General features: G+C 37.3%; 3 protein-coding genes across 6 annotated transcripts in view; 1 reads left to right on the top strand and 2 right to left on the bottom strand.

Annotated features, from left to right (window-relative positions):
* LOC757003 (LHFPL tetraspan subfamily member 3 protein) overlaps nt 1–7,916 on the bottom strand; it is a 9,249-nt gene extending 1,333 nt beyond the window's left edge. The window contains exons 1-5 of one of the 2 annotated variants that reach the window (XM_003728476.3): nt 7,357–7,916; nt 3,998–4,249; nt 3,178–3,371; nt 2,199–2,244; nt 1–161 (exon numbers count right to left, since the gene is read on the bottom strand). The exon at nt 1–161 is cut by the window's left edge and continues 1,333 nt beyond it. In XM_003728476.3, coding sequence (XP_003728524.2) covers nt 2,239–2,244; nt 3,178–3,371; nt 3,998–4,249; nt 7,357–7,801 — 897 coding nt within the window. In that variant the 5' untranslated portion in view covers nt 7,802–7,916 and the 3' untranslated portion in view covers nt 1–161; nt 2,199–2,238. Of the gene's footprint in view, nt 162–2,198; nt 3,372–3,997; nt 4,250–7,356 lie in introns of both variants that reach the window. The other variant, XR_004061739.1, reaches the window with a different exon arrangement.
* A 3,989-nt stretch (nt 7,917–11,905) lies between these two features.
* On the bottom strand, nt 11,906–21,697 carry LOC756996. 2 transcript variants are annotated; one of them, XM_030973075.1, is made up of 6 exons: nt 21,608–21,697; nt 16,469–19,335; nt 14,466–14,546; nt 13,499–13,713; nt 12,444–13,039; nt 11,906–12,245 (listed from the first exon to the last, which is right to left on the bottom strand). In XM_030973075.1, exons 2-6 carry the CDS (start codon nt 19,301–19,303, stop codon nt 12,235–12,237), a joined length of 3,738 nt encoding a protein of 1,245 aa, XP_030828935.1. In that variant the 5' UTR covers nt 19,304–19,335; nt 21,608–21,697; the 3' UTR covers nt 11,906–12,234. The 2 variants fall into 2 exon arrangements, with proteins under 2 accessions (XP_030828935.1, XP_030828934.1); XM_030973074.1 differs by having other exon boundaries at nt 11,906–13,039.
* Nucleotides 21,698–26,869: 5,172 nt separating this feature from the next.
* LOC115919159 (phosducin-like protein) lies at nt 26,870–54,513 on the top strand. Of its 2 annotated transcripts, none has more exons than XM_030972173.1 (8): nt 26,870–26,975; nt 31,083–31,297; nt 32,249–32,374; nt 32,825–32,958; nt 33,593–33,695; nt 40,026–40,139; nt 41,837–41,961; nt 50,552–54,513. In XM_030972173.1, exons 2-8 carry the CDS (start codon nt 31,106–31,108, stop codon nt 50,637–50,639), a joined length of 882 nt encoding a protein of 293 aa, XP_030828033.1. In that variant the 5' UTR covers nt 26,870–26,975; nt 31,083–31,105; the 3' UTR covers nt 50,640–54,513. The 2 variants fall into 2 exon arrangements, with proteins under 2 accessions (XP_030828033.1, XP_030828034.1); XM_030972174.1 differs by having other exon boundaries at nt 26,892–26,993.
* The last annotated feature ends 17,576 nt before the right edge of the window (nt 54,514–72,089 follow it).

Genomic DNA, 72,089 nt, shown 5'->3' with positions numbered 1-72,089 from the left:
AATTTTTCATGTCCTCTGAGAGAGAAGTTGTGAAAAATTTCAATTTTCTTTTCTTCTTCCAAATCACATCTACAGTACATACGATCAGGAATCCGTTCTGCTGACATGAGTCACATGACATCAGTTGACCAATCATGAGTTTAAGGGTTGTCAGCCGTAATCTTGGAGAAAGAATTGTACATTACACATGTAATATCATTATTAGAAAAAATGTATTAATTGTGTACTACAATAGAAGCTCCGTGGATGACCTCAACACTTTCTCAGATTGATGAAGATCAATTTTTTTCTCACTTCGCACTTCTGGTACAAATTAATCATCATTGGAAATCGACATACACATGGACATTATAATTAATTTGTCATTTTAAGATATGAACAGTGAAATACATGTACATGCGTTTTTTTTCATGAAAAGACTTAATGAAATACACATACTAATTAATCATTAAGATAGTGAATGATTATTGACAATTAAATGACATTGAATTGCCATTCAATGAATGTGTATATAGCCCTACTGGATTAACAGAAATCCAAATGTTCTTTTCCCATGTTTGAGTAATAACAATTCTGAGTAAAAGCGGCCACGTCATTCTACGACAGGTCATAATCAACCTGTAAATTCCACCTGTTGCAGTAATTTAGTTTACACAGATTAAAGACAAAGTTGAGTCCTGGTAAAAATTTCTAAAATTTTTGTGAACATATTTATTTTCTTAACATGTCAGTTTGGAAGAAAGAATATCATAGTAGGCAAGTGCCCTCTTATCAGAAATATGATGAAAAATAGCTGACGAGTTTAGACCCAAGTCATTTGGGTGTAGTCCCGAATGTTCATTTATGTGAGAGGTTTTCAACGAGCAGTGTAGATTTCTTTTCATCATGATCATTCAAAAACCTACCTGTATACTTTAACTATTATTAACTACATAAGCAACTTTTACCCAATTGATTCAATACAGTTTCTTGTACGATGTTAAACGCAAAACCAGTGCTCAACTTTATCTTTAATGGCAAACACAATTGTAAAGTTTGATCATATATCATATCAATAACTTTTACTAAAATATTTAAAAGCAAACCCATGCACAAAGTATGATCATATCATATCAATAACTTCCATTTAAATAATAAATGCAGGATACCTTTATAAGCACTTACCTAGAGGCGTAAGTAGCGAGCAGACATTTTGCTAATTATTTTACACATTTGCATTAATTTGACTAAAAATGTCATACTTTCTAAGAAAGCTGAATTACACATGTTATCAAAATCTGTTGCTCACTTGCTCTAGTTGACATTTGAACACAATTATTTTTTTAATCACTATAAGCAATGATTACATGTATATCTTTAATGCATTTACTGTACATGTACACTTAGCTTTAGTCACTTGTAATGGGCAGATGAATATAGATAATGAATAATCATGAAAAAATAATGGGTTCTAGTATGGCATGCAACATTGATTATCATAACAGGCTTTTTAAGGACTAATATTCATAGAAACACCCTGCAGTGCACATGCATCTATTTCAGAAGTTCTGCTGATATACAATATCTCATGCATACATGAATGAAATTCCTCAATGGAAAATTTCTTTCCTATTTGTTTTCTACTTGATCAATTCCACATGTGCAATAAACTTGATAAAGACCATACTTTGCATACCCTTTCCCACTACCTTTAAGAATCATGCATCATCGATTCACTGCACAATTGTAAATTCTAAATAAATAAGATTAAAGGTCCTTTCATGAATTTGAGAATCAATGATACAATACAAAACATACTGAATGTCTTTTGAGATTTCTTTGTATTTTGGCTACATATACCATACTCTTCTTTATATACATGTATGTGCAAAAAATGTTTTAGGCTGCCTATCAAATTTACAATTCTGTTGATTGCAATAAGTCAGCTCATCATTAAAGGCACATAAATGTTTGTTGCTTAAGGTAAAGCATGAGGAATCATGCACATAAACTACAAAGATTGTAGTCATTTGTTCACATTTTCCTTCTTGATTTTGATTAAAGTAATAATCCTTGTTATAATCCCTTATTCTTCATTTAAAAGTTTTCTGGCTATGTATGTAAAGTAACTAGAGCTTACTTGCAATTTATAACTACAAAGCAGTGCTTGACTAAACTACAAAATAATAAATGGGTGATTAAATTATTTTTACGGTTACCTGCTGGCTGCCAGAGACAACATAGGAGTCCAATCCATTTTTAACGCTATAAGACACATAATTAAAAACATAAATATACATACATTTGATGCACTAAACAACTGAATATAAAAATCGATCACACATTTCAATTGCAGCCATTTCTTCTTCCACTTTTAGTAGTTGATGTTTAAGTATATTACACAAGGAAATTAAGAATTGGAGCTGCCTCTTCTCAACAAAAACCAATCCTGACACAGTGAAGTTGAAGACTCTTTTGAATTTTTTTTTTTACTAAAGAAAACTTGGACAAGTAGGCCTTCAGAGAGGACTACTAGCTGGTTGCCCCATTTCAATGTCACAGCAAGTCTACAGACAATACATCCATAGATATGATATCTAATATCAATGGTACAATTTACTTTTGTAGAATACATTTTGGTTTAAGTGTGAGAGGAGGAACACTTAACGGATGATCCTCATCATTAGAGTCCTGAAGTCAAGTGATTTAGGAAAAGATCGATCAAAGTGTATCAAATGAATCCAATATGAAATTTAAAAGGCAGATGGAATTTTTAAAAGCGGAACTTCATTATATTTTTAATATTTGTTCACGTACATGTATTTTGTAATGTTCTGGCTGGATCATCCGATGCACATTCTTGGAAGAACACTAGACATAGCACATTACACCCTCTTCCCCGCCACACCCGACTACCCCATTCAGATGACCATAGTCGCTGGTATCATAGGCACACATCCATGGAAGATACTAAACCAGTGTTATATACACCTAGCACATATGATTTGCTACAACCTACATTCCGCATGCTCTTGTAGCCCAAAGATCAATTACCGACTTTCAGACCGAGACATCGTGCTCTCGATTGTTGGACTTCCGGGTCGACTTCCCGGTGCTCTTGGAGCTGCGGGTGGTACTCGAGAACTCGTCATCGGCAGCCCCGTGGCTCTCTGCCTCACGAACCGATCGTGGCCTTACCTGGGCATACACGTCATCTTCGACTCTCGGGATGGTGCTGCTGCCATCTGTGTTGTCTCCTCTGCCTGCAGTTCCATTGCCTGCGGATCCATTGATGCGGGGTCGGTTGTTCTCTCGGACGGCAGGGTAGGTGTTGAAGATAGTGGAATTGACTGTGCCGTGCTTCTTTGGCTTGGGGTGAACTCCATTACCGGCTAAAGAAATATAAAAATGCAATGCTCATTACTCATTGAACTACATTTATGTGTGCCCTAAGAGGTATCTAAAAGATGTATACAGAAAGGATTCAAGTTACACCCTTCTGTCTTTCAGCACATGATATGTTTAAACCTACCTTTTTCACATGATTTTCTTAAGACAAAAACAAAAATGTGTAAAAGTTCACTGCAAAATTGTTTTAGCACTCGTAACAGTTTTTATACACAGCTCTTTTTGAGTATTCTTGAGCTGCTTTTTTCCTCTACTCTATTCTCTGGTCTGTAAAACCATATTCTTTCACCTCACAAGACCTATCAAGTCCTCAGCGGTCCAGGTCCCGCACTAAGATTCTTTGTTATTTCAACCATGGACCAAACACTTGCCCTAACCCTAATCCTAATCTAAAAACCAATAAATCTACCTCCACTGTATTTATGAAATAAGGCCTACATATGCAGGAGCAATTCGTCATCGATATTATGAACCAACAAATCGGTACAGCAATGACAAATTCATTGGTTCATAATAACACCAACAAAATTTTCAGTGTACCATCAGTTCCAAAAGTGTCTTATCTAGGCCTACTAAGTACATCTCTCAAACAGAAGACAGGACAACTTACTTTTGCCATTCTTGTAGTAGTCCGAGAAGTGCATGTCCATGTAGAGCTTGCCTTGCTTACTGGCCAGTATGAAGGCGAGAATGGCCAAGATGAAAGCATCAAAGACAGCGATGATTGCAAGAAAGAAGACCCATCGCAGCTCACAGCCTTTGGTGTCGGTGTAACTGATGGTGTCCTGACAGAGCGCTTTGTAGGCAGAGTGTTGGCTCCAACCGCTGGGGTATATCAGAATTCCAAGCAAAAGGCAGATACCTAGAAAGATAAAACGGTAAAAGGTAAACATTTTACTACAAATGTTTTTTCATTTGTTAATTAATAATGTGTTCTTCATGGAGGGTAGCCTCTTTAGTAGATTTTAAAAAAACGCTTTGCAAGCTAGAGATTTAATTACAATGTAGAACAAGAAACAAATGGTAAAATATTACAATGGATAAAACAGAACAAGAGCAAAAATATAAACTAGCAATGGAAACAAGTATTAGACTTTTGGTTGTGATGCACAATTTGTTCATTCTCTTACAGCACATTCAGAGTGAACATCTAAGTTAAATGTATTTACCATGATTTTACAGTGAAGAACTGCCCCCCCCCCCCCCAATCAAAATTCAATATAATAATCTTTACTTGTGAATATTCAATATTGCTTATTCAGTGAAGTACCATTTGTGTGAAGCATTGTAATCTATCATGCTATCCTCTAAAACAACTAGGATCATAAAGCAGCTGGTTTCAATTCAACGTGAATTTATTGGACTGTTTAAAACATGTACAGTATATCAGCCAGCCCGATAGAAACCTGACCTTGAACCTGAATTTCGGCATAACAAAAAAAACGTAAAGAGAAAAAACAAGTTTAAAGATAGGATAGAAATTGGACAAGAAAAACAAATCATTCAACAATCAAAATGAAATCTTTAAAAATGCAGTTCTAACTTCAGAAGAGGCCTGACTTTGCTCTTTACAGATTTTCCATCAAGAAATATACAGATTTTCTTGTAAAGTGTGTGATTTTTCCGGAGCGATTTGGAGCTCAGACATAATATTGTAATACCAATACTCTTGAAGCTCCTCTTTACTTTCTTACAATTTCATTGATAAGCTCCTACTGTAATGGACAACAGGTGGTACCGCTTTATTATTTGTCTTAATGATAAAGATAATACTGACATTTAATTCAGATTGGCAGATCATAAACGTACAGAAACAGTTAGATACTGTAGGCCTTACCAATTCAACACAGAAAGGAATAAAGGATAAAGTGTCATAATCAGTACAGTTAAGCTGATATATTTCCATATATTACATGAAGAAAAACAACTTAAATAGGCCTACACATGTTAACCATATTGTTGCCTCTATTTCTATGAAACCTACATACATACATGTAAATTATACATGATCACTCAGACGATCAGATCACTTTAACAAAAAAATGGTGCAAACAATTTATGATTAATGTATTCGCATTACCCACTCACTCACTAATTCATTTACTGATTATTGCTTGCTATTATACTAAGCCCATTAGTTCAGTGTGAGTACCGTCAATTTGAAAAATATTTGCGAGAACATTAAGGAACAGATGGTCGCATGCAGGCAACGTTCTCTCTCTCTCTCGAGACTCCCTTTAGTATGATGCTCTTTTCACAATACAAACTCCCACATCATGAAATTCAATGGCCTGATTATTTTCCCTGCATCTCGTATCCATGGTTACCAACCCCATAAGCCATGATTGAACAAGGATAAGATGTTATCGGGTTTGCAATAAATGTCAATTCTAATGAGATTCCTGAAATGATCCAGATGAAGGTACAGCATTTAGATATAATGTACCAAAATTCGGACAGTGACAACAATACGTAGAAATTCAAAAGAAAACACAAATTCATAAGAAATCTGCTTCATAAATATGCCTATGATTTTTTGAAGCAGCATATATTACCATTTACAAGCATAATTTATGTTGCCAAGATAAATATTTTAAGTGAGAATGATCATAACATCATTCATTGTCAATACATCAATACATTTATAAGCAAATCACTTTGGATATATATTTGTGTGTAACTTCAAAAGAAAAATATAAACTTAGGATTGACAAAAAACAAGTCTTTTTCAATGAATGAGTAATCAGAATCATTTGAATTGTAGAAACCATTAAATCCCCTCAAACTGCTCAAAGGTAATAAGTCCCCAATTAATTCCAGGACCAAACTAGAAAATTTCCCAGTTGAAGGTCTATTTATAATTAGAGATTACAATGTACATGTCGGAGATATACATGTGCATGTAGACCAGGCAATCAGGTATGTTAAACTCTTGAATGTAATCCTGTGATTTAGAAGATACATGCATACACTGTAGACATTTAAAAAAACCATTTGAAAATAGGGTCATGCATTGATCAATGTCTAATATTAACAAAATATATACTTGGTGTTGGTGGTCACTTCCTTGTTGGTAATTTTTTTGTGAATGTTGCAAGTGTAAATGGCCTGTTTATTTACTACCCTTTTACTAGCTGAGATTTGGGAGTAAGGAGCTTTCGTTTGTTAATAATAATAATACATATTTTGTAGTGCCTCTTTTGCATTTACAAACTGTATATTTTGTTCATTATTTTTGTTTAACAAAACTTTCTACTATACCATACAGGAAAAATAATAATTTTACCAAGACATTAAAAGAAAGAGATGCGATGAAATTGGCAACAATAGTCAAATTTGACTAATAGCCATTATAATACCAAACGAACAACAACAAAAATATACAACCCTACATGTACATTTATGTTTAAGGTATTACATATTGCACTGTACATGTTTATGTCAGAGAAAAATTATAATTTATCTTCTTTCGCAAGAAATGAAATGTTTCTTCTAAACATAACAAACAATACATCTGCACATGTTCAGCTAAATTCAACATCCATCATAAATTAGGTTTATCTTTTCAATAATGGAGTAACATTTATGGCCACTTCCAACAGCTAGCATCATCCATTTGAAATTTGCTCTATCTTGAATAGTTAGAATAAGACTGCAGATTTAGTTCCTGAGACTATGGTGAACGATTTTACATTACATTTTTAAAAGTGCCCTTATATTTGATGAATTTATAAAAAGCTCACATATTAAAAGATTTATATATTTCTCATTATCGAATGATAATACATACGGTAACTACAGTACTTAGCCGTGTAGGCCTACACTGTAGGCATATGATATAGGCCAATACATCGTTCATATAATAAAGATAAATCTATTATACATCATCATTTGATTTAAATGAAAGCCAATATGTACCCCCCAAAAAACTGGGGGGACTATTGCAAAAATAATGTTACTATACTATACCTGAAAGTAACTGGAAAGCTCCGCAAATGGCGAATACAGTTCCCGTTTTTAGGGGGCTTTTGCAGAGAAAAAGGAGCATGGACACAATGGATAAGGCCACCAAAATAACAGCAATTCCCACGAAGACAGTCGCTGCCACCATAGCGGGGACGACTTCCCCATCGGCCCCTCTTACACCGGCGAAGCCAAACACCCCTCCTTCGCATGAGGGCTGAGCCCCCGTCGTACCGTAGCTCGTGCAGTATCGGTACAGTCCAAAGTTCCCTATTCCATTGGCATTGGGTCCATCACCGAGCCAGTATGGCTGCACAAAAACCACCAGGACTATGATGAAGAAACATAGAGTAAAAATGGCCCAGGCGATCGCGATGGCGCGGGCATTTCTGATGTAATTTGTGTGGTAGTAGTAAGCATAAGTCTCTTCCTTCGTTTGTTCGTTTGCCATCTTGAGTAGATGTCGTGTGCCCTAGATTGTTACAGCAATGAAAAACTAGATGGCGACAAAATATTGGTACCACTTGCAGTGTACCGCATAACCTGTTGTTCTGAATCTGGATACGAAACGAATGGTGTGTTTACTTTGCTGGCGTGCGAATTTGACGAAGAGCTGTGAGAAGAGCGCCACACTGAACGCCCTGTGAACGTGCATTCCTTTGATCTTTTGTTATGCTAATTAATCTGTCGCATATAGCAGTTCATATTATATATATATATATCTCGTAGTCGGTAGAAGGTCGTAAAATCCCCAAACAAGAAGATTACCAGGGAAGGCTCTCATCAAAATATCTGTATTCAATCTATCACAATCATCTTTTTATATACTGCGCATTTTCCGCCTGGTATTCTCTTCTCTCTCTCTCTCTCTCTCTCTCTCTCTCTCTCTCTCTCTCTCTCTCTCTCCTGTTTCTCTTCTATTATCTCTCTTATATGCAACATGTTTGTCTGTCTGTTTAGTGTGATCCCATGCACATATCCAAAGAAGGGAAAATAGTATTAAGCATGCATGCGTATTAAATACACAGCTCTATATAACTGCATCATCATAACTTCGTCATCATTCATCATTGTTAGGCCTTTTTTTTTTTTAAATGTTGCATTTCCCTTAAGGTGCCAAAATATTTTTTTTTAAATGGTAAAAAAGAGAAAACTTTTTTAAAAAGCCGACCGTAGATTTCAAGATTTTGGGGTCGGTCGCAAAGGGCAATACAACATCTTTTTGTTTTAAAGGCCTTATCATCATCGTCACCATCGGCATCAGCAGCATTTATTCCCTTTCTTTGGTATCGGTAGTATTACTATTTTTTTATTACAATATATACAATTATTATTATTATTTACCTAGCTGGCATCTATTGGGGGTAACATGAAGGTGATTGCTAAAGGGACCGATTACAAATACAATCATTGACGTTGTTTTTTCAGTTTTTAGCAAACATCGAGATAATTAATGAATAAAATAAATATTATTGAACATGTCAATGAAAGATATCATTCAACTTTTAACACAAACTAAGCGCCTCTTGATATTGATTTTGGTAACCCTGTTTAAACGTTTACCCAGAGAGTCAAACACAAAGCATGACTACTTAGCATTGTGGCACAGCAAATTAAGTTTTTACTTAATTGCTAATCATATCAAAACGATCGATGATGAACTCGATTAGCTGCAATTATCTTCTCCCATCCATACTGTACTGTTGCAGTATGCAGTCGAGAGGGCAGCATACTAAATGCCAAAGCGTCGCCTGCTAGCTAGTCTGAATGCCTACACATATTTTCTTTAGCTTTATATATAAATTTTCGTTGTGGCGATGTATAATTGATCACATCCTTAGAAAAAAAAGACACCCAGATTTTCTCTCACTTTCTCTCCCAATCTCTCCATTGCCCCCCCCCCCCCTCATATCTCTCTCTCTATATCTTTCTCACACTAATTTTTCAGGCAAAAATGAAAATTAATGAAATTTTAAAAAATAACAAATTTACCTTTAAAAATCGTAAACAATGTTTATTTTTCTTGCACAGAATTCACTTGAACAAACAAACTCTTTGATAGATTTTTACTAATGTCTTTGGATCATAAACAACCAATACAGTCAGTAATACTTTTACCCATTTCTACATTGTCATTTTGATTTGGAAGGTACATACTGAGATTCCTTGAAGGAAATCTCTTGAACACCAGCCACATGACTTGTGAACAAAACAAAAAAACATAATTCCAATCACACGCCAAAACGAAAACGCTCAATTTGAACCCATAGCTTATTGGTCTGAACCAAAAGCAAAGTGCTGTTTATGTGATAACTTGATAAACTGGGGCATAGAGTTAAATGACTGTACAATGAGTTTCTAATTCTCTATTTCTGAAATAACTGAAAGAGAATAAAGACAAGAACAGGGACATAAATGGAGACAATTAACTAAACAAAACCATAAACAAACAATGAAAAACCTATAACTTTTCCATATAATCATACAGGAGGGGAAATCCATGTATTTAAATAACCTGGAAAACACCCCTGAATAAATATTTTTGAGTCGCAATCATGACAAGTTGCTTAATAAGACAAACCTTACAAAGTACAAGATATCCTTTCATAAATACAAACACATTGATGCAAAGAATGCCATTGACAAGTAAGTTTTAGAATAAATAGAAAACGGTACATGAACCATGTAATCTCTACTGTGAAACTGTACTATAAATACATAAACTCAAATAAATCAGGGTATTCATAAAGGAATCCATCTACGCTATTAAAGAAAGCTGTCACTCTCGTAAGGTAAGTGACTTTCTCGACATGTGAATGCAATCTGATTTCTCCTTTATTATATACAATCTTTCCCTTATGATACAAGAAAGTCTCAAATTTATCTTAATATATATTTCTTTGAAAAAAAAAGATCATCATAATAGATGTCACAAACCTTCCTTTTGGTCAATTAGGTATGTTTGTTTGTGTGACGGAGGTGCCTAATATTTTTTCTAGCACTCCAATTTTCTGCTTCCTGACCAAATTTTACTAATCTTTATTATTTCTTATTATAAAGTCTGAAATTATTCACCCCTTCATTCTTTTCCTTCAAAATCAATTAAAATCTGTAAATGATAACTTTAGTTTGAATAACATGTCATTGATAACTGTTCTTCTCTATCTCCCTCTTTTTCTCTCCCTTCAGCCCCCCCCCCCCCCCCCCCTCTCTCTCTCTTTCACTTTCTCTCTGTGTCCATTTGTCTGATAAATAATGGCATAACCTTTTTTTTTTTTTTTTACTTTTCTAATTTTGGGGGCACTAAAATTTCTAAATGATTAAAATCAAAATCTGAAACCATTTCTATAAATTCCTTTTGAATCACTTAATATGTAAACATACATATATTCTAGCTTTTCCTCAAGATTTTTCAGTTCTATTGCAATTGTTCTTCCCCCTTCTTTTTGTCTTTTCTTTTGGTTTTTGCATAGCATATAATAATAAATGCTCAGAAAATAGAGAAGCAATAAATGTAAAATAACTTGGTTCTTTCGATATCAAAAGGCACTACTACTACAAGGTTACAGTTAAAATATGACATGTCAGATTATCCCTCGGATAATCAGCTACTCTCTGGACTCAGTAACATTTTTAAGGGTAACTTCCGATTATTTGAACAAAACAAAACATGATCAAATTAGAAAAATATGATGCAAATCTTTCTTTTCCTTGTCTTTGTGAATCAATTGTTATTTTCAAGGTTTATATAAACATTCTGTAAACTGTTTTAGGTAAAAATTAAAATTACTGATCCCAAGAATTCACATCTACCTTCACTCTTTTCTCAGTTTGCTTGTAGACGTCGTGGTGCTGATAGATATTGAACAATTGCCACAAATACCAAGAACTCTAACTGGTTATCTTAAGGAGTAAGCTTCTCGTTAAGTACGTGTAGCTACAACAGACAGAGATTAGGAATAACCTTTTATTTCAACAGGCAGACAAAAATCTCTCATCTATGATGTTTTGAGTATGCTCAACCTGTAAATCTGGTTTAATGAACACTGCAGCCTCAAAGCTAAATGAATAATTTTCAATGTACCGTATAAGAAGATAATGTGGTCATATGCTGGACTGGTTTAAAGAAAGGGATGATACCTCCCCCCCCCCCCCCCCCCCCCCCCCACACACACACACACACGCACACACAAACACACACAAACGAAAAACGATAAGAGGGAAACAGATTAAGGTAATGATTTGGGATCTCAGATCATAAAGGGAATCATTTAAGTAACCAACTTATATAGTATCGTAAACACTTGTACCTTCATTCAGAAACCTACAGTATTCACAATTTTGTCCATTAAGATCTAATTGAGGAAAAGATACATTACTTTCACAGTTTTTTTGGTCAAAAATGACGCCTAGCTGGAATGCTCCCCAGGGAGTGGAGAAAGTGCATACATTGTGTGCGGGTATGCCTGAATCCGACGACAGGGGTAATAATATGATCGCAGGGCCCTCAGGGAGAACAGTATGAATGCTGATGAGGCTACCCTGGGTAAACAAGACCTATTATTATTATTATTATTATTATTACCACTTTCGTGAGTATGGGCACCTACATTTTGTTTGTTTTTAACATTCTGAATGTATAAAAAAATTCTTAAATTCTCTGTATCACTTAAATAATGCAAACATGGCTCTCCCTCCATGCTTTTGTGATGGACAATGATCACAAAGAGCAGGGTTGGACACCTGCAAGCTAGTCAAAGATGCTCTTTGGGTGAGGGGACACTGGAATACCCCCATACCAGAATCCAAGGCCATACAAAGCTCTTCCACATGAAGAACACAAGGTTCTTGGAGCTGAGGGTTGGGTATCTGCATGCATCCTTGTTATAGACAACCTGCGTTCTTTGCTTGAATTTGTGCAAGCATCCTCAGGAAAACATCTTCCTGACCGCGAATCAGATCCCATGGAATACAGCGCTCTCCAGCTTGCAGAATAGGAGGAAGAGGAAGAGGAGGGTTGGGCATCTGGGTTCTGGTCAAAGACATCTCCTGCCCTTGGACTGAGATTGTGTTAGGATTCTTTGGAAGACAACCTGCGTTCTTTGCTTGAATTTGTGCAAGCATCCTCAGGAAAACATCTTCCTGACCGCGAATCAGATCCCACGGAATACAGCGCTCTCCAGCTTGCAGAACAGGAGGATCAGGAAGACGAGGGTTGGGCATCTGGGTGCTGGTCAAAGACATCTCCTGCCCTTGGACTGAGATTGTATTAGGATTCTTTGGAAGACATCTCCCTGGATCATAACCAGCTTCCCAAGCAGAGCACTCATCTTCTACACACAGAACAGGAGGATCAGGAAGATGAGGGTTGGGCAGTTGCGTGCTGGACATCCCCTGCCCTTGGACTGAGATTGTGTTCGGATTCTTTGGAAGACATCTCCCTGGATCATAACCTACTTCCCAAGCAGAGCAATCATCTTCTACACAAAGAACAGGAGGATCAGGAAGATGAGGGTTGGGAAGTTGCGGGCTGGACATCCCCTGCTCTCGAACTGAAGATATGTTATGATATGTTTTGGGACTTCTTAACTGAGTGGGTTGTCCTCTTGACTGCAAACTTGGGCCCCAGGCCTTACAGAGTTCTTCAACAATGCAATTGTGCTCCGTGAGAAGTTCCACCTTCATGTCTCTGCAAAAGAATAACATAAGGTGAAAATTAACCTCAGCTCTTATTAGTTATTGATTTCCCCATTAAACGTGACTTTGAGTGGGTATTTATCATTTATGTATACATGTACATGTTTATCATGTTTATCTTTTAATGAATGCTAGATCTTCCTTGCATTTTCTTGTACTTGAACAAGGTCTATCTATTTATTTCAGAAGCATATTTCCACTGCTAACATGAAAAGTACTTAAATTTAGTACTTTCTTCTTGTTTTCAGGCTGAAGGTAATCCTGCAGAGGTTTAAAACATTGACCTTACAATCTATTTTATTCTAAACCGCTTAGAGGCAATTTGCAATTTGCGGTATACAAATATCTTATTATTATTATTATTATTATTACCTGAACATCTTGTGCAAAAAGTGATATGAATTAATGTACCAATATTAAATCCTGCAACAGTTTGAAAGTTTCAGTATACCTGAACATCTTGTGCAGAAAATGTGGTATGAGGGTACAGGTCATGACTGCCATGTTCTTAATTATTGCCACATCACTGGCATCTACTCCTCCAGGAATCTGACAGGACACATGGACCACCGCTGATGGGGTCACGCTGTACTTCTCACACAGCTCTGTGAATGATGGAGGGTCGGGTATACAATGGGATGTGCAGCTAATGAGCTGATTCGCCACCTGTAAAATATGAGAGGGGGGATTGTGAGCTCTTCATCTCTTGTGTAGACATTTTAACATTGATCAAATGTGCATAAATTGACATTAATTTGCATTTGCCACTCTCCATCCAGGCATACATGGGTATATATATTTGTCTATTTATTTCTAGCAACCAAAGGGTTGGATTGATATAATACATACATGTTCAACATGATTATAAACATTATTCAATTGATTACAATGAAATTGGTAAATTATGAATATAAATACATGTAGATCATTAATACAAAGAACATTACAAATCATTCAGGTATATAATATGTTACAAGTAAAGTACCCGGCAAATGCTGGGGTAATGATAATTGCAGGGCCCTCTGTAAAAAAACATCATTAATGCCGACGAGGCTTCCTTTGGTTAACTAAATGAACATTATATTATTACAAATGTATGTGTGAAAGCTTCAAAGCACTCATTTTATCACATAAAAGAAAAAGGGTGGAAACTGGTCAAGAAATAAAGAAGAAGAGCCATTTTTTGCGATGCTTTGGAATATAAAATAACAGGATTTCTCAAAGTTTTAGCATCATTCCAAACAAAGGAGTGGTTATTATGCAATATCTGGGCCATGTCTTATAAAGAGTTGATATCAATCACAACTACATACATACGAGATAGGTGAAATTGCGATTGATTGGCCGGACTTACAATTGATTTGGATGAGTTGTAGCTCTCTATAAGACGGGGCCCTTTGAACGTTATTATCACTCACCTTGATATCGAAAACATTATCAAGGCGGAGTGGCATCTTCTCACACAATATAGCACAGATCCTTTGGACATCAAATACCACCTGTAAAATGACAAGGATAATTAACAGTAATATACAGTCTATATAACTAATTATAGTCATATTCATGCCTTAATTCTCTCCTTTTGATTTATATCTTATTCAAGCAGACCTGCCAACCTGTGGAGTTCAAAAACTGTATTCTTTAGTCCCAAAAGTTGTATTTTACTGACAAAAGTTGTATTCTTGAAAATAAACATGGATTGTTACGCGGATCAATGGCTCTTACAATTTCTACCTACAGGAAGATTTTTTTTATTGATCATTGGTTGAATATGCATGATTTCGTCATGACTGGTGTGTTCGATGAACCAATGAACAACCCCAAATTGCGGATGTGAGATGCTTGTAGGATACTTTACAGGACAGAATGGACATTTTGCCATTGAAAATGGCTGACGCACACACAAAATATTGATTACAAAAAAATCAAAAAAATCAACAACAACAAAATTTTAAAAAAAAAACATTTTTTTTGTTGTTTTTTTGTTGAAAATCATATTTTATTAAGGAAAATCGTACTGTCGTATTTGCTTCTAAAAATCGTACTAAATATGACTAAATTGTACTGGTTGGCAGGTCTGTTCAAGTGATACAGAACTTGAAGCGAGTTGATTCAGGTTAAAAGTTAAATTTGAGAAACCTGTTGGTGACAGTTGACACATGTTGGTGAAATTTTGACACATAGTCTCTTAGTAAAAATTTAAGAATGTTTGAAGAGGAAACCGCTGATTTATCCAGTGCCCAACAGCTACTTTACTATAACATGTGAAAGTTTGTTTTCTAGTCATTTGACTTGTGAGGGGGAGGGGGAATGATGAGGTTGCCCAACAATACACCACAATGGCATTACCAATTGGCTAATAATAAATTCCTATAATTATTCATATTAATCTCAACTTCTCAACAATCTCAATACTTTCATATCTTTTTCAGCTCTTACTTTACCAATTTGTTTCTCAGCTTCTTCCTTCATTCAGAAACTTGCGTTAAAGTCAGAGAGCCATCTATTTTTTTCTTCCCCTTTTGACAAAACTTATTCCACAGCAGCTCTAACTACCCTATCACTTTGTGGTACTTTTCCTGTTTCTACTGGATCACTGCCAAGTCGACACATAACAGGATATCATTAGTTTCCGCAACTTTGGCATGCTTGCTGCACTTCATACATGACATGATGTAAGCTACAGTAGGTGTAAACATGACAGTACAAAGTTGGTCCCATACAGCCACTTTCAGATTGTAACAATTGTGAACACACTGAACCTTCAACAGTTTGAAAAGATCTACCTTCACCCAAGATAGACAAAGAATTTTAAAAGTATTTTTTTTCTTCCTTTTTTGATGAGTATTATACAAATAATACATGTTTGCAAGTGCATTAGTGAATATGCACTGCCCGCAGGTTGAGTCACAGTAGGATAATGAACGAGACTGGTTGAGTTTATAGTCTGTCTCTTTGTGACTTTTAAATGCAGTGCATATCACTAATGCACGAGCTAAAAACATATTTGTTTTACAAAATGGGTCTACAATATGAGTATAAAGTCAAGAAATTAGTGGTTGTTTTCGCCTAAATGCACTCCTGTGCATATGGTAAAAATTAATGCAAGCATGCATGATCCACTTCAAATACGCTTCTCATTGGCTACATACTTGAACTTATTTGATAGAGTATTATTCTGAAGAAAGTGAATTCAATTGCATGAGTTCTTGCTGCCTAGTGAAAAGATTACCTTGATTTGGTGTTAGTTTTAAACATTCATAGAAAGGATAGTGTTTGATAGCCTGGTTTTATGACCGATCAGACTTATCCACATTCATATGGGTGCATGCATCTCATTGGTTGATTGAGACAACATTTTGTAATCATTCTCAAATTCATTTGACACAGAAAAATGTAAACAATGTAAGAATTTGCTGACCTTGAGAACAGTTGTACTTGTGAGAAGAAGCAATAACTGGTGAAAGATGTCTCCAGTCTTGCTCGATGCTCTACACTCTTCTACGGGTTCTTGGGATGTGGTGGAGGACTCTCCAAAACTGTTGGCAACTCCTAGTTCCTGACTACCTGACGCAGATGTCTCTGTTGATGGGTGTGATGCCATTGGTACGTACTTCTGAATCTTAGTTGCTATCACCTTACCGTCCCACTGCCTCATCACGAACCACTTACTGTCACAATCTATGCCAACCACGGATGAGGCAGACCCAAAGAGAGGATGACACGCCTGGATCCATTCTTCAGCTGTCTGGACAACATGCACAACCACAGGACCTGCTGCCGTTGGAAATGTGGGCTCCATTCTGGGCTTTTTGCTTGGGTTTTCATCATCCATCTCTTCACCATCTTTCATTCCTTCACTCTGGTTAACTAGTGTACTGGATCTTTTCTTGCGCATTTTCCTTTTACCTTTGGAGGATGACTGCCCATGAGCAGATCTGAGGGAAATTGTTCCGCTGTTATTCAGAAATATGTCTTGGTAGTGGGCAAGTGTATGTTTTACCTTCTTCTTTGTATGCCCAAACACTTGCCTCTCTTTTGCTGTAAGGTTTTCCCTGATGAAATCCACAAGCCGATTTAGTTGACGACTTTCTGTCAAATATTCCTCTACTTTCTTCAGACCAGTTGTCCAGGGATTCAATCTCATTTGGGTCGTCTTGTGCAGGACAACTAGGTCACTTGGCGGGATGACATGAAAAGTATCCTTCTGAAACAGGAGAATTGAGAGCAGTTCCTCTGGAGTTCTTCCCAGGGTCCTTCTTGTAGGTCTGTCAAGTTTGTGAGAAGCTACAATGGAAGTGTGAATGTCCTGTAAGACCATAGGTCCATGACTTTCTAGGAGCTTTTCCACAAACCTCAAGCCTCTGTCTAGATCTCTTGATGATTCACTTTTACAAGCTTCATGAAAACTCTCCCTTTGTTTGTTACTGGTAATAGAGTCAAGATTATTGTTCTTGTCACTGATGTCCAATGGCTTGGAGGAGATGATATCTCCAGTAAAGGAACTATGTACTCTTCTCTGCGCAGTCTCCTCAGCAGACTGTCCAACTCTGATTTCCTTTGTAGATAATGTGGATGCACTCTCAGAGGTTCCATATCTCTTAGTTGCGCATGACTTTGCAGGGTCGCTAAGAGCCATTCGACGACTCTTTGTCAGGGATACTCTGCCATCACCATGGATGAGGAAGCGATCTGGATACGCTGCTAGCAACTTCCTGAGTGAATGCATTCCTGAAATGCAACCTGTACTCAAAGACTCATGTCTGACGACTTGATTTAGAAGTGTCTTTACAAAACTAGTCTTGGATGTTCTCAGATACTTCTCTAGATACTCGACAACTTTAGTGACTTGGTTACTGCCTTCATGATGGGTATTCCTCAACATTACAATGCCTGGAGGTGATGCAAACTTGAAGATCTTGGGCTCTCTGGCAATGGTATACGCCAGCTCCTTCTTGTTTCGCCCTGTCACTTTCTCTTCATTTGCTGTCATTATCTTTTCGTGTTTGAGCATGTTCAGTAGTATGCCTACTGGTTGAGGGCCGTTCTTCTGCAAGAAAACTTTTATCTTCTTTATGCCTCTTTCATAGTTCGACGTAAACAATGACTGTGACATAACTTGATTACCCTGAACATGGAAAGGTAACTTGTCATCCAGGAGTATGGTAGAAATGTCACAGCTACATTCACCATCATGAGTAGGGATTTTAGAAATGGCTGCAGTGATCTCTCCAATACTAACCCACTCATCACGTTCCTTCAAGTATCTGTTAATCCATTCAATCCTGACATAATGTCTGCAGGGCTTGAAACTACCAGCTTTCAAGTGAACTCTACCTGACTGTGATAACGGTTGGAACATTTGAGGCTCTTTAGAAATGGTCTCTGCAAAATCCTTCTTATTGTCTCCGAGAGCCCTTAGTTCTCTCTCAGACAGATGCTCTGCTTCTTTCAGCATATGCAGCAAATCATCTACCTTCTGTGGACCATTCCTCACTAGAACATCTGTCACTTTCTGGAGACCAGACTGATGATATGACTTTTCATAGACAGTATTCCCTTGCATATGGAAATGCTTGCGGATATTAGGAAGCATAAGCAAGGATCTTATGGCACATTGACAAGAATACTTACTTGTCAGGAGCTCAGATCTTACCTTGTCCATATCATCAATGGAAGTCCATCCAGCATGCTCCTTAAGATACTGCTCGATCCATCCTATTATGCCTGAATGACAACAGGAGGGATCTAGCACCGCATGGACCCCACGTAGCACTATCAAACCAGTTGACTGCTCCCTGACAAAAATGGCAGACTCATTGCAGATTGTGGTCTTCAGTTCTTTTCTGTTTCTTCCAAGGGCCACTTCTTCACCCTCTGTAACTTTTTGCCTCAGATTCCTAAGTAATGTATTCATCGTTAGAGGGCCTTTCTCCTCAAGGAGATGTTTCATCTTCCGGAGACCGCTTTCATAGGTTGTCATCAAGCACACCACATTTTCTCTAACAAGAAATTCCTTCAGGAAGGTTGTGCTTCTCATCACTTCAGTGACCTTACATCTACATGGAAAGCTGTCTGTCCTTGGAACGCTTGACCTTGCAGTGCATATTGTACTTAAGTCTGCCCAGCCCCCGCGTTTATTCAGGTATTGCTTAATCCATTGCCTTGCTTCCCAGTGACTACATGGTATGCCATCCAGGCATGGTCGGAGGTTGGTAGACAGAATAGAAGATGCCACAAGCCTGCAGCTGGTCATTGTGTCTGGGGATGTCCTTTACCCAGACAATTCTGTAAGATGAAAAAATAATATAATAATATAATATAAATCATTAACTGATTAATGTCAACCTGTTACAAGCCTTTAAAGTCGTTTTAAGCTCCCACAATAACCAATAGATTGCAAAAGAAATCTTGTAATTGAATTAGCAAGAGAAAAGGACATATATTTTTTTCATAAAATACATGGATTTTAAGTAAAGCTTACTGGACCCTATGTTAAGATATTTCTCTACCACGTCTTTATTTTTCAAATGAAGGGGTTTCATGAATTCTGTTCCCTTGTGTAAAATCTCTAATTATTTAATCTTCAAATAGGTTTTGTGTTATAAGGCAATAAGAGTCTGTTGATTGTTTTTAAAGGGGTATTGAAGTATTGTTAAACTTCAAGTCTCACAATCATACAAACAACCTGCACAGGCCCCAATCATTGCAAACTCCATGGCATAAAATAAGAATAGCATTTAAGCCCGTTGGGGGGGGGGGGAGGGAGATACTCAGATTTGGTTTGGACGGGGGTGTGCCGCTTAAGCCTCAAAATCTCTACCCATTATTAGGGTCCATTTTGGGGCATTTTTCTCACAAAAAAGACCCATTTTCCACAATTTTCAGGTGTTTTTCAAATTACCAATTTTGAAAAAAACAGATTTATTTTGAAATTTATGGTATTTTTGTTAAAAGTGGGACCCATGCTTGGGATTTTTTTGTGAAAAAGTCACCCATTAGAGTGGCACACCCCTGTATGTCCCAATATGTGAGTACCCCCCCCCCCCCCCCAGATTTAAGCGGAGGGCCAAAGTAAAATATCACGCATAGTTTTTGAGTTGCCTTCCACTACCGCATCAGTTAAGCAGACCTTGTTTATTTGAAAGATTTTATCATAATACACAATTTTTCAGAGGTGTTTTTTAATAAATTTGTAGCGAACATCCCTAAATCGGAGGGGGCATCCAAAAAAGCGTATTATGTAAATAATATTTAAGGGAACCTTGAACCACCATGAGTTTGGGATTAATTAATATCGCAAATTTATCAAAAACCATTATTTTCCATATAGCAAAATCAGAGAGATGCATTTTTTCATAATTTTTCAGGAATTTGTCTATGTACATGGACAATATCCTGTGTAAAGGAGAGGTTCATATCTCTTTTCAACAAAAAGTTATAGCAACCCAAAGTTATTGATTTGATTTCCACAAAAACAAAATTTTTGCCCACATGTGTATTATTAGTGTATTGAGGACCTGCTTGGTGCGTTTACATTGAGTTTGGGAGATCAAGCACCTTTTTTGTCGTTGTCTAATTTGTGAGGAAATATTTAGCAGCCAATCATGAAGCCGATGAATAAGCAGGGGGGGGGGTGCACTTTTTATTTTTTTTTGGGGGGGGGGAGAAAAAAATCTTTTTGGTCAGAGGGAGGGGTGGGGGACCCGTTTTACTTTTTTGTTTAAAAAAGGTACAATTAATGTTACCATCTAATTTTTAAAAGTTTTTTTGCAAGGGGGGGGGGGGAGGGCGGCGACGGCTGGGCCCGTTACCCCCCCCCCCCCCTTCCCGCACCTCGGTCAGACTACATACGTATCAATAAAGCAACCTTTGCCTTAATTGGTCAGGCTACAAATAGTACAAGTACAACTACAAGCAGCGATATGGGAAGATTACACAATGAAAATATTTCAAAGAGAATAAACTTGAATAAACAAACATTTTGAACAAACATTAGTTAAATGTCCAGTCATTTCTCTCATTCTCAACAGAAAGTGTTCATACAATCTCTTTGGATATTGTATTCATTTTAAGGTCTTATTTGTTTGAACTTTCTAAAAAAAGTAGAAACATGGCTAACACTAAGTAACAGTACTCGGTATTAGTAGTCGACCCCTACCTTCTAATTTTACTACAACAAATTATAGCATGATAAGTAGCATGATTATTTGAAAGCCGCCTTCTGCGTTCATCTAGCAAACGCCCCCCCCCCCCCCCTAAAGAAAGGCTCAAAACGTGATATATGCAGCTTGGCCTAATTGGCCTTGGAGCCTTCGCCCCTCTCTATCTCTAGCATTCACCACTGACCTGGTGACATCCGACAGTGCATCCATATGCACCCGGTACCAACACTAAACAGGGACCCAGCGCAGCGCTCAGCGCAAGTGAGCAGCTACTAGGGCTCGCACCAAACATGTGGAGGTGCAAATCGACGTTCGTATAGACTGTACCGTATACTAAACGTTACTTTGTGTGAATTAACTTGATATGAATGAATCTATAATAGTCTATACCTTACCGTTATCATGTTAATGACGTGGTCAAAAGAACGCCTTAATTCATTTGATAATTGCTGCAGTCTTTCTGGATACACTTTCTGGAATCTGGATAGATCTACACTTGCACAAATCACAATAGAGTCTAGGCCTACGTCACAAAAGATAAATATGCGGAACTTCAATTTCGGCGGAACATTCCAAATTTCCATGATGATTCGGCAGGCGGAGGGCTAATAACAATAAAGGGCAAGTACCGGTACAAATACAATGAGGGGCACTTACCCTGGGCGGCACTTGAAGGCTGGACGCACAAAAAACAAAAAACAAAAAAAAAACAGGAAGGGGTGCAAAATACGCAGAAGAAAGAAGAAAAAAATAAGCAGAAAAAATATGATTGGCGCCCCCAATGGGGTCTACTCGCTTTGGTAAAAATTTCAGCAGTGTTAGGAGGGCTCTTCACCACTGATCTCTACGGAAAAATCCGTAGAGATCAGTGCTCTTCACCAGTTTACGGTTGTGTGCGCCATTTTAAACAAAGCAAATGACCTAGAGGTCATGTATTTAAGCGTAAATTAAGATTGCGCCCATGCAAATTATGATGATATCACTGCCTACGCGCTGCGTTGTGCGCGCACATCATCATTTGCATGGGCGCAATCTTAATTTACGCATAAATACCACTGACCTCGGGTCATTGGCTTTGTTTCAGGGTTAATGACCCGAGGTCAACTGTCTGCGCATGCGCACTGATACAACCGTAAACTGGTGTACTAGCGATAGTGGGGCGGTATCAGGTAGTGGCGGATCCAGGTGGCCCCCACCCCCACCCCCCTGGCAAAAAAAAGAAGGAAAAAAGGGGAAAGATTTTTTTTTTTTTTTTTTTTTTTTTTTTTTTTTTTAGCTAAAGAAAGCAAAAGAACAAAAAAAGGTGCCCAAACCACTGAACGAAATATCTGACGACGTAATTTTTCAATTTTCTGGGCCAAAGAAAAATTATCTGACCATGATTGAATACCTTAGAATTACCCCTGAACTACCGGGAATCTGCCCCTTGGACCCCAGTGACCTACCAGTGCCACAAATAAGGTATCAAAATATGCTCATATGACAATAATTAAATGCCTAAAACCCCTGACTTTCGGTGGTTCTGCCCCCTGCAGTGACGGATCCAGGGGCGGGGGGGGGGGGGGGGCGGGGATCCGGGTCCCGGCCTTTCGAAAAAAAAATCATGTGAAAACACGTGATTTTTACCTGGCGCTCAAAGGGGGGGGGGTGCAAATTTTAAAATTTTCGAGGACCAAAAGAAAGGTGGGGCCCCCTCCCCTTAGAAATCCTGGATCCACGCCTGGCCTCCTGCATGGATAATGGACCCCACCTAGGCAGGCACCTAGCCACGGGGGGGGGGGGGAAGACGTGCCTCCCCCCAGAAAAAAATCCAAGATCGGTTAAACTTTTTTAGACCCCTTTTTTTTTATCTCGATCGATTACATGTATGTGCCCCCCCCCCCCCCCCCAAACATCAAAGTCTGGCTACGTGCCTGCACCTTGGGTGGCTGGATGTTAATCTGACGGTAATTTAAGTTTGAAACTCCTGAGCTTTTGGGGTCTCGGCCCCCTGGACCTCACGCCAATTAGTGTCCTGCCAGTGTCACAAATGAGGTATCAGAATATGTTCATCTGAACGTAATTAAAGGGAAAGTCCACCCCCAAAATAAGTTTGTTTCGATAGAGGCAGAATAATAAGAAAATCAGGTGAGTGAAAGTTTAAGCAAATTCTGAACGAAAATAAGAAAGTTATGAATTATTGAAGTTGTGATCAATCAAATACAAATTGGCAACTCCGTGACTTATTAAACGAGCTCTCCTCCATTTGCTTTGTGCATAATATTCCATAAAATCATGTTTTCTTCGTTATTGATGACGGAATATATATTTGTTCCTTGCAGGGGGAGTATAGAAACATATTTGCAATTATTATATTTAGGGTGCATGTATGGTTGAAATTTTTCTTGAGGGAAAATGAAAATTTTAGATTTTTTTAGTACTGAGCAAATGGAAGTTGAGCTCGCATGATACGTCATAGAGTTGCCAATTTGTGTTTGATTGATCACAACTTAAAAAATCCTAACTTCCTTATTTTTAATCGGAATTTGCTCAAACTTTCACTGACTTGTTTCTCTCATTTTTCTACTCCTATTAAAACAAACTTATTTTGGGGTGGACTTTCCCTTTAAATGCCTAGAACCCCTAAGTTTCCGGGGCTCCGTCCCCCTGAGCTTCGAGCCAACACCAAATTTTGTCATGCCGGTGTCACAAAAACGGTATTTAAAATATGCTCATCTGACCTTAATGTCAAATTTAGAGACCCCCCCCCCCCCCAAAAAAAGTGTCCTCTTACCCCCCCCCCCCCCCCCCCCCGCTTAATCAGCGGCTGAGTCGTTGTGAAATTTTCGGCCCGATTTATAAATGTTAACCCCCCCCCCCCCCCTTGAAAAAAAATCCTGCGTACGCGCCTGAGTAGTATAGTAGTAGTAATCGTAGTACATGCAGTAGGAGATTTCCGAGTAAGCATCTGAATATCTTATTTGTTCGTCAGTAATTAGGCCTAGTTATCGGATTTTGAAAAATGCTGAATTTAGCTCATTTTATGCATGTTAATTATTACCAAAGGGGGTAATGGGTCAGTGATGATAGTGTCTGACAGGCGCGGATCCAGGGGGGGGGGCGAGCGGGCCTTGCCCCCCCCCCCCCCCGCAAAAAAAAGAGGGAAGAAAGGAAAAGAAGGGAAAGGGAAAGAGGAGAGAAAGGGAAAGAAAGGAGAGGAAGAAGAAAAGAAAAGGGGGAAGAAGGAGATCGGGGGTGGGGCTGAAAGGGCCTTGCCTCCCAGGCTGTTGCCCCCCCCCCCCTCCCCAATCAAAAAAATAAGAGAGAATGAAGGGAAAGGAAAAAAGGAGATACTGGCGTACTGATAGGGGGAAGGGGGCTAGGGGAAAATCAAATTCAAATGTGGTTTATTTCTAATTCCATAACGTTGGATAACAATAATGCTGAAATGACATAATCTCCGAGATTTTTCCTCACCTTTTAATAAATTATATTTGTTTATGTGTTTGTTAGAAAAATTATGTTTGTTAAAAATTCCTAAATTTACCGTGATCCAGGCAAGAAATATGATTCTTGAGATTCCTATATGTCAGGGCCCGAGGAACGGCGGGGATCGGGAGCCTCGACCCCCCCCCCCCCCCCCCCACCTTTAAAAAAAAAAGAGTATATTAAAGAGAACGAAAAAAAAGAATAGAGCAAGAAAGAAAAAAAATAGTGTCCTGCCAGTGTCACAAAATAATAAGTTATACAAAAAAAATGCTCATCTGGCCGTAATTAACCTATTGCTTACTGGAACCTGGTGGTCCCTGTGTTAAGTCTATGGGAATTAGATAATTCAGTAGTCAACGGGTTAAGCGCCTCAAACCCCTGAGCTTCCGGGGGCTCTACCACCTCGACCCCACCAGGGGCCCTAAGGCGGGCCCCTGAATGCTTACCTGGCAGTAATTTATTGCCTTAAACCCCTGAGCTTATGGGGTCGGACAAGGTATCAAAATGTGTTTTTCTGTCCGAGGGCGTGTAGCCGAGGGGGGGGGGGGGGGGGGGGGGGGTGGGGCCGGTCCCCAAAAAATCGCCGGCCAAAACAAAAAGGAGAGGAGAGAAAAGGAAGAGGACGTAGGAAGAAAAAAGAGCAGACAAGGAATATCTTTGAAATTCAGACAAGGATTAAGAGTTAAGAACGATACAACGCATCGTCTTCTTTCTCTAATAATTAAATGAAACGTCAAGCTTCCGCGCTTCGCGCAGGAGGGGAAGGAAAACAAAATTCAGACTAGGATTATTTTCTAGAACAGTACAACGAATCGTCTTCTTTCTGTAATGATTTAATGAAACTTAAAAGCTTCCGCGCTTCGCGCGGGACGGGGGGGGGGGACCTGAATTCAGACGAGGATTAAGAGTCGAGACTGCTGTACAACTAATCGCCTTCTTTCTTTCATAATCTTATGAAACGTCAAAGCTCAAAGGTAGGGGAAAAACTGAATTCAGACGAGGATTCAGAGTCGAGAATGGTAATACGAATCGTCTTCTTTCTCTAATGATTTAATGAAACGTCAAAGCTTCCGCGCTTCGCGCGGGAGGGGAGGGAAAACAAAATTCAGACGAGGATTATTTTCTAGAACGGGACAACGAATCGTCTTCTTTCTCTAATGATTTAAAGAAACTGAAATGGGGGGGGGGGGGAGGGGGAACCTGAATTCAGACGAGGATTAAGAGTCGAGAACTGTAGAACTAATAGCTTTTTTCGCTAATGATTTAATGAAACGTAAAAGCATCCGCGCTTCGCGCGTGAGGGGGGGGGGCGAAACTGAATTCAGACGATCGAGGATTAAGAGTCGACAACAACGAATCGTCTTGTTTCTCAAATGATTTAATGAAACGTTAAAGCTTCCGCGCCTCGCGCGGGGAGGGGGGGGGGGGAACTAAATTTAGACGAGGATTATTATCGAGAACGGTACAACGAATCGTCTTCTTTCTCTAATGAATTTAATGAAACTTAAAAGCTTCCACGCTTTGCGCGGGAGGCCGAGGGGATGGGGGGAACCTGAATTCACACGAGGATTAAGAGTCGAGAACGGTACAACGAATCGTCTTCTGTCTCTAATAATTTAATGAAAATCGCCCCTTCCTGCACCCCCCCCCCCCCTAAGAAATCCTGGATCCGCGCCTGGTGTCTGACAGTGAAGACGAAAAAGTAAATGGGTTTCATTGCATAATTTGGATGTTAGGACAGAACATGATTTCACAGATAATACGTGACATACTCACAATTCCTCAAAAGTTCAACAGAATTAGATTTTAGCTGCAAATGGGACAATATAGTACCTTTAAAACCCAACAATTTTCCCCAGTTAACCCCTATTTTTTTTTTTTGGTTTTTAAAGTTTTATGGATAGGGTGTGATTAGATTTGGGAAATTGATTATGGTTAAAAGACTCATTTTTGTCTCGGCATGATGCATGATGGTAAGACAGCAAAACACATTTTGCTCTGGGATGGTCTAGAGTTACTCCGTATAGGCTGTATTTAAGAAAGAAATAAAGAAAGAGATAGATAACATAAAAGAAGAAAAGAAGAAGAGAAATAATGGGAGAAGAACCTGAAAAAGACATTAAAAATGATTACCGATGATCCACCGCCAGAAAGAAAACGAAATCGTAGAGGGTCATATGCTATATGGTAATTCGCCGCAGAGGGCTTTTTAGAAAATGCAGTAAATACTAAAAAGAACTTAGATTCTGCAGTAGTATCTCCACAAAGGCAGGCGAAAACACCGTCAATAAACTGGTAAGCACGTATAACAAGGTAGGGGTTGCTCTTATTTGTTTATTCTCTGTAATTAATTATGGATAGATATATCTAAATATTTTGAAATATTTTATTTCACAGTGATCTATAGATCTAGATCTAGGACCCGACTGTTCTAGTATGTTCTATGCTGTCCCATGTACTGAAATTAATGTATGGAGGGAGCGGAGTGAATTGACTCTCGCTATGTATGAAGGGGTGACCAAAGTTCGCGGACATTTTAGAACATATTACAACATGTGATGTTCGATCTATGATTTCTCATATTCTACACAAATTTATTCATTTCAATTATTACCAAAGTTTTTTACTACAGATTGGTTCAACAAGAAAATTTATCGTCGAAGGATTTCGAAGATATCGCGATCTAAAAATTCGATGTCCGATCGTGCGTGCGCGCTGCATCTAAAAAAGTCATAAAAGTAACGAGACCTAACCTCACACACGGGGGTTTTCAGTTGATTTATCAAAAAATGCGATCCATCAAAAATAAGGTAATAACATGATTTGCAAGGCAAGATTACATACAATCAGTTGGTGCCACTTTTTACTTATAATTTTGAGGATTTCTGCTCTCAAAATAAAGATTTCCAGACCCTTATCGGTAAGTTGATAATTTTTCGGAACGGACGCAAATAACTGCAAAATTTGCCGATCTTTTGTCAATATTTTCACAATTTCGCACCCAATTCCAAAGAAAATTTCGTTTCTGGGTAATTTTGTGATCCTCTTTCCATTAGTGATATCAGATTTTCGAAATCTTACCGAATTTTTGAGAAAGCGAACTTTGGTCACGCGCGAACTTTGGTTAGGGTGTCTGATCGCGCACTCAGTTTTGTGTGCTAAAATTCTCCCATAGAGATTGCACACATCCCTATGCCGTCCATGTGCATTGCGCGCTCATGCAAAATTGGTCAATGATTTTATGAACAAATTGAAATTCAAACCTTTGGGGCTCGTGATCCCGAAGGTGAAACTCAATAATTGAGGTGTCATATGAAACGGCAGGTTTTTCTCCATGTTCCCCATAGGGGGGCACCCCCAAAATTCTAAAAATATCTTGCTCAAAACAGCGATCTAAACATTGTTTCCATGGTAACTCGGAGATTTACCAATTTCATGAAGTGCTCCCCCGAGGGATAAGTTGGGCCAGCTGTAAAGAATATATCCGTCCATGCACTTATTTTTTCTCTAGTCCCAAGAGATCACTAGCCCCAACAGTTTGAAAATACCCTTACTCCACGTTTTGCATATCATGCTGTGCATTAGCTGTGCAGCTTTCGAGCAAAAATTATAACTCTGCGTGAACCACTTTTTTGTCCATTCTGACCAAAATGCTATGAATATTGCGCAGTTTTTGAGGGGCTGTATCTTTTGATAGAAACATTGGTGAGTCTTGAAATTTGAAAGGTATTATTCTGATTACATTTTTATTCCAATATCCAACAAAAATGGTGAAAAACGATCCCAAATTGAAAATTGAAAAATCGTTCAGACACCCTACTTTGGTCACACCACCATACAGATGTACCTGAGCTGAGTCTTTGCATACTGTTAAAATGTACACAATTTTGCAACTAATATTGGCGCTTGTTCAGACATCTATCCAAAATTTGACCTGTAACTCCGGCGTGGAGAAACCCTACTAAAACTTACCAAAAATGAAGTAAATATTCATCAAATGTCCAATTAGGCAAATTCATGCAAAAAAATATATTAAAAAAATTGACTTGAAAACACATCAGACAATTAGTCTGAACCGAGTCAGGAGCAGATTTGAAGAAATTATATTTTTAAATGTTGTAAACTGTAAAGCCAAAGATTTAAGAAGAAAACTGACCAAGTATCTGTACTAAAAATCGTACATGTAAAATTGGTCGTACACATTCGACAGCTGAAAATGACGCGCACGGTTGCGTTACGTGCGTTCTCGAATCCAAAATCATACCTCACACACACACTCTCGCCATACCGCGAATGGTCCGTCGTGGGGAGCTAGGCGGCTGAGAGTTTGCAGCGATACCAACGCAGCTTCGGAGCTCCGCAGCGCGCCATTTTAGCGGGACTCGGAAAGGTTCGTGGTGGGAAGGCAGCGGCCTAGCTTTTTGCCCAAACAACGCTAGATCGGCTGCTGGCAAAATGAAAATAACTACGATCGAGAACATTGTCGGTTTCTTAACTTTTCAGTGAGATAATTCTGAATTCTAATTGAGACTATATAATAAATTAAATCGACAAAGAAACCTCTGTAGAACTCTTATAACTGTACAAAAGCTTGTTTATTTCTTCATTTGACATTTTGTTTTCGACCATTTTTTCGTGCGCGAGTCAATGCAAACTATGTATTACCAAACTTTCAACACGCAAGGAACGGGGAACACTCGCGGACCTTGTATCAAATTCGTTGCAAAAAAAAAAATTCAAGGGTGATTTTGAAGCAGTGAAGAATATTGGCGCTGCAATGCGCAGAAATATACTTGAAAGAAACTTAAAAAATCATACCTGAATTTTCAGAAAATCGTATTTGTATTAGTGTACCTAGATGTTACTTGTTTATAACTCAGATTTTATGAAGATTTGTCGGGAAAAAATGTCAATTTTTTCTGTTTGGTGGTCATTTCTAGGCTAATATTTTAAAAGTTACTTCAGTAATGGTTCCGATGTTTCTTTTATCATACTCGCATGTTATTTCTACATAGATTAAACATAGGATGGTTAAGGGTAAGACCGGATAACATTATAAAAAAGATATATCCTTCCAACCTCCCATATCCAATTTTTGGGCTGATTATTGCCGACCCACCGCAGCAAGGCCATTCAGATTTTTGTACGCGACCGAAGCGCCCTCTAGTGCCCCATGAATGTGCCTAGTCCAATTAAAGGTAAAGACCAGTATTGGAAACGCCCCAATTTCAAAAAATGAAATTGAAGCTCTCATTACCAATCATGTGAAAGAATATGTTTTGACTAATACATGATGATAAAAAATTTGCCGGGAAACCACCTACTAATTCATATATTTGGTAAATTTGTTTCTCTCATGGTCTGTGAGAGATATAGGGTAGTCCCATATACATCTTTCTGTATATAGTGCTTGTAACTTTACGAAGAATGGGCCAAATTTCTTATCATTCTGATGATTCCAGAACCTTGCAGATGCTAGATGCTAGATGATCAACCTTTTCTGATCGATTCCACAACGTTTCTTTCACAATGCAATCGCATGACCATAACTGGTCTTTACCTTTAAAGATCGTGATTTAAAAGTCATTAGATTTCTAGACCTAGGCCTATGTTTCTTATCTGTTTCGTGTCAATTTTCTTGTTTTTGGGGGGAGTATTTTTCCGAAAAACTTTGATATTAGAAAACACCTTTTCACAGGTTTCACGGCAAACCGCTACACAATACAAATGCATATACTGATAGTGGGTTGCGGGCACACATAGGAGCATCACTATCAAGGCTGTGTAGTAAAGCTGTGCTTTTGATTCTCAACATTTCAAACACCACTGTACAAAACTCAACTGATTTCACTCAAAATCGGTACTTTAGTGACAATTGATGACACCTAAATAGCAGTAAAATACATTTTTTTAAAACTTACTGATGTTAAAAAGAATAATTTTGAAAATTCAAATTGTAAGTCTAGTGACTTAGTGTCGAACTTTGCTTAACAGCTGCATCGACATGACTGTGTGCAGTCTATGCAAAATTGTGTGGTGTGTGTATTTGTGTAAGGGTATAATAATACCTGCCTCACAGCAAGCATGCAGTGCTAGAGGTCAATACGCATTAGCATTGACTCTCTATGCTTTGCTGGAGTGGTCGCGGGCGGGCGCGCGCCTGTGTGAAGCTCATCTACCGTAATGTCTCAGATCCTACGTTACGGTTCAAATTTTGGATAGGTTTCTGAACAAGAGCTCTAATATTTTAGAAAATAGTAAGACAGGAAATGTATCACTGTGTCACTATGTATGGTCTTTAGTAGACCAAAGAGTAAAGGCAAGCTTTCGGTTTAACTGTTATGGTATAAATTGATCATGATTGATATCATTTGATGTCTGTATCCTCTACTTACATTGCAGAAGTTGGTTGAAACCATAACATAATGACTACTTTAGATGACAAGCTATTGGGAGAGAAGACACAGTACTACTACAGTGACAGTGAAGATGAGCGGGAGGAAGACGATGATGATAAATCCAGCGGAGATGAACAAAACAAGGACTGTGCTGCATCACCTGAAGCTGAATTCATTCCAGAAGCAGATCTTAGTGCAAGCGGTTATGGAGCAAGTCGGGTAGGTGAACTCCTATGCTGCATTAGTGTGGTAGACATTATGGGCTCCAAGATTCTTTCATTAATATTCATGACCTTACGTCTAGCTAGCTAAACCTGTGCATGCGCACCTGGTAGCCGGTAGGGTTAGTGCACTAATGTCCTTTGGCAAGACATTGATCTACATTTGCCACACTCCACCCAGGTGAAGTAAATGGGTACCTGGTAGGAATTTATTCCTTGAAACGCAGAGCGCGTAACAGCTGCACTGCTAAAGCCAGGGTAATTATGCTGCATTATTGTAGAGCGCTTAGAGACTTCTGACAAAGTAAGTGTTAGGCGCTATATAAGCACTGTAATTATTATTATTAGTGATAGGATTATAATAATCATGCAAACCCACCTTTCATCAACCCAGCGTTAGCTCAATCGGTTAGAACAGTGTAATAAAACATTGTAGTTGTGGGTTCAAACCTCAGTATTTATTCAGATTTGTTTGTCCTTATAAATAGCCAGTGAGGCAAAGCAAAAAATAATCATTGTCTGTGAGGTAGACACAGCTAGCTACCGGTAGACTCTTCGTGAACTTACATGTTGCTGCATGTTCAGGCGCTCGCGCGCATGTAAGCTCATGAATAATAATGAACGAATCTTGGAGCCCATATAGTGTTGATCCATTAGTTTGCTTAGAATACTCTCGTGCAAGTTCTTATAGACTACTTCCGGAGCTCAGACATGGCTATCATGTACATGTACGAGACTATTTGGATTAGTTTGACAGTTTATGAACCTTGATACTCGCTTAAGTTACCCAAATCAACTTTTTTATTGCGATCTTTTGTAGATTGCACAGAGTTCATGCTAATTAATGATAATATCTAATAATTTCTTGGTAACCTGTCATGTGCCAGGCAGAAAAGCTAGAATGGATTTTATGTGTTTCTTGGCTCATTTCCCTTTTTTAAAATTTCAGACTGGACCAAAAGGTGTACTAGCAGACTGGAGAAGATTCAAACAGCTTGAGACAGAGAAGAGAGGAGACCAGGATAGAGAAAAGAGACTCCTGGCTGAAAAACTGTCTATGACATGTCGATCCTATGTAAGTAGTATCTTCCAAATGTGTTTTCTTCATCACTCTGTAATTTGCTCTGCTCTGAAAATGAATTCCATTTGGCTAGAGAGCCTGGCTGAAAAAGAAAAAACTCAGGAGGATTGAAGATAGGGGAGGGGAGGGGAGGGGGTGAAAGATGAAAGAGGGAAATAGCTACATCACCAATGGTAATTATTTGCTTGATATTGAAGCCCTGAAATATTGCGCTTAAAAATGATCAAATAGTGCTTCAAAAAGTAAAAATCTTTGATTGACCAGTTTTACCATACCTACTTGTTTTCCCCAATAGACTGAAGTGTCATTAAAAATGTTGGAAAACGATTTTTGAAATTTTGATAGATTCATACAGCCTCAGCTCTAGTGTGGGTAGATCGTATTATGAACTCATGTGCATCCACTCTGTTTATTTACCCTCCATGCTTTCATTGTCCTTTGTAGCTTGATGATGAGAAAGCCAAGGAGGATGAAGAGCTTGATCAGCTTCAACTAGAATCCATGTTGGAAGATGAGTTCATGAGGAGATACAGGGAAGAAAGGATGAATCAGATGATATTGAATATACAGAAAAACAGGTAAAGATTCAATCAGTAAAGCCCTTTTTAGGTAGAAGTTAAAAAACATTTTCAAGTTCCATGTCACAACTCTGTGTATAATGAGACAGAGATTATCAAACAAAACAACTTAAAAAAGTTATCTCCCCCCCAAAAAAAAAGAAAAAAAGAAGAAGATAATAATACCTCATACTTATAACGACTAAAAATCTTGTCATTTCTTGGTTGGTGTTGAGTTGGTCTAATAATATGCCAAACTAAACCGTAAATTTTTTTAAAACTAATGACAGCAAAAAACAACAAAAGAACAATGAAACAAATCAATCACCAATCACAAAATCAATCACAAAATATCCTGTCAAACTTCACAATCAATATTTCTTTAAGTTTCAATGTTATATCATCACATGATGATATGTACGCAAATGACTTTTAGATGTAATATAGGTACTGGTATGTGTATATAGTATATGTAGACAAAAAGAAGAGCAATACGAACCTCATTGAAAATCTAAGCCAAGCAGAATTACGATTATAGCATACTTGTAGTTTCTTGTGTTTGTGTAATTTTGATGATCTTACAACCTATCATCGTGTCCCTTGGCCATGTATTTCCAAAGTAAACTTTCAGCGATCTGTTGATTTATCTTTGCAGCCCAAGATTTGGCAAACTGTTGCGTCTCAATAAAAATAACTTTGTTGATGCAATAGACAGTGAACGCAAGGAAGTGACTGTTATCATCCACATAGAAGATCAAGTAAGTGAAGATAAAATGTTAGAAATGGTGTAGAGAGTTTTTCTGATTCAGGATTATTTGTGCAGACTACCTCATGTTGAAAGTAATTGTGTGTTCTGGTAATAACACAAAAGATTTTCACAGAATCAAACAAAATTTCCACTGAATGTGTTCAGTACAACGGGTAAATTTTGTCTGCTTCATGATTTGTATGCATTCAGCCACCAAAGGTAGTGCTGGTGGTATGATTTATTTTATAGACATGGAATGATTGCAATTGCTAAGCAACGAGCAAAGAGAGGTAAACAAGTTGAGAATGTGGTCGTGACTGTATGTATAGCAGTAGCTGTAATATGTGCAAATATATAGTGAGAGAGAGAGATAGAGACAGAGGGGGGGGGGGGGGGAATCTATGCACTGTATGTAGCTTGTCATTGTTATGTGTGAGTGTATGATTATATTTCTAGAATTATATGTAAAAGCTTAAACTCATCTAAATGTATTAAAATCAATTACGTTCATTTACAGTCAAGATTTTATATGTCACATTTAAAGATGGCCCATTGTAATACTTGACTCTTGGCCAATTTTGACAGGAGAACCTCATTATCCACTGAAACAACTCAAAATGTTTCTAGCTGTCTTGTTGAACAAACAAATTCCTACCTTCAGCAAAAAGTTCTAAAAATATAAATGAATACAAGGTAAAGTGATGATAATAAAAGTTATCAAAATAAAGCTATCAAGCAAATATGCACATAGTTCATACTGTGAAAATCAAATTCTGCTTTGCTGCCATCTGTTGGTTGTCTTAGTTCAAGGTTTAATAACATGCGACTCTATCCATGCTATGTGTGAAGGGACTTCAGAAATGCAAATACCAAGGTCAAATTCTTGCTGACAAGAGTATCTATATTGAAGATTAATTTGATTAATGTGTCAGTGCGTGTAGTTTCAAGTGCAACAATTGCTTTGTCCACTTATGATAATTTCTCCTGGGATACTGCAAGGCCAATTGTGAACTAGGAGCAAACAATATCTAGTCAGGAAATCTGATGTACATCTAGACAATTTTGTAATGTTGTATTTTCAGAGGGGCTTGGCAGAGGCAGAGGCTAAGAGGGGAGGGGGGGGGGGGGGGGGGCTTTCCCCCTCCTTCTGCTTCAATTTACTTTTGTTTTTAAAATGCGATTTGAATTTGGCGTAAATATTTATAAATGAATGATACATGCCAATACAAATAAAACAACAACAATGGGGGCAGTCATTCTTATCACAGCTTACATTTCACAATGTTGGTCTGTGCTAAGAGGCAAATGATGATTTCATTTTTTAGATAAAATTAGAGGTATAAAAGAGCACATTTTGTCAGAAACTTTGATCTTTTATATCATTCTTTGGTAAACAAGATTCAATAATGTGATTTGATTTCTCAATTCCAATCTAAAGTAGCCTGTTGATTAGTAGGAGAAGAACCATGAGCACTATATCCTATGTAAAAGAATGGTCAAGGATGGCTCATGTGATGTGAAATATTTCCACCGTATCATATATGAAAAATTGATATGTGTGACCTAAAACAGGGTGTGTCCTGGATAAACATGCCCTGCTAACTTCATGCACCAGTGCAAACATATGCGCACTGCTATGTGTATTGGCCTACAATGTGCTAAAGTCACTGAGAAATGAGAATATCATTGAAGTTAGCCCCAAATTTTTGAAATTTTCTTCTATATCTTGTCATTATTTGTTTAGACAAAAGTGGTTATTTGTTGATATTTTCAGCTTTATAAATAGTTTACCCCATTATTGCATGTGAGCAAAGTCTATACACAGCAAAACAAGAAAGAAGTAGACACAATTTTTGTTAAGATGTTTAAATAAATTTTTAATATGAATTTATGTTTCATATATTATATCGAAATAAACATGAATAAATCCTTTTTAAGATGATATGCAATTGACCAGTTCATGATTAGCACATGTCCCAAATGACCTTGAATATCCACAGATCTTCAAAACATGAAGAGGCCCCACTTTGTACATTTTGAAATAATCACTCCTACAGCGATGGAGGTGCTACATAAATAGCCTTTGTTTCCCCTTTCAAAGAGTACTTCCGCCTGTGTATCATGGAGTGCACTCCTCGTGCATAAATTAATAATGATTACATAACTTCATGAGCATGTTATCCAGTATTTTTTCTCTGTGTATTTTACAATTTGGTCTGCAATGACCTTTATCTGCTCATGCTCAGACTGCAACTATGAACTGGCTTATTGGCGTACCATTTATGCATGAGCGAGCATAGCCATTTAATAATAAATGATTCTCTGAAAGAAAATTGCTGAAATGGGGCATCTGGCCATTCAGATGTTGATGAGCATTGTAGGTATCCTATGGCTCATCCATGAACTTCAGTGGAAAAGAGAGGCATCTTGACAGTGCTTGTCATAACCTAACTTGAGACTACAGTGTTTGTTTTCATTGTTGAACAAGAATGTCTCACAGATGCATTAACATTTCATTAACGTTTGAATGGCTACTTGCTCTTTTTTTTAGCAATTTTCGTAATCAGACATTCTAACGGTTAACAAGTTACATGTATGCCCAATTTGCCCATCCAAGCATGGAAGTTCAAAATTTGATCTCAATCAATGTTGGTAGAATACTGATTTTTGTTTGACTTTATATTTTATTGATGGTGTATATGAAAATTTTCAACGATAAAGAGAGACTACTTTTTTTGTTGTTAATGAGTCTAGATCTATTTTATATATTTTGGGATCTTGTTCCTTTAGCAGATATTGTATTATTTTTAATGTTGCCATTTCTTAATTCTAAAAGAAAAAGGCATTAAATTTCTTTTTTTAATATTTTTATTTGAGTAATTATTTTGAATGAATTTTACTTTATAAATATAATATCATTCTAAACTGGACATTTATAGCATTTGTAACTAACAATTTGTATATTTTGTATAAAGCAATCTACAATATCATCTAGTTTCTTAATTTAAATGTCTCTTTTATAAACAATTTTTGCCTTTGTGTAGAACTTTAGATGTTAGTCAACAAAACAAAACAATTTAATTTCTGAGTTTGAGTGGCTTTTCATAAAAGATTAATTCCCTACATTTTGATGTGTATAGTGTTTTCTCTCCCATTCTCTCTTCTACCTCTTTCTCTTTATCTCTCTTTCTGTTTTTTGTTCTCTCTCTCTCAGTCATACATGTATCTCTTGTTTCTCCCTTTCTACCACTCACACTCACACTATCTTTTCCCCTTTCCATCTCTTGTAAGATAATTCCTCCTTCCCCCTTTCTCTCTCTCTCTCTCTCTCTCTCTCTCTCTCTCTCTCTCTCTCTCTCTTTCTCTGTCTCTCTCTCTGTCTTTCTGTCTCTTTTTCTCTGTCTCTCTTTCTCTGTCTCTCTTTCTTTCTCTCTTTCTCTGTCTCTCTCTCTGTCTCTCTCTCTCTTATCCCCCCCTCTCTCTCTCTCTCTCTTTGTCTCTCTTTTTCTCGCTATCTCTTTCTCTGTCTCTCTGTGTGTCTTTCTGTCTCTTTTTCTCTGTCTCTCTTTCTCTGTCTCTCTTTCTCTTTCTCTGTCTCTGTCTCTGTCTCTCTCTCTCTGTCTCTCTCTCTCTCTCTCTCTCTCTTATCCCCTCTCTCTCTCTCTCTCTCTCCCTCTCTACCCCCTCTCTACCATTTATGCTCTCTGTGACCCTCTCCAACCCTTCATTACCGCTGATCTATGCCATAGATGAAAAGCTTGTATGTTGACGTTCATAATTAATCAAGTCAGCTTTAATGCAATACAATGGGAAGATAACACAAACAATAAACAGGGGCCCTGTGAGGAGCATGTCGATTTCATCAATCAAATCAATCAATCAATCTGATCAGCAGAGTTACCCTTGACATTTCAAGGCAGCCGTGTAAGCAGTGATCAAAATATAGCAAACATCATGTTATAAGCAAATCCAATTAACATTTTTTCTGGTTTTATCATTGTTGGTATATATTTTGCTTGATACCAGACGGTTACACGAATCCACTATGGCTATAGATTAACATGTAGGAGGAAAGATCATTACCCACAAACTTTACAAACAAGGAGTAAGATATTATAAGACAAGTTTTAATAGTGGCTCCCCTTCTTCTTAAGATATATGGTAATGTTGATGCAAAAAGAGATTTCTATGATATTTTACATTTTGCAATCAATGAATGTTGCAATGAAAGGCAAACCATTCTTGGTAAAACAATGTTTTTTGAAATCAACATTGTTCTTCTTAACCCTTGCACAGCAGTGTATTACAGACTGCAAATCATTGTATGTGTGCACTTCATAATCCTTGCTTTTTTAATAGTAATGATTTGTAATTGTAATGTCTAAATATTGATATCAAATTAATTTGATAAGATTTAATTCAAATTAATTTTTGTGATCACCAATCCTAAAATTCCTGACACACTGTGCAAGATGTGTGGAGGTTATTGTAGCAAGAGAAATATATGCTAGTACTGTATGTACCCATAGTGAACTTGAGGGGAGACTGCTCATGATTAGATTGTGCACATTTGAACTTACATTTCAGGCAATTATTGCTTCTTAACCAAAGTCTGTCATTATCATGAAATACCAACACGTAAACCACCCTGCACCTGCGCCCTGTGATCCGACCATTGCACCGCTGACAATTGCTTTGGGCTTTATTCCATGAAATATATACATGTAGGCTTGGGGTTGCAATTGGGTATTAGATTAGGTATAAGGTTAAGGTTAAGGTTAGGTACAGAGTTCAGTTTATGGAATCAATCCAGAGCAATTATCTCAGGAGCATACACCTGTACGTCATACAGCCCCTGCGACTATACACAGCACTACCACATACAGGAATTAATGAGTTTCGTCGCATTCTACCTCAGCCTGCCTGGTTTGATGTCAGAAATCTAATTTTAGGGACTCTTTTTAATTCCTCTCGGCCTCCCTGAATATTGGAACCTGAGGTTTCCATGGTAACCCGGTGGAGGCTATTGGAGGTTGATTGCTTCTAATGAATGAGTGCTTGATCAGGACACAATAGATGCCCTTTGATGGAGGGAGACGCGGAGAGGACGGGGAGATGAAAGATAATGAAAAAATGAAAGGGGTGAAGTCAAGTGTAGACCTTCTGATTAGGATATCAAACCATAATATTCCTGCCTTCCTTTTTTTATGATGTGAGACTCATGATAGTGTCATAACGATATGATTTGAAAATTGCACATACCATATTTTGTGAACTACAAGTAAGGAGGGAGGTGTAAAGCTGCTTACATTTTCTGTTCAATGTTGAATGTTATGAAATCACTAAAAAATGTTTGTACAATACTAATTCAATTATTGGCCTAAAGTGTTACAGACATATATTAGGACTTTTACAACCGTCAATTATTTGAGGATAAAAGTTATTGAAAATATTCAGGCAAGGTATTTTTTATGATTTTGAACTTTTATTAATGCTCATCTTTTATGTTATGAGTGCAAACAGTGTGGATTTGATTTTATGAAAAATATGAATTGATGAACTTTAAGTATTGGTAATGAACAAAGTGTTTTTTAAAAGCAATTTTGAATCGGCGATCAAATGAAGTCTGATATGTGTAGTGTTAAAACAATTTTACTTTAAGTTAATGTACGTCTGCAAGTGTTTATAGAGGGAGGGAGGGAGGGAGGGAAAGTAAGAGAGAGAGAGAGAGAGAGAGAGAGAGAGAGAGAAAGAGAAAGAGGGGAGATGAAATAACCTTACTCCATGGTGAAGTAGAAGAAGTTTCAAGGTGATAGTGTAATGCAGTTAATGTAATTACTGTAATCTACATGTCATGTAAGTTGTAAGGTTTTTAATCAATCCATACAAGATAATTTTTCTTTGAACTACACGTACCGGTAAATGTCAAATTTAATTTTCTGCTTCATGCATTTGTGAATACTTGTGTCATGTAGTTATTTAATTGATTCTGTTATATTTATGTTATGTATATATGCAGTGTAATGTTCTACGCATAATGTTGTTTTCACTACTTTTTTGCATGCTCTCCTCTCCCCCCCCCCCCCTGAATAACCTCCTTTTCTTTACAAATGTTGACATCTCCATGTACCTGTTTACTCAGATGTCGTCTTAATCTTGATAACCGTTTCCTAGGGTCCCTGTTGCCCTGTTTCCACATCATTTTGTCTTCCCTTGGATGAAATGTAAATCAACTGATGCCTCAGTATAAATCCCTATTTGAACATGCTAATGAAATCACCAGCCAGTAACTCTGTCACTTATGAGATGATTTTTTTTTTTTTTTCTTTTCACTTCCCAGTCGCTTCAAGCCTGTGAGTCTATGAATGGATGCCTTCATTGCTTGGCTCAAGAATATCCCTTTGTCAAGTTCTGCGCAGCTAATGCAGCAGATATTCAGACCAGCCAGTTATTTGTAAGTCGAATTGATCTCATTGCTGTCAACTTTTTGTTTTGTTTTTGATATTTTAAATATTTAAAAAAATTAGATATCTACACTATCTTTATCATATTTATATGCATATCTGCAAATTTTGGTAATTGGTATTTACAGATATGAACGATGTCTCTTTTTTAAATTTTGCTTGCTATACAATAAACCTCCATGGATAGAGAGCAGAAGGGTGTATACAGACGTACAGAGAGAGAGAGAGAGAGAGAGAGAGAGAGAGAGAGACAGAGAGACAGAGAGACAGAGAGAGAGGGGGGAGACAGAGGCAAACGGAGAGACAGACAGACAGTGAGACAGGCTGACAGATAGACAGAGACAGAGACAAACAGAGAGACAGACAGACAGTGAGACAGGCTGACAGATAGACAGATAGACACAGACAGAGACAGATTATTAATACATGGGGAAATGTAAAAGGGAAGCTTAATACATTTTTTTTATATTGATTAATATGTGCTCATAGTACTACAATTGTGCAAGCACTTAGCTGAGTTGGGTTTCATACTTTACAACATCTTTTGAGGTCAAAGAAAAACAAAACACTGTACATCAACATGTCAAAGTAAAACAAGAGATTCACACAAATCTAATGTACAAACTTTAAATTCTTTACTCTATTTGATTTGTCAAGGATAACACTTTTGTGCTGAAGTTTGAAGTAGGATACAAAATGTTAATGGAATAAACACCACACGATTCTGCATTCAAACAGTTCAAACAGAAATGCTTTTACAAATTCTCGACAGAAGATGCAAACTTGAGAGTAGTATTGATAATGTTGTCTCTGCGCTGCTGGGCACATTGTGCACTCCGTGTGCGCTTGCATTGCAATTGATCACGCGTCACCTAAAGTGCTTGCTTTCAATGTAACTTAGCACAACATTCCAAGTGTTGGGAGTAAATGTTTCAAGAGTGATGGAAGAGCAGAAGAAGTCAATGACATGAGATCGTTCACCTAGAGAGGGAAGGGCCACGGAAGTGATAATATACGAAGGCAGTGACTCGAAGGTGGCACACTTAGGGTTTGAGGTGCATGGGTTAGGATTGAGAGGGTGTTGATAAGAAGAAGGAGGAATAAGAATAGATAGGTAGAAGAGATAAAAGATAGATTTGATAAGAAATGTGATGAAGGAAGATAGTGAGGAAAAACAGTGATTGCAGAGCATGACTTTCATTCAAAGGAGATACCCTTCTCCTCCCGCTTCTTCTATTTTTCCTTCTTCTTCTTCATCATTTTCTTCTTCCTCTCCATCTTCCTTTTTCTTCTTCTTCTTTTTCTTTTTTCTTTTTTCTTTTTTCTTTTTCTTCTTCTTTTTTCTTCTCCTCCCTTCCTCCTCCTTCTTCGTCTCCTCCTACTTATGTTTCTTCTTTTTTTTCTTTCTTTTTCCCCATCTTCATCTTCTTCTTGCTTCCCCTCCTTAGCTGCAGCAGATTATCGCAAATGAAAGATGGGGTTTACATATATAGGACAAACAACAACAAAATAATGTGACAATGATAAAAGATGTAAAATAATAAGACATCAAAGAAAACAACAAGAACACAAAATAAATAGTAAGAAATATTTTAGAAGTACAGAGGAAATGGGATGGAAAACCATTTTTTATACCAATTTTGTTACTGATTATTCATTCTCATAATTCCATTTTTCTTTACGACAGACAGAGAAAGGCCTCCCTGCTCTCCTAGTCTACAAAGCAGGCCAACTCATCGGCAACTTCATCAGAGTCTCGGATGTGTTCGGTGAAGACTTTTTCGCTACAGAAGTAGAGAGTTTCTTACAAGAGTGAGTAATAATCTTTGCAATTTTTATCAAATGCATGAGCAGTACATACTTTTGCAGAACTTTCTAAAACACACAGCAGAGGAAGATGATATTATTCATGTGCTCGCTCTTGTACTTTGAGAGGATGTACATGGTTGTTGCTATTGCTGTTCTATTATAAGTCTTTATTAATGACCAGGGATAAGTGGGGATGAGTGAAATCCTCAAGGGCATTCTCCAGCAAAAGTGCCCCTCAAGAAAAATAGAGAAATAAATAAGAATAAGAAAAATATGCATGTGATTAATTGCACGTGAGCTTCTTAATTTTTTGTTTCTTGCTGTGTTACAACTTTGGGGGATTTTTAACCAACTAGAAAAGGTTTTGCTTGATGATAACCAGTTCAAGAAGGGGAAAAATCCCACCCCTCTTAAACATCAGCTGGTAACATGCTTGGATGTACTTATGGAAGATGCTATAATGCAATTACTCCAGATGAGGATGTAGGCCGGCAATTAGAGCAATGTCATCTATTCTTCATGGAGAATAGCTGACTATGTCTGCAAGGTCCGTTGGCCTACTTCTTTATCATTAACTGGATTCTTCTGAGATGTATTTAGCACAATTCCCCTCACTTACGGAAGTGCGCGACCCCTGGGACCTTTCATGGCCATATCAACCACTCAGAGCCAGAAGGGTGTTATCGCTGCATTGAAGTGTATGTGTTAATGCCCTTCTGGCTCCAAACAAGATATTTTCCTTTAAATTTTATTTATACTTATAGGAGAGGACATGAGATGAAGTATGTATGGATGTCATTTTGAATTGAAATCTAATTGTATTTAGGGATGAATATAGAATACATGACTTGTGAGATATGGGATGAACATAATTGCGTGTGGTGTAGGGTACGTGTGGAAGGTCATTTATGCTTAGTTTCTATGGTGATGTCAACAGAACATATGGGGAATACTGCTTTTCCTATTTAGTTTCATAGTTAAGAGGAGTCTACTGAATTGTATCTCGACTTTAATGCTATCTATTAGGAAAGTGTCACCAAGAATTTGGTGTGATCATTGGAACTAAATGTTTAAAATGGAGCATGATTTTTCAATGATTCAGGAAAATATATTTATCAAAAAAGTGCTGTACTTGTATCTGGTCAATCTGGTGTAGAAATTAGAAGAGAAACTGTATTGTACTCCAGAGCAACCTTTTCCAACCTTTTTTATGCCTCCGCCACCGAAGGTGGTGCCGGAGGCATCATGTTTTCGGGTTGTCCGTCCGTACGTCCGTCCGTCCGTACGTCCGTCCGTCCGTACGTCCGTCCGTCCGTACGTCCGTCCGTCCGTACGTCCGTCCGTCCGTCCGTCCGTCCGTCCGTCCCGTTTGACCGTTATCACAATATCTCAAGAACCATTTAAGATTTAAACTTAAGACTCAGGAATAGTATTTATCACCATAGGAAGACGATCTGATTAGATTTTGGAGAACGTAGGTCAAAGGTCACAGGTCACAGAGGTCAACTTATGAAATTCCTTGTATTGAGTTTGTTAGCGCGATATCTCAAGAACCATTTGAGATTTAAACTTCAAACTTAAGGATAGTATGTATCACCATAGGAAGACGATCTGATTAGATTTTGGAGCACGTATGTCAAAGGTCAAGGGTCACAGAGGTCAACTTATGAAATTCCATACATTGAGATTGTTATCATGATATCTCAAGAACCACTGGAGATTTAAACTTCAAACTTAGTGATAGTGTGTATCACTATAGGAAAACAATCTGATTACATTTTGGGTTACGAGGTCAAAGGTCACAGGGCTCATTATGTATGCAAAAACAGCTTGTGATCGCGTTATCTGAACAACCGATTGATGGATTCCTGCCAAACTTTGGTCATGTATTTATCTTGCAGAGCTGATGAACTGATCAGATTTTGGGGTCACGAGGTCAAAGGTCAAAGGTCACAGGGCTCATTATATATGCAAAAACAGCTTGTGATCGCGTTATCTGAACAACCGATTGATGGATTCCTGCCAAACTTTGGTCATGTATGTATCTTGCAAAGCCAATGAATTGATTAGATTTTGGGGTCACGAGGTCAAAGGTCACAGCGCACATTGTCTATGCAAAAACAGCTCGTGATCGCCTTATCTCAAGAACCGATTGATGGATTCCTGCCAAACTTAGGTCATGTATGTTACTTGCAGAGCTGATGAACTTATTAGATTTTGGGGTCATGAGGTAAAGGTCAAGGTCATGCGGCTCATTATGTATGCAAAAATAGCTTGTGATCGTATTATTATTAGAACAGATTGATGGATTCCTGCCAAACTTAGATCATTTATGTATCTTGCAGAGCCAATGAATGGTTCATAAGATCAAAGGTCATGGGCTCATTATGTTTGCAAAAATAGCTTGTGGACGCATTCTCATTAGAACTGACAGATGGATTACTATTTAACTCAGGAAATCTTGCAGAGCCAATGAACTGAGTAGATTTTAGGGTCATGAGGTCAAAGATCAAAGGGTCATATATGTATATGAGAAATTGCTTGTAATCACGATATTCTGAGAACATGTTAATGGATTACAATTGAACTTGAATTTGAAAAATTTCTTCCGTTTCGGTTTGTAAAATTGCTCTATGACGGAGGCATCATTTTCGACTGCGCGCAGTCGAATTCCATCTAGTTTTTATTAAGTCACGGCACCATTTTAAGAAATAAAAAGTTTTGCGTCACCTCAATCCCAAATTCACAGAAGATTCATTTTGCATCATCCTGGCACTCATCAAGTAAAACCACATTTGTTTCCAAAGTTTGTGATTAAGCAAAGCGTGCAAGGCAACAAGTAGTGACATTTTAATATGGTAAAAGTTTAATTTTGTAATCAACACAATGAATAAGATATAAAATAATGTATGTGTGTCCTTTGCCACTATTTACACGAATACAAACATCATATATTTGGTCATCTTGGTTCTTGATACACGTTTAAGTGGATATTCAAGCCTTTCGTAACCCAGAATTATTATTTTAAATGTAAAGAGAGAGAGAGAGAGTGTAGTGAATGAGCGTGGTAGCAACGTAATTTCAATAGAAAAGATATTATTCGGGTACCTTACTGTCAAATAGACTCGTGCACCTCCAAGTCTTTGCCCAAATAGAGAGGTATTCAGGCACTTTGCTGTCTGAACCCTTCCTGTTTCTCAATGTTGCGAGAGAGTGGAGATAATATCTTTAAAATGTTATTTCCTCATGAAATGATATACTGTAGTGGTTTCTCATGTTTGGTTTTCACGAAATCGACATCATTACCAACTTCTTTCGCAGCCCCCGTAGAGATTCACCCCATTTGAAAAACTCTGCTCCAGATCTTTTTAGAGTTTATGTAGCAGAAAAAGTTATGGTCAATTTGTCATTAATAGATTCTATTTAAAATTACCCCCGACCCACTTATATTAAATTGTCTTGCAATTCCACTCCAGTTCAATATAAATGGTAATGAGTATGGTATAAGGGGGTTGTAAGTAAAAGAAAGAAAGAAAAAATGAAAGAATGAAGGAAAGAAAGGGGGAAATTAAGTCTTTTTTTTTCTTCTTCTCCTTATAGCTACCAAAATCATTTCATGTATTCATGAGTTTATTACTCTGAAATAATTCCTGATAATGATGATGAGGTCATCATAATAATTATAGTACTATTGGTTACAATTGTTTCAACAGAAATTCAATTTTCATATATCGATTTTATTCTCATTGCTACGAACGATTCGTCATAATTCTCACAGACCTTCAGAATCTTTCACCTCTATCCCTGCCTTTCTTCTGCAATGATCGCATGCCCTTGCTAAATGATAATTGACGTTTTGACTGATGGTGGAATTTAGGAAATTGATTCAATGCATCATCCAATTTTAGATGTACTTGTACTAATGTAGCACTTGGAAGTGGAACTGACACAGAAACAAAAAAGTGCAATGTGTGTATATTTCTGAATGATGTATTTTGAGTGTACTCTTTTGAAGAAAAATAAAGCACATATCTTTTTAATCTGAATAGCAGGAAGGGAATTCTTATGAAGTTGTAATGACCATTCCAAAAATTTTGTCTGTAAAATATAGTTCTTGCCAAATCTTTCTTATTTCAAAATTTGATTTGTTATACCTTGCTTGTTATATCCATGGGATGCATTTAGATGAAAGGAACAACAGAAATTACGTCGTCTGTTTAGAGCCAAAAGGGCATTAACTCATATACTTTAGCACAGAGTTAATGCCCTTTTGGCTCTGAACTAATGATCAATTTAAGTACAAAGTACGAGACAGTTCATGTTTTGAAGGATTTCATAACTTCAAATATTGAAATGCTGATCTATCACAAAAAGGATGATTATGTCATACTTGCCATTACAAAACACATGCAATATTTTACAGTTATGAAACATGATCTACTCACACGATCTACTCACACGATAAGAGCACATATACATGTAATGCAAATAAATTACCTATCATGGTATAACATCTCAAGTTCGACCTGCCCGAAATAATTCATTGACAGCAAGCAATATCTCACTCTTCTCATAGTAATATCCCTGAATAACAACATTGATTTCTAAATTCAGCTTCTATTACGTTGGAGATCTCTCTCTCTGACCTCTCTCTCTGACCTCTCTCTCTCTCTCTATCTCTCTCTCTCTCTCTCTCTCTCTCCCCCCTCTCTCTCTCTCTCTCTCTCTCTCCCCCCTCTCTCTCTCTCTCCCTTGCTCTTGCTCCCCTCTTTCTATATTTGACAAAATTATGTTTGGTACACATATATATGGAGCCAGGAATCTACCAATGTCAAAATTCATCACTCCTGGGAAATTGTGAGATACTTTTATGAGATAGGGACTCCAGTTTACATTTTGTGGGTGAAAGGTTTGTGCGCTGTGTGGAGTAAAAAGGAATGTATATGTACATGTATATGCACATGTATAAATTCAAAGAAGGATTGTACCTGAATGTGATTCTACTTCATGAAATATTACTTTCCAGGCATCAAAGAAACAAAAATTGTTGCTGAGCGATTTGGTTCTTGTAGCCCCCCCCCCCCCCCCCCCCCCCCCCAAAGAAAAAAAAAATAATAATGTTGTAATTATCTGTTTTGGGTTATGTTTATTTCGTTTACAATTTGTTTTGCATATACGCACCTCTTTTTTTATTCCTTATACGTATTACACATTTGGAGCTATAGATTTTTGATGTAATACTGAACACATGGGTGTATTTCTGAATTCATCCAATGGCCTGTAATAAAAGTGTGTGAAATCTAGCAGTCCTATTTTGATTCTATATCTGATTGAAAATAATAGAATTACAAAATACAAATAATAAATGAATGAGCAGTGAATATAAAATCAACATGAAAATAGATACATGTAAAGCAGAGCAGTTTTCAAAGAGGAGTTATGAGATTAATCAAGTAATTAATACAGCTCCTTGTGTAATGAGAACAAAAATGAAAGAAAATAAGACAGGGTGTTTAGCTTAAAATTGTAAGGAAGCAAGTAATAGTGATGAAAGATTCGAAGAGAAAAAGAAGGAGAAAGAACATTTATATAGGGTAATTTCCATGACTAGTACTATAAGCAAAAGCATGATATTTTTTCCAGCATATTTGATGTCTCTAGAGAAGCATTTGAATTTTGAAACGAGAGAGTTGAGTAAAAACAAAAGAGAAGAAGAAAAATAGAAAACGGAGTGAGATAGAAATGGGAAATAAACCACCCAGCAAAACACTGCAGAGCAAAACAAGGTACTGGTATATGGATGCTGGGATAAGCATCAATTGGTATTCTATGAAAGTGGTGTGCATAGATGCAATAAAAAAAAATCATGCATTCCATCTGTTGAAACAGCTGCCCCTCTCCGCATCCATTTCAATAAAATAATCGTCTGGCGTTCCATATAATATTGTTGGTTTTGTCGAATACCATACATGTAGGCACGATGAGTTTATTCTTCCTCTCTGTCGTATTCTCAATTTCAGGAGTTATGGGGCAATGAAAATGATTAGTCTCTAGTGAATAGAGGGAAGAACAAGCTGATCTGAAAGACATGCTAAGCATTTTCCAAAGCAATGTTTTATCTGTTTAATGCATGATTCTTTGTATTTTCCCACTTTCAATATGCCATCTCTTTGCAGTTTTTTTCTTCAACCAGAAGCAAAATTATCATTTATAAATCTGAACAAATTGGGTATAAAACCAAGTTAAGTAGACTAAATAGTAAACATGCATATTGTAATGTTAGAATTATAGATATGAAGAGTAATATGATGAAAATGAAGACTACAAAAATAACAAAAGATTTTGATAAAGATGATAATATCAATCAACTCTTTGCGCTAAACGCTGTACAAAGGTATTTGAATAACATTGTGTATTTGTATTGCTTCTTGAAAGAAAAAATCCGTACGTGCACAATCTTTTGACAATGGTTTAGAATCATCGTTTCTGTGAGGCTCAATTGTGGATAGAGGAAGTGGTTACTGGTTAGTAAAGCTCTACTTTCATAAAGTTCAATTACTCCTCAGAGACATGCATATATTAGATGGCTTCAGAGAAAGACATATAATACCACATACTCTATTCGGTGCAACTTTGGAAATATTGTGCAGTGTTGTTTTTATTGAGCGGTATGACTGTTATAAGGCAGGAGACACACAGTAGGCCCGTCTTCATCAGCTCGAGATTGCCAAATAGCCCGCTTTTTTGTGATTTGGGAAATAATCCAGAAGTTACAAATCACGTCTTCATCAGCTCGAGACTTGACCTCAAACCTTGAAACTCGAGCTCAAGAAATTAGCTCGAGACATTTTGCTCAGCGTTTGCCAATAGTGCAAGTCTTCGGGCTGGTGAAGACGCACCAGACAAATAACGGGATATTTTGCAAACTAGGATGATTATTTTGACCAAATATCCCGCTAATTGCAACTTCGGGCTGATGAGGACGCAAATTAACTGGATAATTTGCGATCGGTATAGTTCAAATAGCGGGATATTTGGCAATCTCGAGCTGATGAGGACAGGTCTTATGAGTCGTCTGCTACATGTAAGAGCCAGAAAGGTGCTCATTGTTATCCTGCAGCAAGGAGTAACGCCCTTCTGGCACTCAGCAGACGATAATGCCCTCTGTTACCATGCAGACTTTGAAAATTGATTTTGATTTGTTTGTAATCTTCCCTCGCATCTCACCAGAAGTGAAAGATGAATTGAACGGTGGATGTATTTATTTCAGCAGGATAGCATTTCAATCCTGTTTATTCAACGCTCCATCCGTTGGACTGGTTTTTTCACGTTTCCCTCTTTGTTTTTCCCATGAGCCTTGTCCCACATTTCAGACCATGATTGTGAATATTTCAAGAGTTGAACAAATTTGTCCTACTTTCATGAGTCTGAATTATAAAAATGTGTGCCTCGATAATTTCATCTGCTCTATTTTCACCCCTTGGGTTTCTGTTGAGGGGCATGATCAATGTTAAACAGGAGGAGAAGTATAGCATGTTTGGTCGTTATTGTTATTGGAACTTTTGCATTTTTAGTACGTGTGGATTGCATTTCTGTTAACGTAAATGAGGTGTACAAGAAGATCACATTTTAATTTTTATTGAAACTGAGTCAATGTGTAAATTTGTTTGACATCTATAATTCATGTAATCATATCCTCATGAATAATGAATTTTACTCTTCAAAGAGAATGACAATTGTACCTAAGGGCATTCTAACTTTCAGATGAGATTTGAATAATTGAAATACATAATTGGAATAAGTGATTTTTATATTAATGTTGATTAATTGGAAAATGGCATACAAATTTATCAGTGTGGAAACTGATGAGGGTACAATATGCATACATGAAAAATAAAAGTAGACCTAAAAACATCATGTTTAGGATATAGGAATAATAATAATAGCGTAGTTTGAAGTCAAGTAATTATAAATGAATGAAGAAATGGTTAAAGTGAAAGGTTATTGAAAAGTTCTTATTCAGTAAATAGAGTTATTTTCTAAACAAAAGCCTAGAAAATGATTTTCCTTGAAATATTGGAAGAAAAAGGCTGTTGGTTTTGTACAGACATTTATAATACCTTCAATACCATATTTACAACAAAAAAAACATGTTGATTGTATGTCCTCGTAATAGTCATTCATCAAATATAAGAGTTTTGTATGTGTCTTCTTCATTTGAATCAATGAGTAATATCAAAGTAATTGTCCAAAATTATATTCAACAAGCAAAATGTAACCATTTTTTTCCCTTTCTCTCTTTTTACTCTTTTTATCATTTTGTATCTTTCTCTCTCCTTTTTTCTATAACTGTCTGTCCCTCCCTCTCTCTCTGCCCCTCCTTTCTTGTCTTTCATGTGTTTCTCTGTGTCACTTTTTACCTCTTACCTCTTTCTGAACTTCTTTTACATTTCTCTTTTCTGTTCCTACGTGTGACACTACCGGTATGCATCTTTCCTCCATCCCATCGTCTTCCTCCTCTTCTTCCCTTCTCTTCTTCCCTCCTCTCCCCCCCCCTCCTCTCCCCCCCTCCTCTCCCCCTCCTATTCTGCAGGCATGGCTTGCTGCCGAACAAAGACGATGCAAAGGTCATCCCAGGTCACGTGGAAGAAGATGAGGACAGTGACCTTGAATTAGACTGAAGTGGAGTGGAGACCCAGATTTTCAAGAGATGGGGTTGTGCTACGATTTCATTCCACCTTACATCCAATACCCTCTTCATGTTGTCTGGAAAAAAGTATGATACAGTCTGCCATAATTTGTAAGCATTGTGCTTTTGTATCTATTGTTTCAATGCCGCAAATCTTGCTATTTTTGTTGTTGGCAGATGTATGTGTACGTTGGAGTGAAGATTGCATGATTGCTCCGAACCAAGGGGTAGGATGTAATCGCCAGCAGCATAGATTTGTTTTGCGTGCTGCTAGCAAGTGCGGAAAGCAAACGTTTTAACCTTTCAAGTGAGAGTCTTTTCCTTTCACATTGCCTGCATGTTACAACAAATTGCGGCCTCTTGGCAGATAATGTACCATTTAGAGGTCTGTGATTCGGGAGCGTAAACTTTAAACATCAAATTCAATGAAACAAGCTTTTTTTCAAGCTTCACAATCTCTTTATATGAATTCAGTCAATATGAAAGGGGTATTGGACAAAAGTACTTTTCCAAGAGTGGTAGATATTTCCGGAAAATCACCCCTCATGGAACGACCAGGTGCATCGCGCTACAAAGTGCGGGCACTGTACATTGGATTTACGGTACTTCATTCCAGATGATGTCTACATACAAATTTCAAGTACTCTGTATCAGTATGGGAGGAGGAGGGGGGTGGGGGGGGGGGGGAGGTTTCTTCAACTTCTGTAGGTGTATAGGCAAAATTCAACTCTGTCCTAATCTGATGTTGCCTGCCAAAATGTCAACTTTCAAATACTGTGAGCAAGGGAAGTGAGTGAGCAAGAATGTAACGCGTTATAATTGCTGCAAGGTAATTTTATGTAAGAAATGTTCTAGAAGTAGTATATAAAATCTAAGTAGACTACCCTGCTGCCCAAATGTTTAAAGGGTTGCCTGAATAATAGCAATTTCTCAATCTTGCGGGGCTGCTGCCTCCCCAGCCTGTACATTCTCAACTTTTTTTAGGAGCTTTCTACTTTGATCTGAACAAACGAATGTCAAAGCAGTTTCATCAATCAACCAAGCCATATTTAATGTTAATACAGTGTACGCCTATGTAGAAAGCATTGTCTTTCGCAGAATGTTTTGACCGGTATTTCATGTGACTCTTATTTGATAGGTGCTGAATTAATTGTCTCATTTTCATTTCCATTACAGTTTTCACTTGCAAGAAAAACACAATATAGCTGTGTATAACTTGTGGCTTATGGTATGAAAAATGTGATACAGTGCACTTTGTCTGCCTCTGTTATCAAGTCCAATTTTGTTTCTCTCTCCAAATTTGAATAACTGACTTTCATGTTGTGTCATATAGGGCTTTATAATACCACCACAATTTCTCTTTCTGTGATTTTGTGACTGCATGATGATGATTACATGCAAGCTGTCCCATTTTAGAAATGGAACTTTTAATATTGATGAGTTTACGTTTTAATCTTATGAATAATATATGTTGTACCCTAATAGTACCTGGCAGGGTTTCTACTTTATAATTAGGTTTCAAATTTCACCTTGTTAAAATGGATATGGTAAAGATCAAATTGTGTGTGAGGTGACTAAAATGAACTGGCTCTCATATCTCATATCTCACCAGTATTTGTCATGTAGGACTTTGGGGGTTTCTTGTCTCATTTAGCAAGATGTAAATCGGTTTGCTTGTAAATCTTTGGGATTAGAGTAATCCCTTTATTGAGGTATATCAAGTGGTCTGGAATGCAAATGAATGAGTACAATTTGCATGCATCAATTTATTATTGATGGCAAACTGTAGTATATTGCATGGGTAACCAAAGTCTTTATACAGGCCGGTCTAATTAACCCTCAAATGCCACACAAATAATCTCCCTGCGCTACATTGTAGTTTTCCTGGGATAGATAAACCAATGGCTTTGATATTATGTAAATATTTCCAGTGCAAGGTTAATTTATATTGGTGTTATGAGGGTTGTCATGGAGCTATGGGTAAAAATGGGTAATTTTGCAAAGCCATTATGTTGCATAAAGAAATCCTTTCTCTATCGGTGCCTATTGTTTTGTGCAAAATTGCATGTGTGGCAAACAAAAGTCCATGAAGAGGTGCAGAAAGCAACCAAAGTGTTAATAATGTTGCATAAATTTGTTGTAGAATTTTTTTCTTTTCTTTACCTGACCAGTTTTAGGCTGGGTAAAGGAGGAGCAAAGTCCTTAGGTTAGACAAATGGTTATACAAGTGATATGTCATAATAATGATGACAATTTATGATTGCAAAATTGTATAATATTGTATGTGTGTGTAATACTGTCTTATTTATGATTGATAACATGTTGTTAATGCTAATTCAGTCCTAAATGTAATTAGGAACTTTGTAATGTTAGAATTATAGATATGAAGAGTAATATGATGAAAATGACTACAAAAAGACTACAAAAATAACAAAAGATGTTGATAAAGATGATAATATCAATCAACTCTTTGCCTAACTATTTACCTTGATGTGCAGGGGGGGGGGGGGTCGGACTATACCATTTAAGATCAAGTAAATTCGTATCTGACAGTTTTCTCAAACAAATTTTTATACTGTAAAGTGTAAATGGAATCATAATATGATGGAAAATGTTGTAGTGATCAGTGATCACCATGCTATAAGTACTTGCATTACAAGATGTTCATCAACTATTGTGGTATGTTAAATTAGGCACATCTTCAAGTTGATGTTTCTATATATCTATAGTAATGTTGTTGATAGAGTCGTAACAGGTGAGCTAATACTTTCAACATCAAAATCTCTGTTTAATAGAGCAGAAATGTACGTGGATGAACAAAAAATGATATCTTGTCTCTTGTCTATTGAGTCCTAGAGAAGATTTGTTGACTCAGCCGGTAGTCTCGAGATATAGGCAAGAAAGGTTGATTATTAAACTAGCCCACTTTTCATTATCCAGACCTGGGACCTGTTTCACAAAGCTTTTTTTCAATGATAAAAATCAGTGACATATCTGCTGATAACCAATCAGAAGCGAGGATATCTCTAGCTAATAACAAAACCTGTCATTTGTCACTGATGACAAGTTCGGTGAAATGGGGCCCTGTCGATGGATAGTCGATTGAATACATTTGCACTGCATGCCAAGGACAATAGTACAACGGGTCCAGCGTCTTTTTTTCTGTTTTGCTCTTTGTTTGACGCAAGTTATCTCATTTATTATGTAGGATGGACTGCTCTCAATTAGGTTTCTAGATGAATAATGAAACAGTTTTGAATTGAATTGTCTGTAGGGTAGACAATAGGAAGCTGTATTGCTTGTAGGTAATCCTTGAGCCTGATTTGAAATTATCAAAATCAGGATCTTTGTTTTAAAGTCATACTGTTCACATACTATATTTCGAGGTATCAAAGTTTGTAATTTTGCCAATTGTAATGAAATCTCTGTAGGACTTCAAAGTGTGCAATACTCTCTGATTATCATGAAGTGTTTTTTCCTATGTGATGAACATAAGAATGAAATCATGCAGTTAACAACTGACTGTTTTGTTTTTTCATCTATTTTTATGTTTTAAATGTTAAAAAGTCATAAGTACTGTACATCAACATTATGTATGCTGGAAAGAGGCAAGGTTTAATGGCATATAAATAAATGCACAAAACTAAAAGTATATTATGAAATCTATTACATGTAAGATGTATTCCATTGGAGAACAAGATCCTAACTTCTGGATAAAAGATTGATATGCTTGGCTGTTTTTACATTTCAAAAACCACACTAGAGAAAACAATTTTTGTTTAAACAAAGTCTTTGCTTGTAAGTAGTGTGTTTAGTTATGTGTTTTTTAATCCATATGAAATAAATGCTTAAACATGCTAACTGTTGTAAATAGTAGATATTGATATTCTTTAATGGAGAATGGTGAATGAAGAAATTGATAGAGTCATGTAATCAGAACAGATGAACATTGTCTAGGGAAAGAGAGAGAGACGTGTGGATTTCAAATAAACACGAACATTTAATGAGGATGAGAGAGATAGAGATAGAAATATAGAGGGAGAGATATATAGAGAGAGGGAGATATAAACAGAGATAGTGAGATAAAGATAAAATGGAGAGAGAGAGAGAGACATGCAGATTTCAAATCAACACGAACATCTTTCTTAGATTTGAAGAAATGGAAAACGAAAACAACTTCAAGGAGGATGAGAGAGATAGAGAGTGGATATATCAAGAGAGATAGTGAGATAAAGATAAACTGAAAAATGGAGATAGGAGAGTGGAAGAAGAGGTGCGGATGGGGAGTCAGAGAGAGAGAGAGAGAAATGTGGAGGGGGTACAAGGATGCATAGCTTGTGATATGGGCATTAGTCCTAACTTTAATGGAGTATTAAGTAACAATGACGACATAATTACACAAGAGGGGCGTGTGACAGATAATAATGACCCACACTCATTAAGTTCATATCTACCGTAGATCATTATCGTGGTGATGTACAAAGGCGTTGCAAGCTAGGCTAGTGATCATTTTTCATTTATTGATCATCCTGTAAACGTTTACAATTACTCCTTCTGTTATTATAATAGTTTCAGATACATCTGTGGTGACACGGGGGAGTTTAAACTTTATAGGGAAACGAACAAAAAATGGGGGAAAACCACGGGAGTCATTTTCAACAGCTTTTAGAAGTTGCTCATGGGTGGCGTTTGAGTGGGGGCTGTAAGAGCATGAGAAATCCCCGAACTGTAACATTAAAAGGAACATGTGTTATTCGTTTTTAAACTATTAAACATTCTCCAAAACCTGTCAATAATTGTAGAAGCGACGAACAGATTAGAACCTCATGCCCCTCACCCTTCCCCCTCCATTCTTTAGGATATTGATTATTTTTATATTATGTCGTACAAAATAAGCCACTAGCTAATACCTCCTGCAAATGGATTATGGATATCCTTTAAACCTCTTATCGTTTAACATGTTTAACATGTTTAACATACAAGTGCATTCATCTTTCCATTGTAAACCATGTTTCCCCCGATGTAGTATCATGTTCGGCACCACCTAACGTATTGCTAAGTTGTATCAAGAAAAGGTAAATATTTTGTGGTGTACATTAGGCTATCGTTCATCTCATTTGGCAAAACAAAAATATGTTTCCCCCAGTTGTTTCCTCCTTCAAACTTGGCACCGTAGGAAACTGATACGGCAACAAGCATCTGTCTACATTTCAAATTAGCCCACTCCACTATGGCTAGGGCTAGGGAGAAAGTGCACTACACTGCTCCATTAGGTCAACCAACTTTGTCGTCAAATTGACGTCATCACGTGCCTATGCTTCTCAGTGTCTGTAGCGGTCGGGATATCCTTACGATTTGGTTCTCCAGTTACTTCAAAACCTCATCACTTGTTTCTATCTTAACCCGCACCCCACCCTTCTTATCTTCTTCGATTTTCAATATCGTTATACTTCATCTCTCTTTTCTAGTCTCTTTTTGTTTATCTCGATCTATCTCAGATAATTATCTCTCGCTCTCTCTCCCTTCCTGTTTTTGCCCTCGTTCCTTCCTTCTCTTGATCTCCGAGTACACCCATCTCTCTCTCTCTCTCTCTCTCTCTCTCTCTTTCTCTCTCTATGTGACTCTCTCCCCTCTTTCTCTCCTCCTCTCTCCTCCTCTCTCTCTCTCTCTCTCTTCAGTCTCTCACTCACCCGCGACATTTCTCAGTCTGTCTTTACCTCCGATCACTCGACCTTCCTAGGTCGAGGCCTCAAATCTTGAGTGTATCTCATTTGCTTTCACATGCGATAAGAAGCTATTTTGAAAATACGATTTTAGTCCCCTATAGGTCTTCATGAATGTCAGCACTTAATAATATGTTGTAGTTTCCAATGCACTTTTATAATTTTCAGATCTTGGCTTTCTTCCTTATAACAATATATTCATCAAGTATTCAGCATGTCCATTATGTCGTATATACAGGAAATATACAAAGACAGTATGGGCTATTAACAGACTTCACAGAGGACAGCAACGCCCACCTTAATTTTCTCCATGTATTGTCTATACGTGGAGGTATTGTGATATATAGTGGTTCATTCACTTGACTCTCAATCCAAGAGTTGATGGTTCAAATCCCGGCCCGGCACTGATATCCTGTGGCATGACATTATTCTACATGCGCAATTCTCAACCCATTCAAGTGGAAATGACTACCTGCAATTGCTGGGATAATAAGAATTACAGAGTCTTCCATTGGGTATACAAAATAATTGTCATTATTATTATTACTATTATGATTATCATTATTAGCAATACCTTTACATCAACGTTACCAGCTAAAGCAGCAGCAGCAACGCGAACACCACTTCCACCACCATCACCACTACCACTACCACTACAACCCACCGCTTGAACCAACACCATCAACACCAACTCCACCACAACCCATTACTTGAATCACAACACGCCCATCTCACAACCCCCACTACGACCACCACCACCATCATCATTAGCATCACATCGTCATCATCGTCATCCAGGGCTGTCGTCATCATCATCGTCACCATCATCATCACCATCATCACACTCACCATCAACACCCAATCAGCCTTTCTATCTTCATAAGCCCTAACAACATTCACACCGTCAACACATCAACGCCCCCCCCCCCCCCCTCCTCCAGCAACATAAGGTCTGAGAGACGGACATACACCCTTCTAAACCTGTATACTTCTCAACCATGGAGGAAACGCCTGAGGGTGCTTTTAAGGAGAAACAAGATTTGAAGTGGGTTGAGTTGAAATGTATACAGTGCACCAGGTGTGTAACGTGAGTAACCCGGTCAGTACCGCGTTAAGGATGCATTCCTATGCATCCTGTGTAGGAAAATAACTAGTGGTCGAAAATATGCATCTTGTCGGCAAAATGGTCAACATGGGACCAACTTTATGGGCGCCGGAGGAGGGGGGGGGGTGGGGGTGGGGTGTCCATCATGATAAATGTTCAAAATGGTCTTCGCCGCTCTCCGTGTATGGTCATGCAACATGCATTCCATTATGATATAGTCTAGTCACTGCCTCACTAGCCTCTGGTAAAATCAATACGCCTACACGAAAGAAAATTAAAATGATTGCGTTAACAATGTAGAAGGTATGTCAGGTCATTAAATTTTCAATTTACAGCAATTGATCGATAGGTATAATGTATGACCTTGACAGGTTTGATCACATGAGCATTTTTTAATCTCTCATTTTTTATTCTTTCTCGAAAGAGGTTTTGACGCCGATATGCTCATAACCAGCTGCCGGTAGTCGGTTATAGAAGATAGTGTGAGGAACCCTTCACGGCAATGGATGCTCTGGGCGAGAAGATTGAATACCTTCACCTTCAGTGAAGATAACGGTAAACTTACTCTTTCGCAGAATCTATCGTTCATCACGCGGATCCCAATAGCAGTTGAAAGTCTATTCTGTTTAGCCACTAGATGAATAAATTATGCATTCAAATTTGTAAATCGGAAATCTACGAACTAGTAATTTGTTCCAAAATCATTGACATATTGAAACATTTGCCTTTGATATTTTGATGAGGCTATTATTGAATTCGGAGATATATATTTTTGGGGTGGGGTATTATTATAACCATTCTGTCAGGTATACTTTAAAGATTTTATGAGTGAATCATAATTTTTGCACGATCGAAGTCACATTATTTTGTAAAGGCACAATGCAACCTAGGCGAATTCGCTTCTACTCTGTGAGTCCATAGAAGATTTCCTTTTCGTGAATCATCTCCTTCTCTTTTTTGAGGTCACAACATCTTTTATTCTTCCAACAGATCAGTCATCACTCCTCTCATGCATGATTGACAACATTTTGATTATCGGGTCAAATAATTCACCTTGAAAATTATTGATGAGAACCATTCTTTGCATTGAACCCCACTCATGCATACCGACGTGTGCCAAAGACCAAGTAGGTATTTTGAAGTTCAAATATCTTCGTCATCGATTTTCGATTGTGATCTGTTTTTTGTTCAAAATGACTCAGGACATCGAGGGCTTGAGATGGCAGTAATTTTAATCATATTTCTTGTTTGGAAGTGATCTTTTGTCGAGGGAAAGTAGGCTAGTTTTGTTTTCTCATATTTTATTTAGATATAGGTTTTCTTTCTTGCGCAAAATGTCAAACGTTCATCTAATTTGAATAGAATCCAAACCGCTGGAAGCGAGACACAAAAAATATGATAGAACTGAACTGCGTCCACACGACTTTTCCATTCTTTATAAAAACCTGTACACTTTCTAACCAAAACCCCCTTCTAATTAAATTGGGAGGCTTTACCCGAGGAACTTTACAGGGAAACATCTCCGAATTTGTTTGAAAGGGGGATATACAATAAGAAGCTTTCTTGTTAATCAGTTAATCAGGAAAAAACATGTATATAATATAGACAGCAAGTATCTTAAATTCAGATTCATTTAGAAAGACTTTTTTGTATACGTACTAGTTTTCTTCATCTAATGAACTATTCATGACGAGAGAGAGAGAGAGAGAGAGAGAGAGAGAGAGAGAGAGAGGGGGGAGAGGGAGGGAGAGAGAGAGAGAGAGAGAGAGAAAAAAAAAAAAAAAAACCTCCAAGAAAAAACAAATTGCTCTTTGAAGGACGAATCCCTCATCCTTTTCTTCCCAGAATGTGCAATCAAGACGGCGTAATAGAGTTCTAACAACCTCTGTGCATCAATCAAACGATGGGTCCTTTCAAGTTTGTAATTCGTTTAGAAAAAAAACATACCTTTGAGGTGACGGTCATATTACCAGGTCAGATAATGTTTATACAAGTACCTTCGCGTAATTTTCTTGTAAGGTTAATCGAATCGGGAGAAGAAGAAGACGAAGAATAAAAAGAAGAAGAAGAAAGAATGAATGAAGAAGAAGGAGAGAAGAAGAAGGAGGAGGAAAGAAGAAGAAAGCGAGAAGAAGAAGAAGAAAATGAGGAAGAAAAAGAGAAAGAAGAAAAAGAAGGATGGGAAGAGGAGAAAATGAGGAAAAAAGAGGGAGAGGAAGAAGAAGAAGAAGAAGAAGAAGAAGACGAAGAAGAAGAAGGAGGAGGAGGAGGAAAGGGGAAAAAGAGGTAATCTCGTATGGACCCACCCAGATACCTTTAACTACATTGTGCCATAGGTATAACCATGGATAACGGATGCATTCGTAGGCAGTGTTGGTATTGGGATTGCGTTACTATCAATCAATCGCCATTTCCAACCCGCCCCAGGCTCTTTAAAATGATTCCCTTCCTCAGAGTTTTATTGCACAGCTGCATTGTGAACGTGGGAAGCAATTGGGTTGCTCAAATATCGAGAGGAAGGAGAAACGCGAGACGGCAGAGAGGGAGGGAGAGCGAGAAAGAGATAGAGAGAGAGAGAGAGATGAAAGGAAAAGAGAAAGAAAGAGAGACGGAGAGTTGGAAGTGGAGAAGGTCGGATTTAGCAGATGGAGGGTCGAAGAGAGGTTTAAAAAAAAACGAGAAACGCAGTACTTGTAAATTATTTTTGGTATAATGTGAAGTAAGAGGAATTGACAGGTTTATATTAAAAGAGATATTGAAAATATATTTTTAAAAATTAGAAAAAGGAAGCATAGTTAAGAAACCTGGTCAAAATAATAATAATAATATTTAATTTTTATATAGAGCTTGATACAAAATATGTCTCTAAGCGCTTTACAAATATACTATAACCCCGGTCATTGGATTCAGTGCTTGCCTGCACACAATGTGTGCACAATCTCCACTCCCTGGGGAGCATTCCAGCCAGGCGTTACATGACGCTCAAAAACTGTTTGACCAACAATGACTGTCGCATCCTACCGGGTACCCATTTAACACCTGGGTGGAGAGTAGCAAGTGCAGGTTAATATCTTGCCAAGGGATATTAGTGCCGTGTCGGGATTCGAACCCTCGACCTTCGCATCTCCAAGACAAGCGCCTTAAACCACTCGACCACTAGCCTCTAAACGCTACTTATCATCAATAGAATCAATGATTATGAATTAGCTCCTTGGTGGTATACATTTAGATACATGAATACATTAAAACAATCAACAAAATAACCCATTTATTCCGTTCCCATTATCGAAAATATTGAAAATGATAGAAGTGACTTTCAAAATAGGTTAACATATTTTACTTCACCTTAGTGTGCCTTGTACCAGAATGCTTGACGATATTTCTAATGTATGTGGGCTCTCATTATGCTATGCAACTGTGACATTATCAATGAACCATAAGCCACTCAGTCAAACGTCAAAGTGGTCCTATATGGCTCCCTTGGGGGAGGGGGGGGGGGAGGGCAACCACTCTGCATATCGCAATGACATATTCCTCTGTCCTTTTCCCAATGTTTCTATATTTTGATCGAAAGGTTAAAAACGTTTTACATGTACGTGCGCTGAATATCTTGTGGAGTCTGGAGGGGCGAATTGTACAATGGGATATCATTGTGCAGTCGACACAGAAACAGAATTCTGCAGTCAGACATAAAATGTGACAGTTTGATTAAAGTCAGAACGCTGTCATCTATGTACGTCGTTTTGAAGAGGATTCAAAGGATAACGAGAAATTAGAAACGGCGAGGCAGTGCAAGTAAGAATTATGCGAACACAATTTTGAGCAAAGTCAATAATATTTGCGAACTGAGACTCGACCGACAGCAACCAAGCTTCCACTTAAGCATCAGTCTACTGCGCTAAACACCATGCTTAGCAATAAACCCTTGTGATAAGTGTTTTTATTGATATGAATCATCATGATGATAGCTGTAGAGATCCGCATATCACGTTCCTATACCACACACAGGTTGTCATGTGATGATTTACATAGATGAATGTTCATGCTCACAACGTGATGATGGCGCGATAACTCTCTCTACCTGCCTCTTCATTCACAATCGCGTCACCAATTGAGAGCAGAAGACAGAAAGGAATAGTAGCGGGAAAGGAGGAGCACAGAAGAACAAAAAAAAAAAGGGGCTGGTTTTTCTTTCACATTCACTCTCGCGCTGTTTCTCTATTACATCACGGCGCGGCGCCAACCAACAAAGCCAGTAAGAACACACAAAAGGGCACACCGCAAAGCCGGTGTGATTGTCCAGGGTTTCAACCAAGCTTATTTGTCTGTTGGCTGCGTGACGTGATAGGCCACAATCCACCGCAACAGATCCGGGTGAGCTAGAGCGGGTAAGTTAGCCGGGTATACCCTTTTTATTTGTTATTTGAGATCTAATTGTGTATCGCCATTTGATAGCCTACTGCTAATGCCTACTGATTGTGTGGACGAGTGAGGGAAAAAAACCTGATTAATTTGTGAGGGATAAGGTTACTGGATTTATAGCTGTCACCTAAGCTTTCGTCAGCTGAAAGGCTAGGAATCAATGCTGTATATAGGATCTATAGGTGTTAGGTAGATTATGGTAGGATTTTTGTCAAGTGTTTTCTCCACCTGTACCTCCCCCTTCTCTCTCTCTCACTCTCTCTCTCTCTCTCTCTCTCTATTTCAGCTCTTAACACGACATTTACTCTGTTAATAATTCACGACTATCATAGAAAGCCCAAGACATTCCAAACTGAAGAGTAGTCATTGACAGATGCGACCAGAAACGTTAATGATTCTTGAATGAGATCTTGACTACATGTTTCATTATACTTGTTTCATTGGAGCTATCGCGCACCATTTTGAAGCAATAATTGACACCATTTTAAAAATGATTTTCGTTAATAATCATAATATTTTGAAGCATTATTTACACCATTTTCAAAATGATTTTCGTTGATAACCATTTGTAAGGGTTGTCACTTTTGTCTTCTGATGTGAAGTGTATTAGCAGTTGAATTATGAGGTAAAATTGTCCGTATAACTAATTATGTTATTGGTAGTGGTTTTCTTTTGTTTTGATAAGTGCAATAGGATCGGCCAAAGGGCTTTAAAAAAAAAGATCTGTGTTATAACTTCTCTTCCTAAAAACAACAAAAGACAAGATCACACTTATTGAAATGAATAAATTAATGTATCGTAAGTGTATACTCTGGAGTTTTGCCATATAATGGTTGGCCCTTTATTGTATAATATACAACCTTTGGTGTAACTTCATTTTGAAATCTTATCACTCCCGCTATTCGTGATAGAATTTTTTTTCCTCGTCTCATCACAGTGTACGATAAAATTGAATTCAAATGGTGAATGGTGAAGAATAATTTATATCAATAATGGAAAAGCTTGTTTTATAGTCAGAACTTTAACCGCTAAATTTGCGGTCACTGAATTTGAAATTTCTCACTCCCGATGGATTATAACGAATATATCTCAGTAACTCATCAATTACCATAATATGCTGACTCTCATCTCTCTCATTCCTATCTCTCCATCTCTCTCTGTTGTTCAACCTATTCCCCCTTTTCCGTCAAGTTTTCTTCTTTCTCCACCATGCTCTCTTCACTCCCCCCTGTTCACCCCCTTTCTCCATTTATTACCTCCTCCCCTTCCTCTCTTTGTACCCATGTTCTGGTAAAATCTCTCTCTCTCTCTCTCTCTCTTCTCTCTCTCTCTCTCATTGTCGTTGCCTCTGTCTTTCTGTATGTCACTCTATCTCTATCTCTTTATTTATCGATCTATCCCTGCTCTCACTCCCCCTCTCTTCCTTCTTTCTCCTTCTCCCTCTCGGTCTCTCGATACTTTATTTCCCCTCCTTCAGTCTTTATCTATTTTCCCCATTTATGTTCCCCCTTTTCTGTTATTTCCTCATATTTCTTCATATACCTTACGGACTTTTATGCCATATGGATCTTCCTTGTCTTGTAATTACTAGTTCTTTAAACGAAGTTTTATTCCTCTTGTTGTTGTTTATAACCATAGTCTCGCCCGAATGATAACTGTATAAAGGAAAAGGTTGATCATTCAAAATGGAGAAGAAGATGGAGAAGAAGATGATGATGATGATGATGAATATAGAAACAGAAAAAGTAGAAAAATGAGGAAGAAAAAAAAAGGGCAGAAAATAAAGAAGAAGAAGAAGAAGAAAAAGAAGAAGAAGGATAATAATAATAGGAAGTTAAGAAAGAAAAATAAACCAAAAGTACGCAATAAAAGATCCACGGGGTACCCGTCGTTGCGTTGGCGCGTTGGCGTTTAATCAGTAAAATCATGTGTCGGCAACATTGCAGTACATTTTGTTCTGTGATGCGACCGCATTAAATTATTATCATCGATTTGGAGCTACCGTCATGATTAAAACATGGCATCGCTGTATTATCATCGTCCTGTTTAACACACCAATCGATCAATAATCGTTCATTTGACTTGGTAGGCATCCCCAGGAGTGATTAGTCCACACTTTAGAGCAACCTTATCATCATCAATACAGCATTTCATGATGGATTGTATATGGGTTGAATGTATTCATGACGCCTCGAGTGTGTTCTTCGCCTCACACCAAGAGCAAAATGGTAGAGTAGATCCGATGACATCCATGTTGCATAAACAACACAGTAAGGCATGTGTTGTATAGATGAACACGGAATGAGAAAATCTCCCATTCAGGAATTTCATAAAAAAATAACGCTTTTCTGGTGGTAGTAGTACTAGTAGTAGAATCAGTAGTAATTTGTAGAAGTAGTAGAAGTAGTATAGTAGTCGCTCTATACAAGGCGGATTTATTTCATTTTCTACATAACATAAACAATGACAAGATAATCACAATACGTAATGAATAGAAAATTAGCATATAAATATCTTTGACATTGTTTTTTTAAAGTCTTGTAATGCGAAAATATTTAGTTACTGGAAACGAGCAACGAACCTACTTTGAACCAATGCTTGTTACAGGAATAGGTTTGCACAATATTACTTTTAAACTTAATACATTCATAACTGAATTTTGAAAGATTATACCAGTCCTTTTCGAGTTCTATTCTTGTCTTGTCGACTCCTATATGTCCGTTCTCGCCTCGTTTGACACCATTGTATTGTATGAAGAAACATTTTCATCTATACCTGACCTTAATGATGGATGGATTCAATTAAATTTGTTCATGGGCCCTTCATTACGTAGGCTACTCAACTTTAAAAGCAAGCCTGGACCCCCCCCCCCAAAAAAAAGAAAAAAAGAAAGAAATGTTACAATAGTTCAACATCTACCGTAGATGTACTATATCATATACGTTGAATACAATCCGCAGAAAGTCATGTGATGTAGACAAACACGGAGTAACACTAATTTATCCCCATGAAAATGTCCTAAAACTCTTGATGGGACTGAGCACAAGTCCAATAAATTCTTGATAGTATACTATTTGGTTTCGAATCTCCATCTTAATCAATAGTTTAACATCTAAATTAGATAACCATTATGCTTCAAAAGTCATTTTGACATAATTTTAGGGCAACCTTTATCCTTTACAGCCTGTATTGGCGGATGATGAACATTAGTTATTCGTTACACCGTCGACATACTCCTTTTCAAGTCTGCGACAGGGCCTACATGTAATAATACTTCAACATCTATATTATAGATAACCATCTTCAGACGTCATTTTGTATGATAACATACTTTTTAGGGCAACCTTATCTTTTACAGCCCGTATTGACAGATGATGAACATTAGTTATTCGTAACACCTTCAAAATACTCCTTTTAAAGTCTGCGATAAGGCCTACATGTAATAATATTTCAACATCTACATTGGATAACCATATTGCTTCAGATGTCATTTTGTATGATAACATATTTTTAGGGCAACCTCATCTTTTAAAGCCCGTATTGACAGATGATGAACATTATTTATTCGTAACACCTTCAAAATACTCCTTTTAAAGTCTGCGATAAGGCCTACATGTAATAATATTTCAACATCTACATTGGATAACCATATTGCTTCAGATGTCATTTTGTATGATAACATACTTTTAGGGCAACCTCATCTTTTAAAGCCCGTATTGACAGATGATGAACATTATTTATTCGTAACACCTTCAAAATACTCCTTTTAAAGTCTGCGATAAGGCCTACATGTAATAATATTTCAACATCTACATTAGATTACCATATTGCTTCAGATGTCATTTTGTATGATAACATATTTTTAGGGCAACCTTATCTTTTAAGACATGTATTGGCAGATGATGAACATAAGTTATTCATCATTCCTTCAAAAATACTCCATTTTAAGTCAGCGATGTAATAATACTTCAACATCTACTTTAGATAAACCATGCTTCAGGTGTTATTATGTCTGATAACATATTCTTAGAGCAACCTTTATCATTTAAAGCCTGTATTGGCAGATTATGGACACAAGTTATTCGTTGCACCTTCGACATACTCCTTTTTAAGTCTGCGATAGGGCCAAGATGTAATAATACTTCAATATCTACATTAGATAACCATCTTCAGATGTTTTTTGTCTGATAACCTATTTTTAGGGCAATCTTTATCATTTAAAGCCTGTAGTGGCAGATGATGAACATTAGTTATTTGTTACACCCTCGACTACTAACTTTTAAGTATGTGATATACTGTACAATACATCTACATCTGCGTTAGATCTGTTTTGCTATTGAGATACGTCACAACCACTACAGTACTGAAATAAGTTTTTTTTCTCAAACAATAATATCGCCTTTCTATAATTATGTTTTGAGCTTGATAATATATTCATAACATTTTCTAGGACAATATCTTATTTATATAGGACAAAAACTACCCGGCAACTAAATGCCATTTAGGTAAAGATAATGAATGGATACCTTAATAATCTCGTCAGTTTTGTTTCGGCAATGGATGTCCGGAGCAGTTGTTGTTCTGGACTTTGTTTTCCATCATGTAAATTATGATAAAAATTTATATGCATTAGTATTCGTCCCGGGGTAGTAGTTTCTTCATGCGGAAGGTTGTACAAGATATAATTCGTTTGCTTTTATATTATTATAATTCATGAACATATCCTTATTGCATACTATGGATAAAGGTTTATGTATTCCCCACAAAGTATCCATTCTTTCCAACCTTCCTAAATAATGTCCACAATGAAAGCTTACCAGCCCTGATATCGCGCTTTTTTATTGACTAGGAGCCGAGTGGTTTTATATATCATACTTCACTACCAAACTTTGGGTTATTGATATGCAGTTATAGGCTTTAGAACATGTATTATTCATTGCCTAGATGAACAGGATACAACTTGGAATATCTCGAACAAACATTAAGGCCGAGGCTGATTTTATCATTATATGTGAGAGAGGAAAAATTTATGTAAACATATTAATAGTATATTAGTAGACTAGAGACAGTACTATTATATACTGCTCTACTATACTGTAGTAGAGTCTTAAAACGAAAATTATGTTGCTTTCATGCAAATGAGTGCGATCATTGCTGTTTCAGAAAAAAAAAAAATTTTGCAAAGAAAGTTTGAATTACAAGCCTAATTCATTTATGGAGATAATAAATTAATTAAATAGTTAAATTTTAAAAGCAGGAGGATCTATTGGTAATTACGGTATTTATTATAAAAGATATGTCCGACATGTTGTTGTATAAACGTCAAATAGTAACAAATTGCACATTTTATGGTTATAGATTATTTATTTTCTGTGCATTGATATCAAACAGCTTTGACGGAAAGCTGTTTCTCTCCATTTGTTCTGTCTCTCTCACTTTCTCTCTCTCCCCTCCTCTCCTCTCTTTTTATTTATCCTTCCTTATCCTTGGTTTTATCACATCCATGCCATCCACTTGTAATTGTATACAGTGATGTTCCATTTGCTACTTTCATAAAAATACAATGGTATTTTGTGCATAATGAGCTAATAAAAAATGACTTACACGACAGTCAAACATTTTCAACATTGCTATGCTTTTTTTTGTACTGAAAATTATGCAGTCCTCCTTAGTATTATACAATGTACATTATGTACGCTCAGAACTAGCTTAAGAGAAATACATAATTTAATTGCATAGAAAGGGATTTTTTTTTTTTTACAATGCTCGGTCAGTAGGCCGACTGAACTCTAAAACCTTTGCTTATTTCGGAAGCAATCTGGACTGTCAATTTCAATTGTATTGATCTTTTCGGAAAACTAACTCCCTCGTCCTATTCCATATTTCCCAGATGATTGTAATATAACTATTCATGATTGTTTTCTATGTTTATTTGCTCCGGATGTACAGGTGCATTTCATAGGCGATGGCGCCACAACTCTATGTGAGAGAAATAAAAATATAAATGCAACTGAGAGAGCATGGGGTCTTGAGTGATGTGAAAAACTTGTTTTTAGGGTATATTGAAAATGAAGTATTCCATCAACCCCATTTTTTTTATTTGGACTAAAAGTGAGAGAGTGGTGATGAAAGAAAGACGTAAATAGCTTTTACATCTATACAAATTGATTCACAAGACGGAAGCCTGGGCCCCATTTCACAAAACTTGTCATCAGTGACAAATGACGTTTTTTTTTTTTTATAAGCTAGTGAAATCCTTGCTTCTGATTGGTTATCAGTAGATTTGTCACTGATTTTTGTCATTTTTCATTGACAAAAGGCTTTGTGAACGAGTCCCTGAATTCAAGTCCAATCCTTTCAGATTGAAAAAGAAAAAAAATATGTAAAAAAACAGCATCCCAACATGCAGAAAGTTTGTTGCATGATATTCCCACATTATGTTCATATTGTTGTTTTAGCTATTATCGATATGGAAAAGTATATTTTGAATGCTGAAGACAATACTTCACCTGTCGATACATATGTCTAAGAAATTGAAGAATAAAGATTACAAATACGATATTTTGGTGTATCAAAGCTTTTTTTTTTTTTTTTTTTTTTTTTTTTTTTACTTCCCGGCAATAATAATAAACGCCTTTTTATTTTGCAAATACATCAATGGATCTCGGTAATAAGGCATGAAATGAACCATATCTTCGTTCTTTATGACTGAATAAGCAGGATCTTTAAAATGTGCTAATGCATTTGATACTCTGCAGATAGAGAAGACATTGAAGTACAGGGGGCATGTAAAGATCGGTGGGTCTCCTGTGTATTAATGATAGACTAGCCTCGTTTCCTCCACCGCTGTATCTAAAAGAACAATCTCCGTTTGAAGAGTCTCTGGAGCAGAATTGACATTTCTGATCAAGATTTTGACCGAAAAATGCACTTCCACTAATATTCATCTGACTCTCAATGTAACACGGCCACTGTTTATGACTTTATGTTAAGATATATAGGTCTCCGTGGGAATCTTTCAAATCGAGTTTCCTGAAAGTCACCGGTCGGTTCAAAACGCAGTTGCTGAAGCTATGTAGACTGTGAACAAGAAAAATCGAACCACAAACCATGCAGAGAGAAGGAAGTTATGTCTGAAATGTATTATTATAATAAACTGGTGATTAAATTTCTTTAATTACTGTCCCTGTTAAGGCATATTGAATGCAATACTTTCAAATTAGACAACTATGATTTCATTTGTAGGGCTAATGTGAACAATCCTGTTTTTTGCAATCATCTGTATAAAACATACAACGGAGAAACAACATCAGCAACCACTTTACAACAAAGAAAAGCAAACGAACAAACATATTTTTAATTTTACTGGTTTGTGTAGAAAGGTTTGTGCAAACTTGTAGTAATGACTCAGCATGCGTTATTTCCGAGTAATTAGAGAGAAATACTCTGCTAAAGATATTTGATCATGATGACTTATCATAAAAATAAAAAACATAATCCAGAAAACATCCTGTGGTGACGTGATGGGAAAGTCCCTTTCGTGTCGTATATCTGTTTGTCGTCACAGCTTGACACCATTTCAGCTCATACGTTATATTCCGTGGAGTGATTGCCATCTTTATTGCCTTGGTCCGGTTAAAATTGAAGTTGGACAGCAATTAACACGTTCGGGATTGCAATAATCAACGCGGGAATCCACCCTATTAAAGCCTGAACTCGGCCTGCACCGCCAATCGGGGGTGGAGCCTGAGCCGGGGGTGTCACAGGGTTCTCGACTCCCTCTCTTGTTTGTCATTTATGTGGGGGATTTGAAGGTCTCCTCTCTTACATGAGTGTATGCCTCTCCTTGATATCTTTGCGAGCTTGGCTCCACCTTTTACGCCATATTACCTTCTCCCTTGCTAGTCATCGACTCGGGGGGGGGGGGAAGGCGGACCCCTCCTCTTCTTACAAAATACTGGTTCCGCCCTTGATCACGGCTATGCTATGCTCAGTGAACGTGGACGATAAAATGAACCAAACTAAGTAAAGGTCACGGGGAATAGGAAAGCCGTGATTTGTTTGAAGCGAGATCCATCAATTAAGATGTTAATCTGTGCAGGGAGTCATGCGATAATAAACTATGAATCGTCATCGAATTCCTGGATGACATTGGGACTACATGGTATTTGCGTAACAGAAAAGTTGAAAACAATACTAGTTCTTGTTTTTTATGATTATTTTGGTTTGTTAATTGCGTTGTTATCATAAAGCACATGTTTTGGTTTTGCTTAACAACTTGTACTTCAGAGAAGAAAAAGAAAAAAAAATCTGCGCTCACTGTGTCCTTTTTTTCCTTTGATCCACCATACTGCACCTGACTATAGGGATTTAAAAAAAAAAGCTTTAAATTCATTAAGTTGGTAATATGTTGGGACACTCAAAAGAACAGTTTCTTAAATAAATTGGCAAAACTTTAACTTTTATTCATATCATTTGTTCATATCAACGCATACTTGCTTCTTATCAGAAAACTGTTGCAGGGAAAGGAAAATATATGTGTTACCAGATTGAAGAAGAACGGTGATCAATTTAGCTCTTAAATAATTACTTCTGTCCTAAATGTGTTCGCGTTTCCCGTCTTCATACCTAATTAGTCATCCAAGTTATATTCTTGGGAATTATGGTGGTTTTATTCTATTTCAGTTAACAACTGTATAGCTACTAACAAAGCACACATAAATATCAACAAATTGTAAAGGTATCGATTGTAGGCCCTCGATTACAGAAGGACTTTTAAAACTCTAGATTAAAAAGAAAAATGGAAATGTTTGAAAAGAAAATGAACAATATTCATGATGATGATGATGATGATGATGATGATGGTAATATATATAATAGGCTAACGACCATCACTGTTTAATAAAAGAGTATCGGCTTACTGGTACACAGACACACATTCAATATTTCTACACGTATAGTAGAACGGAAACTGCTGAAAAGCAATTCAAAATCAAGAACTGAAAATTTAAAATGAATATAGGACAAAACCAATCTAAATTCTACTGTCCCCAGTGTCTGAAGACGGTCGATATGTCTTTCTCCAGGACTAAAAAAAAGAGTAAATTTCTATATGATAAAAAGAGTTCTGCCTAATGGTTTCTGGAAAGCAACGATGCATGGCAATAAAGTGAAAATGAAACGAAATTCGTCTCTCGCGGGGCTCTTTCTGAATATATTATTTTCGATTAGCCTTCTTTTAGCATGACGCCTGAAAAATACACTCATGCTGGTCTAGTTTGACTTTTATGCCATGATCCCATTCTGTTTTTGTATTGAAATAAAACAGCAAAGTGTGAAACGTAATTCTGTTTGTCACTAGGTGGAGAGAGCAAAACAAAATTTCATCACACATATAATCTGCAATAAAAAAGAATAGAAGGAAATGACGAAGTTTACAATGTTTTGTTAAAATCATTATTTAATCACCGGATAATCTTGACCAATTGATCGGACAGTGTGTGTGCTCTGACATCGGACATTGAGTATAATTTGTCAATGTGATAGGGATACGTTGGTTGCCAGTAAGACATAGCATTATATTTTTAGATACTCTTTCTTGTTTACAAAGCTTTGAATGGTCCAGCCCCATGCATATCTAAATTATTATCTTTTGAATCACATCCATGTTCACATAACTAACGAAGTTAACAGGACAAGCAGCCTCTAAAGCTACCTTGTACAAAAGCAAAAGTAACTCTTGGAGATCGCGCTTTCAGTTGTGCCGCTCCAAAGCTTTGGAATAACCTACCACTAGACATATGAAAAACCTCATCTGTAGCTGTCTTCAAAGTCTTGTGGAAGACGTACTTGTTTTTAGAAGCTTTTGAACAGTTTTTGATTGTACATCTGTAAAGGAAGGCGAGTTGGCTCAGTATGCCTGTCGAACCAAAAATCTCGGGTTCGAATCCCACCAAGGCGGATGACTGAAGCCTGCGTTGTGTGTTTTGCCCCTCCTCTTGTTTCACAGACGCAGGCCATGTTAAGTGGAACACTCCATCCCTCGGATAGGACGTTAAATTGAGGCCCCGTGTAGAGAAGAGTCACTACCTTTGCACGTTATTAAAGAACTCACTGCACTATTCGTATAAGAGCAGGGGGAAACCCCGATGTAGTGGTCCACCTGCACACCCCAGTATAGTACAACAATACT

The sequence above is a fragment of the Strongylocentrotus purpuratus genome, unplaced genomic scaffold (assembly GCF_000002235.5).
Source record: "Strongylocentrotus purpuratus isolate Spur 01 unplaced genomic scaffold, Spur_5.0 spur5_scaffold_6, whole genome shotgun sequence".
NCBI classification, from domain to species: Eukaryota; Metazoa; Echinodermata; class Echinoidea; order Camarodonta; family Strongylocentrotidae; genus Strongylocentrotus; species Strongylocentrotus purpuratus.
The sequence above is the reverse complement of the archived record's forward strand: the minus strand, read 5'-3'. Positions and strand labels throughout refer to the sequence as shown.

Excerpts from the sequence above, each read along its gene's own strand:
- LOC756996 (XM_030973074.1), bottom strand. The coding sequence starts at position 19,303 with ATGACCAGCTGCAGGCTTGTGGCATCTTCTATTCTGTCTACCAACCTC. Across the intron at positions 14,547-16,468 it reads CAAGTACAACTGTTCTCAAG|GTGGTATTTGATGTCCAAAG; the intron begins GTCAGCAAATTC and ends GTCATTTTACAG. Across the intron at positions 13,714-14,465 it reads ATAATGTTTTCGATATCAAG|GTGGCGAATCAGCTCATTAG; the intron begins GTGAGTGATAAT and ends CATATTTTACAG.
- LOC115919159 (XM_030972173.1), top strand. The coding sequence starts at position 31,106 with ATGACTACTTTAGATGACAAGCTATTGGGAGAGAAGACACAGTACTAC. Across the intron at positions 31,298-32,248 it reads GCGGTTATGGAGCAAGTCGG|ACTGGACCAAAAGGTGTACT; the intron begins GTAGGTGAACTC and ends TTAAAATTTCAG. Across the intron at positions 32,375-32,824 it reads CTATGACATGTCGATCCTAT|CTTGATGATGAGAAAGCCAA; the intron begins GTAAGTAGTATC and ends TGTCCTTTGTAG.